General features: G+C 34.1%; 1 protein-coding gene and 1 pseudogene across 1 annotated transcript; one reads left to right on the top strand and one right to left on the bottom strand.

Moving 5' to 3' along the window:
* Positions 1 to 21,035: 21,035 nt before the first annotated feature.
* LOC148547726 (uncharacterized) lies at positions 21,036 to 39,873 on the bottom strand (annotated as a pseudogene).
* Positions 39,874 to 45,319: 5,446 nt separating this feature from the next.
* LOC107613913 (protein trichome birefringence-like 41) lies at positions 45,320 to 50,771 on the top strand. Its single transcript, XM_016316107.3, has 5 exons — positions 45,320 to 46,050; positions 48,155 to 48,326; positions 49,504 to 49,679; positions 49,776 to 49,934; positions 50,285 to 50,771. The coding sequence occupies exons 1-5, from the start codon at positions 45,722 to 45,724 to the stop codon at positions 50,577 to 50,579; spliced, it is 1,131 nt and encodes a 376-aa protein (XP_016171593.1). The 5' UTR covers positions 45,320 to 45,721; the 3' UTR covers positions 50,580 to 50,771.
* The last annotated feature ends 21,318 nt before the right edge of the window (positions 50,772 to 72,089 follow it).

Genomic DNA, 72,089 nt, shown 5'->3' on the forward strand with positions numbered 1-72,089 from the left:
TGCAACAAGAGGAGGAGGTACAAATTATTAAACAAGAGGAAGTAGTGGTTGAAGATTTAGGAGGTGTTGAGTGCAAAGAGGAATCCCAAATTGAAGAGCCTTCTTCCATAGAGTTTGAAGTTGGTGTTGTGGAGGGTAGTGAACAACCTCTAAGGTACAATGTGATTAAAGAATTGGAAGAAGTGGGGCAAACAACGAGTCCCCTTATCTATGATGATTCCGCATCAACATATGATCCTTTTGTCTTTGATGAATGCTTCCCCATTGAACTTGGAATTGATGATGAGGTAGACTTCACTAAACCTCCTGTTTATGATTTGAGTGATGGGGAAGAGTTAGAAGACATTGGTGAAGAAGAATATGAACTTGAGGAAGCTTGGCAAGAGGTAGGGCATGAAGTATCTTGTCAAGTGGTGGAAGCCTCTAGAAGAGAATGGACGGGAGTGGAACGTGCCTTATCAAGATCATTGGGAACTCCTCCACCTAAGTCACCATCCAATCCTTCATTTGAGTGGGTAAAGCTCATTACTCTTATCTTTATTATCCCACTTGAATTTGGTTTGCTTGAAACGGATGGCCAACTTAGGATTCTTTGTGGAATGAAGCGTAAGAAGAGGATGTTTAGTGGTTGGCGTAGTATGTCTAGGCTCATTATGGTTGAAGCTTCAAGGAGCATGGACTGGTGTAGTGCTCAAGTGGATGGGTCTAGGAGGGTAGTTAGGTGCTTTAGTGAGAATTCGGCTTGCTTACCACCCGGAGGGAATCACCATGATCAACTTCAAGATGGGTATGAAAACAAAGTGTGAGATCCCGGATCGCACAAGGAAAATCAACTTTGGGAGCTCATAGTTTGTGAAGAACTCCATTAAGGCTTGGAGTTATCAACTTTGAATGATGGAGCTTATTGGAAGTCCAAGCATTGGTGGATGTTCAAGGATGGATTCAAGCACAAGCCACCTTGATGAAGAGCTCCCCATAAGTCCAACTTAAGGACAATAAATAAAAGTGTTAGGTGGGAGACACCCCACCATGGTAACATCTTTCCCTTTTCTTTTTCTTTTTTTTTTGTAAATATAATGGTAAAATAAGTTTGATTTCATGTTTTGTTTGGTTAGTTGAGTTTATTTGGGAGTCTAGTAGGTTAAATAAGGTTTTATGGTGTTTTCGTGGCTGTTTGGAGGTTTGAAATGCTTCGTTTGGTGCAAGAAAATGAAAAATTTTGAAAAACAGAGCACCCATCCACGCGTACGCATCACCCACGTGTATGCGTGACCCAAGTATTTCGACAATCCACGCGTACACCTCGCCCACGCGTACACATGGACACTAATTTTTCCATCTCCCATACAAATTCCAGAGAGCTGTGCGAGTTTTGGGCTGGAATTGTGCCTCTAGCACAAAATCCACCCACACGTAGGCGTCACCCCATGCGTACGCGTCGCCTCTCTAATTTGTCCATCACGCGTACGCATGACCCATGCGTACGCGTCGATCCCCTTTCACCTTACCACGCTTACGCGTCACCCCACGCGTACGCGTGGGATGCCCTGTTTCATCACTCTTCTTTTCTTCTCCTCTTTCCATTTCTTCTCTTCTTCTCTCTTCTCTTTTTTTCTTTCCATCCTTTAACCATCACCCAACACTACCAAACACCATTTATCACTATTTCTTTTTGTTAGTTAGTTAGTTATTTAGTTAGTTTAATTGTTGTTTAATTTTCTATTTTTCATGACAAGTGTTGGATTACTAATTTTGTTTACCATTTATTGCTGCTTATTATTAACTTGATGCCATGTTGGCGTGATTGTTTGTTAATACTCTTTGTTGGATTCTCTGTGAGGATATACATTGTTACTTAGTTTTGAACTTTTCATGCTTAGCATTTGTGAATACCAAGTACATGTTACATTGCCTTCAAGCTTTCTAAATCTTTTGAATTGCATGTTTTGGCCACCATGCATTCATCATCCGTTGTTAGGCATTTGTGTGTTATCGATGCATTTTTTGTTAGGTGGTGCTTGTTATGATTGACCCTTATTCACATCACCTATTTCATGCATTGAGTTTGTGGAATTGAGAAATTGGATCAAAAGCTTACCTAGTGACATATTTTTCAGCTTTTCAAGTTTTGTGGACCATGCTTGCTATGTGATTGATTTTTACTTCTATCTCCTTTTTCCTAAGTTCCATAGCACCCATGTGTTCCACCCCTATGTCACGTAGGTGTTACAACAACTTCGATATGTGTCATTAATTAATGTGTAAGTTTCATATTCCATTTGGTTCATTAAGTTCACTTACACATCAATCAATGTCCATTCATTTTTCAATTTCACAATTGCTTGATTCTTGCTTGAGTTCTTTCATGCGTCTTCACTACTTGTTTGGTTGTCTTAACTTACAAGTTTTCTTTGAAGTATTTCAAACACATTAGAATGAGTGAAGTGTATACTTTCTTTGTGTAATTGTGACATAGCTCTTTATGCTAGTGTGTGTGTTCTAAACCGCACGCAATCTTAGAACTCACACACCCATTTTTTTTCAATGTCACACTAAGTCACTCACTCAATTCTAGCGATTTACCTCATTCCAACCAATTACGCTTCCTTGCTTTTGTATTTCCTCATCTTACAGTGTTATTTTCTATTTTCAGGATGAATCATCATAAGCAAAAACGGAAGCGGGAGAAGGAAACAACTCAGAAAGTTGTCGTACCCCCTTGCTCATCTTTGAATACACCGAGAATGATGCAAACTTTTAAGTGTGGGGAGGTCGTCCGACCGATCGGCCTTTTTGGGTGACAAATTTCTACTCCCAACACTTTTGCATTTCATTTTTAGGTCTTTTAGGATTTTTAGTTGCATTTTCTTATTTTGAATATGTACATAATAAAGCTTAGCCAAAATGATGAAGTTTTACAAGAAATTTATCTATAGGGCACCCCAATTGAATTGAAAAAAAATTAGAACTTGCTTGAATTATACATATTGTAGAACATATTTTTGAGCTAAGAACACAAGCATGTGAGTTTTGAGCCTAATTGCGTGGTTACATTATATAACCACTTATTTTCCTTCTTGTGTGCATTATTCTCTTTCTATGATTGTAATCTTTAATTTGTTTGATTTTATATGTGCATTATTTTATGTATACATGCATTTATATGATTGAGGCCATCGTTACAAATATCTCACTTACCCAAATAGCCTACCTTTTATCTTCCATTGTTAGCCAACTTTGAGACTACGCTAAACCTATTTATTCTTAATTTTAGCACATTACAAGCCTTAAAGCAAAAAATAGTAAATGTCCTTTTCTTGGATCTTTTATTATACTTTATTGGAAAAAGAAAAAAATGTAGAAAAATAAAAAGAAAATAAAAAAATATAGAAAAAGAAAAGAAAAAGAAAATCAATAAGAAGGGGACAAAATGCCCCAAAGTGAAGTTCAATAAAAAATCAATGCATATGGAATGTAAATTAAAGAGAATACATGAGTGTATGAAAAAGTGAAGAATGGGTAGTTAGGTTAGCATTTAAATTGTATAGGTTGTCATAGGTTAGGTGGGAAGTTTAAATTAATCAAAGATTCAATTTTCAAGCTCACTTGACCATATGCATCCTTACCTTGACCCTAGCCTCAGTACAACCTTTGGATAAGTCCTCATGATATTTGTATGCATGCATGAAATAATTGTTGATTGTTAGATGAAAAACAAATCTTAGAAAGCATGATTAGGGGAGAATTGAGTGAATCAACCCTATACACTTGAGCGACTAGAGCGGATACACATCCGGTGAGGGTTCGATTGCTCAATTACATTTTTCCACCTATGATCATCTCTTTTCTTGCAAGTTCAAAAATTCTTTTCAATAACTCAAATCAATTGTGGATTTGATTAGGTTGTTAATTGTAAGAACCCGCATTTTTACGTAAAACCATTTTAATAAAATAATTTTAGTGCTCGGATTAGATCCAAAATTTAGAAGTTTTAATTTGAAAATAAAAATGTGAAATTTGATTTCAGTGAATTTTTCTGAGCTGAGAAATGAATTTCTTTCGAAAAGTTTTTGTAAAAATGCGTACTAGTGTTTAAGCTGGCAGTACCGGCTCTAGACTGTACAGTACCGCGTATTTTGGAAAATAATATTTTGAAAATTGATTTATTGTTTTGAAAGGAAAAAAATAATTTAGAATCGAAAACCGAACACTAATCTTAAAGGTTTTGGCCCAAAGTGGGCCAAACGGACCAAAAGCGCTAACGGGTTAGACCGGACCCAAACCGGGCCCAAGGTCCAACATATATAAGGCCAATTAATGAGCATTCAGCTCATTTTGACCTAATTTGAGAGAGAGGGGCGCAGATTGGAGATGAGAGGAGAAGAGGGGATGTCACTATTCACCTCCATCTTCCGGGAGCTATAACTTTTGATCCAGAGCTCCGATTGATGAGCCGTTTGTGGTCAGGCGAAGCTCTTGACAAGCTCTTCCTTTCTATCTAAAGAAATCTGGTAGGATCTCTCTGTACATGCTCCAGTTTCGTGCCCTAAGTTCTGTTCGTTTTTGGGTTTGGTTTTTGAGTAGATTTTGTTGTTTTGCTTGTTTAGGTGATCTCTAGTAGCGGATAATTGTTGGATTTTACCTCTACTCATGTTGTATAAGGTAAGGTTTCACTAAACTCTTGTGTTTAGTTGTTTTATGTATCTTAGGTTTTGATTTTGGTGATATATGTGTTGTTAGTTTGAGCTTTGGTGTTTGTTGGAGTTGGTTGAGGCTTTGGATCAAGCTTGGTGGTTTTGTTTTGGTGTTTGGTACGTTTGGGAATCGGCCAAGGTATGGTTTCAGTTTCCTTTATGTAATATGTAATGTTTCTAGACACTTAGGCTAGTTGACCCTAGGATAGGATTGAATGTTGTAGGTGTATGAGTAATTATATATGAACTGATGTTAATTGTTAGCGTATGAAATTATTGATGGATAATGAGAATTTTGAGAATTTAGATGATGAGTTAATGTAAAATGTTTATGGTGGGTTGGAATAAAAGATATTGGTGATTATTATGTTTAACGACATATATTGATGATGATTTTTTATTGTTGGTTATTGTGGTTGTTGGGTATTGTTGGGTATCCTTGGTGTTGATGAGTTTTATGATGGATTTGGTTAATGATGGATATGGTTTGATAATGATTATTAGAATTTATGAGGATTTGTTTTGGTAGTTGAGGTTGTTGTTGGTTGATTATGATTATCGGTGTGGATTTATGATTAAGTAGGAAATTATGGATTTGGTAGTGAGACATGGTATAATGGTTGAGTAATTTAGGTGTGAAATTGAGGAGGATGATGTAAAATGATAAGGTGTTGTATGTAGTAGTGGTTTATGATGGTTGGACATGGTTTGGTTTTGGTTGTGTTTTGCAAAACAATTGTGAAAGTTGTGATTTTGGGTAAAAGTGGAATTTTGGTGAACTTTGTTTGATCATAACTTTTGTCTCAATTTTTAAAATTGGTTGAAATTTGTTTAGAATTAAAGATCTTTGAAAACCCTTTAAATCGATATAAATTTTTTGAAAATTGGAATTCTGTAGAGGAAGTTATGATCATTCAAAGTTGGTGTTAAAAATCTGAAATTCTGCAAGTTGCAAAATTTCATGTTTTCTGATATGTGCGAGCGCACACTCTCGTGCGGCACACACGCATGTGCACACGCACAGGCAGGGAAGTGCGCTCGGTTCGCAGCGCTGGCACAATGTGTGTGCGCACATATCTAAAGGAGAATGTCAACCTGTGCGGACGCACACGTTGGGAAGGCCTGTCTGTTGGGGGCGCTCGCACAGGTTGTGCGAGTGGACGGATCCTTTTATGTTTGGATACCTGTGCGGACGCACACCCCTATGCGTAAGCACACTTTTAAAAATTTCCTGGGCGTGCGCATGCACACCCCTGTGCGGACGCACACGCCCTGTTTCTCAAATTTTGCTTTGTTTTCAACTAATTTACCTTTCCGATGAGGTTGTGAACTTCTATAACACCTTTTTAAGACTCTTGGGCATATTTTTGGGTGTTCAAACATGGGAAATGGTTTAAGGGTTTTAGACACTATTATTTGGAAAAAGTTAGCAAACGGAAAACTAGGTTTTTGTTGTACTTGGGAAGGTCTGGTGATTTGTGGTGAATGGTTGATGAATGAGATGCGAAAGCAAAGAATTTAAATGTAAATAAACAGTGGTTGAAAGGTGTCAAGGACTCTGAATGATGTGATGGATTTCTGTTGTACCAAAAATGTTTTGAAATCACTATAACACTTTTTCATTGAGATTATGAGATGCTATGCGCCCGGCAGGGGCCGAGGTTGGATCCCGCCTGTCGAGGTAGCGGCAGCGACGTAAGGGCGGTGGTTCGTCCTGCTTGTGCTTAGATGTGAGGTCGGTGGCAATAGATCCCGCTCGCATCCCTTCGGATCATCAGAGCATACAGGCGCAAAACCCTGGATAGTGATCCGAGCACTATATCTCGGGGGTTCCCACACCATGAATACGAAGGGCAACATCTCCATGGAGATGTGTCGGGTTGGCAATTGAACTGACAATGTGATATCACAGCTAATAGGGCAGACATTCATCATGTGCATCTTCTATCTGCTTGCTTGCTTTGTTTACTTGAGTTTGCCTAATTGTATAACATGCTTACTTGCTTCTTGAATTACTTGTTGTATATGAATATTATATGTGTTTTACTTGTTTGCACTAATTGTGATTGTCTGGTGCTGAAGAGGCTAGGTAGGTGGTGGGGATGGAATCGCACAGAGGGTAGGTTGGCGAGGGCTGTGGGATACAGCGGTGTAACTAGTTTAGTTAGAATTTTCCTAAGTTTAGATAACCCGGTTTATGGTTTAAGTTCTTTATTTATTTTTTGATGTTAAGCTTGAATATCCGTATGTGATGTGAAGTTCTAGGATTGCCTTCGGCGTCCCGGAGCCTTACATCTTACATCATTGGGCAATGTTACCATACTAAGAACCTCTGGTTCTCATTCCATACTTTGTTGTTGTTTTTCAGATACAGGACGTAATCTACTTCGGTGAGATTGCAGATATGGTGACAGAGCGGAGTATGGCTCCTCCTTGGTTTATTTACGTTTTTCTTTATTATAGTTGCTCTCACATCTTTGTATATTTATCTTTATGGCCTTAGAGGCTTATTTTGAGAGAATAGTTGTATAAGCTATTTTTAACTCCAAACTCTGTATGTCTGTATATATACTAGTCGGCTTAAACTCTGCAAGTCGCGACTAGTCCCTTATGATTATTATACCATTATATCTACATATATTTCATTCCTTTGGATCTATATCTTGTATCTTATGCGTTAGCTTCGTGGGAACGTTTCGCGCTTTTGTAATTTTGTCTTTGAGCTATATCCTTCATCAGACTTCTAGATTATATTATTTCCCTATATATATATATATATATAACTGTCGTAACCTCTTATTAACCTTTGCTTTATGGCTAGAGGTAAGGCTTAGGGTAATTGGGGTGTTACATTTAGTGGTATCAGAGCGTGGTTCGTCCTTGTGAGCCTGAGGGCTGGACCGATTATGCTTCATTGCATACTCTGGGTCATTTTTCTTTCATGCTATTTAGGTTATCTACTTGATATATCATAGCATGTTTGTTTGTGAGTGCCTTTGGAGATAATTGAAGCACTGAGCTTGAGATATTAAGACTGATCAACTTGATATCGATTGCTGGTATGGAAAGGAAACCCAAATGGAAACTCGTGGACGAGGTCAATTACGTTAACAGAGAGGGAGTAAGGATGGATAACCTAGCCTATGTGCGACGAGCTCAGCATGTTCCGAAAAAGCCTGTTCGTGGAGTTTGCGGCATATCGGCTGATGGGTGCGGCTTCACACTTGTGGCAACAGAAGTAACGGTTGACGCTTTTGCGGTTTTTACTTAAGGTTTTCAATTTCTACACGGTATGGCTTGGATTCTTGTTAAAAAGGTTTTAAAGCTTAAAACGATTTTGAGAATTTGTTTGAAACTGTTGAAAAGAGTTTGAAAAACTATTAGTTTGTTTTATTGGTATTGGGTTATCGTAGACGAGATACGAGTAATAGGTAACGCGATTCGCGGGTTTTGGGAACATCAGAAACTATTTCTCGAGGTTACTCAGTTACGTGCTTTGGACTCTGTTAGGATCATGTGACTTGTTCTTTCCTACCCTATCCTGAAGTTCTTGTCGTCTTTTCTTTTGGATAGTAGTTCGATTTCCCCAACCTTATTCCTTTGTTCATATGCATTCTTGTTTGATCCTAACTGCATATGTCTGCTTAAAATCCTTGGTGTATTTATCTTTTTTGTTTAGGTACTTCCTCTTGAGTCATGTATTCCTTGATATATGTTTGAACATGTTTGCATGCATCATATCTTTTTAAGCTCTTATTCCGAGTCCTTTGTAAACAAATTGTAATTTGGTTTCCTCTTATTTAACGATAATTACAGCCATTCTTCAAATCTTAACAAATCGCTTTTGATTTGATATACACTTCTCTATATAAACTTTGAAAGTTTCTTTTACAGTTTAAAGCTAATTGTTCCAATACCTTGCCTGTCTCTTCACTGATTTATGGAATTATATTTACTTTAAATACAACTTAATTTTCTAACAACTTTATTATAGTTTTTACAAATATCTTTATTTGATTATGTATTTAGGAATTCTTCAAAAGAAATATTTTTGCCTCATTTCCGTTGATTTTCATTTGACAAACTTCACTTAATTTATTTTTAATTTGAATTTGGTTTAGTACAAACATTGTCTATGCAATTGTTGTTCTTTTGAAAGTATTGAGTTCATATACTTCCTTTTAGGAATAGACCAATTCCTTTTTAAGCTTTTCACTTCTTTGAATGATATACTCAGTTCTATTTTTGATTATTCTTTTACTGTTATGACCGTCACCACTAATCTTAGTTTTCTTTCTCTTGTAAATCTCATACTCGTCCGAATCAACTTGAATTTATTTCTATCTAGTGCGTTGTTTGTCCTCTTAATTGTCCTTCCTTAGTTAAGGGTTCCTTCTTGAAAATTCACTGTTGATTGATTTGTCCTTCCTTACGAGTTTTGTATTCTTTTGGACCAATGGAAAGCTTGTTTGATGTCCCATGCTTCATGGATCTTGTTTGAACTCCTTTGATTTAAGATCCTTTCTTGTTTGGTCTAATTTCTTTTAATCACATCTTAATATTCTTGAATGTTCTTATGTGATGGCAATTTCAAGTGTATTCTTAGAGTTTTGTTGTGAACTTTTGAAACAAGTTTTGGATTCTCTTAAGAAATCTAAATCGATTCTTCTCGCTTAAATTGCATCCATGGTTATTCTTTAAATTGACAAAGTTGTTTTGAAGTTAGCATGCACTACTTTAATAAAGTCTTGACAACCGACTGATAAGCAAATTTTTACCTCGGAGTTTCCTTTTCTAAATAGAGTTTAACTAGTTCCATATTTGCTATAAAATTTATACACGCTTGTTTGAATATAAGCTTTGAGAATTCTTGGGCAAACCTTTGATTTCTTACAACTTTGCCGTGATTTCAGTGTATACCTTATTTGATTGAGTAACTAAATGTCTTTCAGGATTTTCAATATTGTTTGACCTTATCTCAATTGATTTTCATTTTCTAAACCTCACCTATTCTGTCTTTTATTTGTAAACTATCTAGACAAAATGCAATTTAGTTTTCTTTTAACCATATTGCAGTTTTGGTGTATGTTTCTGTTAGCCTTTTGTGAAATGCGAGTTACATACCTTTCTTTTAGCACATGAGGTGATCTCCTTCCATTTTTTCATTCTTTATATTCAAATGTATTAGGTGTACTTAATCATAAATTTTAAACTTTGAGAGTGTCATCACTAGCTTTAGATAACCTTCTTCTATGATTTTATACTTGTTAACTCAGCTTGATTAGCTCCAAACTACTGCCTTGCTTATCATTTTTGTGTTCCTATCAGTTATCTCTGATTCGGGAGTTATCCTTGAGGTTGTTAAACTAAATTTCTTTCAATATTCTTCATCGATTGTACATCTTCGTTTACTTGTAGATTCAGCAGTTCTTTCAAAACTCTTGCGGAGATTATCCTTGTTGCTTGTCCTTCTTGTTTCAAAGTCTTTTATCCTTCTGAATAAACTCGAGAATAGTTGTAATGTCGCATGCGATCTTTAGGCACAGTAATGCGAAGCTTTAGTTCTTTAGAATGTGGTTTGTGGTTATGGAAGGGGAGGTACACACGGCTGCTTATGCGTTTTTTTTTTTAATTATGGTTTTTGATTTCTAACTAGTATGGCATTGACCCATGTTGAGAAAGTTTTATGGTTTATAATGATTTTTAAATTTGGTTTGAAACTTTTGGTTTAAATGTTTTGCTTTTGAAATTAAATCGGAACTCTTGGTTTGAAGGATATTGTTTAAAAAGAAAAGAAAGTTCTAGGATTTTATCAATTTGTGAACATGGTTTCAAATTTATCTTGTCAAAAGAGATCTAAAATTGAAAAGTTTTTATTTGAAGAAAACGTGCTTTCAAGTATTTGACTTTCAAGTAACTGAATTTTTGACTCTTTTGATAAAGTTTTAACAATGAACTGGTTTAGAATAAACTTGTTTTGAAGGTTTTGGAGACATGTTACAAAAAAATCGGTAATTGTTTTAAGGAAAATTTCGGATGCTTAATGACGATAATCAGAGTGACGCAGCAGAAGGCGAAAGGGAACATTGACACGATAGAATGATGGCGAACGAGGTGCCTTGGCAACTTGTTGGATTAGCAACATTGAAAGTAGGATGCCTCGTGGGGAATATATATATCATCGCGTGATTCGAATTTTCGAGGGCGAAAATCTTTTTAAGGAGGGGAGGATGTAAGAACCCGCGTTTTCACGTAAAACCGTTTGAATAAAATAATTTTAGGGCCAGGAATAGATTCAAAATTTAGAAGTTTTAATTTGAAAATACAAATGTGAAATTTGATTTCAGTGAATTTTTCTGAGCTGGAAAATGTATTTCTTTTGAAAAGTTTTTGTAAAAATGCGTACTGGCGTTTAAGCTGCAGTACCGGCTCTAGACTGTACAGTAACGCGTATTTTGGAAAATAATATTTTGAAAATTGATTTATTGTTTTGAAAGGAGAAAAATAATTTAGAATTGAAAACCGGATACTAATCTTAAAGGTTTTGGCCCAAAGTGGGCCAAACGGACCAAAAATACTAACAGGTTAGACCTGATCCAAACCGGGCCCAAGGTCCAACATATATAAGGCTAATTAATGAGCATTCAGCTCATTTTGACCTAATTTGAGATAGAAGGGCGCAGATTGGAGATGAGAGGAGAAGAGGGGATGTCACTATTCACCTCCATCTTCCAGGAGCCATAACTTTTGATCCGGAGCTCCGATTGACGAGCTGTTTGTGGTCACGCGAAGCTCTTGACGAGTTCTTCCTTTCTATTTAAAGAAATCTGGTAGGATCTCTCTGTACATGCTCTAGTTTCGTGTCCTAAGTTCTGTTCGTTTTTGGGTTTGGTTTTTGAGTAGATTTTGTGGTTTTGCTTGTTTAGGTGATCTCTAGTAGCGGGTAATTGTTGGATTTTACCCCTACTCACGTTAGATAAGGTAAGGTTTCACTAAACTCTTGTGTTTAGTTATGTATCTTTGGTTTTGATTTTGGTGACATATGTGTTGTTAGTTTGAGCTTTGGTGTTTGTTGGAGTTGGTTGAGGCCTTGGATCAAGCTTGGTGGTTTTGTTTTGGTGTTTGGTGTATTTGGAAATCGGCCAAGGTATGGTTTCACTTTCCTTTATATAATATGTAATGTTTCTAGACACTTAGGCTAGTTGACCCTAAGATAGGATTGAATGTTGTGGGTGTATGAGTAATTATATATGAACTGATGTTAATTGTTAACGTATGAAATTATTAATGGATAATGAGAATTTTGAGAATTTAGATGATGAGTTAATGTAAAATGTTTATGGTGGGTTAGAATAAAAGATATTGGTGATTATTATGTTTAACGACATATATTGATGATGATTTTTTATTGTTGGTTATTGTGGTTGCTGGGTATTATTGGGTATCCTTGGTGTTGATGAGTTTTATGATGGATTTGGTTAATGATGGATATGGTTTGATAATGATTATTGGAATTTATAAGGATTTGTTTTGGTAGTTGAGGTTGTTGTTGGTTGATTATGATTATGGGTGTGGATTTATGATTAAGTAGGAAATTTTGGATTTGGTAGTGAGATATGGTATAATGGTTGAGTAATTTAGGTATGAAATTGAGGAGGATGATGTAAAATGGTAAGGTGTTGTATGTAGTAGTGGTTTATGATGGTTGGACATGGTTTGGTTTTGGTTATGTTTTGCAAAACAATTGTGAAAGTTGTGATTTTGGGTAAAAGTAGAATTTTGGTGAACTTTGTTTGATCATAACTTTTGTCTCGATTTTTAAAATTGGTTAAAATTTGTTTAGAATTAAAGATCTTTGAAAACCCTTTAAATCGATATAAAGTTTGTGAAAATTGGAATTCTGTAGAGGAAGTTATGATCATTCAAAGTTGGGGTTAAAAATCTGAAATTCTGCAAGTTGTAGAATTTCATGTTTTCTGATATGTGCGAGTGCACACTCTCGTGCGGACGCACACCCCTGTGCGCACGCACAGGCAGGGAACTGCGCTCGGTTCGCAGCACTGGCACAGTGCGTGCGCACACATATCTAAAGGAGAATGTCAACCTGTGCGGACGCACATGTTGGGAAGGTCTGTCTGTTGGGGGCGCTCGCACAGGTTGTGCGAGTGGACGGACCCTTTTATGTTTTGATACCTGTGCGGACGCACACCTCTGTGCGTACGCACACTTTTAAAAATTTCCTGGGTGTGCGCACGCACACCCCTTCGCAAGGGCGGCGGGGTATGGGCGGTGATTCGTCCCACTTGCGCCTAGATGTGAGGTCGGTGGAAATAGATCCCGCTCGCATCCCTTCGGATTATCATAGCGTATAGGCGCAAAACCCTGGATAGTGATCCGAGCACTATATCTCGGGGGTTCCCACACCATGAATCCGAAGGGCAACATCTCCATGGAGATGTATCGGGTTGGCAGTTGAACTGACAATGTGATATCACACCTAATAGGGTAGACATTCATCATGTGCATCTTCTATCTGCTTGCTTGCTTTGTTTACTTGAGTTTGCCTAATTGTATAATGTAACACCCTACCATACAGAGACTTATGCTTAAGTCATAATTCAGAGATGGCAAGGTATTACGACCTCTAAAACAAAAATTTAGTACGTATAGTAGTATGAATGATTGATTATAACTAGGAGCCTTGTAGAAAAAAGGGATAAACAAAAACCGCAACTCGAAAGCGCAACACTCCGATCACTAACACAACGAGCAAAGGATAAGCTAATGCAAGATCATATATATAAAGAGTATCAAAAACAGGAATATCAAGACTCAAAATCCGGCTGCGAAGGTAACCGGTTCGAGCATAGCAATATATACATATAATAAAATAAGGAAAACCCCAAGGAAAACCCAAAGGGACATAAATACCGAAAACCTAATCTCCAAAATCCCCTCTAGAAGGAGTCATCACAGTTTGTATTATTTAATGGAGATAAAAGTATCTAAACAAGATATATAAATCAAGATAGAGTCCCGAGAACAAGAATCTTCGCTAATCCAGAAGTCCCCAGCATGCCTCAACGAGAAGCCTCGCGTCCTGCATCTGAAAACCACAAAATCCGCATGGGTGAGAACCAGAGGTCCCCAGTACGGTAACAGCTTCCACATATATAATACATAATAATAGAGGAAAGCCGAAGGCAATCCTAGAACTTCCTCCAGAAAATATCAAAGCTTATAAATAAGCTAAACCGTAAGCGGCAACTAACTAAAGATCCTTCAGTCTAACTAATACTTCCCTTTCTACTTCCTTCAGACCTCCCAACAACCAGCAGGAGTATAATATAGCAAACACAGTTATATCAGACAAGAGATTTACAAATAGGAACAAATAAGGCATTTAGGCAATTAGCAAGTAATATGCAGTCAAATAGGCAATCTCAAACAATTCATGTAGTATGCTTATGATGCATGCCTGTCCCTAGTGGCTGATGATATCATCTGTCGGTTATAGAGCCAACCCGACAAGTCCTGGTAGCTAGCCATTGGACTGTCCCTCTGTCGTGCATCCCCAACTCGAGTTATACTCATCATAAACTTGATCATAATCATGATCCATATCCATCACCCTCACTGGTGAATATTTATCCATCACCATCACTGGTGAATATTTATGGGGGCGAGCTCATCCGGGCCTTTCACAGTGCCCGGCCACACTTACGACATAGGGTCAAAAGAGCTTCGAGTCTCAACCTGGAGCACATGGTGGCTAGCCATTGCTACTACCCAGGGAAACCCTCATCTCCAATGGTGGAAGTGCAAACCTTCACAATTCAATCAACATCATATATGCATTTATACTTGGCCATAAACATGGCTTCGCCGTAACACGGCAATAATCTAGCCATCCGGCTCACGGTTAAATCCATAACCAGCCAATTCATTAACAATTACGGCCCTTCGGCCCATGGCACAACAAGCACTTCCACCGCCATTCTCCGCATCTCACATAATCATCTTTGATCCTCAATGATCATTCATTTTTCCCTTGCTTCACTCGCAAGTTACCACATTCACTAGCCCTTTTTCTCATGCTAGGCATATCATAATGATTTAAGACATAAGTGGTGAGATCGGAGGCTTAGAAGTATGAAATTTGGCTTTTAAAACTCAAAAATCAACTTTGGGATGAAAACAGGTCCACGCGTACGCGCACTCCACGCGCACGCGTGGATGGCGCTTTCTCGAAGAACGGCGCGTACGCACCAAGTGCGCCTATGCGCGAGGGGTCATTCTGCTAAAAATTTTCTAAGTTAAAAGCTGCAGAATTTACAGATTCAAACCCCAATCTTCCGACGGACATAACTTCCTCATTTTAAATCGTTTTTCACTCGTTCTTCGAACGGCATGGACATCCCGGATCCAATTTCATTTCTAAACAGATTTGGCACAAATCAGAGATCCGTAGTTCAAGTTATGTCCCGTCAAAGTATGCCCAAAAACCATGTTTTCATACAAAACCACAAGGTGCCATTTTCAAAACAAGCCACTTTCAACTCTTTTCAAAATCAATCAAACATGCCAATTTCAATCCTTCTCTTTGAAATCATTCAAAATGTACCAAAATCAACAACAAGCCATCCTCAACTCACACATTGACACTTTACCAAGGTTTCCAAAACCACATCCAACCATTTTAACACTTCTCAATCAAATGGCTAAAGGACAAACACAATATCATGTCATACATCCTTCCTCATCCCAATTTCCAATAATACCATTTCCAATTAACCATCATTATACATAATCAACATCATACTCACCATCAACATGGTACCACCCATCAATTCAACCTCAATCATCCATCAAGCATATATCACAACATGCATTTCTCATATTTCACACAATCAAGGCATCAATATTCATAATCACATATATGAACACATCATATATTTCAACCATTCAACAACACCAACAATTCAATGCCTATCTTAGGGCCTCTAGCCTAAGTATTTCCTTCCACATTACATATTAGATACGGGAAACTAAAACCATACCTTAGCCGATTCCCCAAGCTCAACCGGAGCACTTCCAAACCACTTGTCCACAAGCTCTCAAGGTATCAACACCTCCAAGAACAGATTTTATCACACAAAACCCTCTTCCAAGCTTTCCAAAATCACCAATCAAGCTCCAATATTCACATATACACAACCTAAGCCACAATCATCATACCCATACACAACATCTCAATACCCAAACATCATAGAACAACAAATTATACTAGGGTTGAGAATCTTACCACACCCAAGGTCCAAGGAGACAAGATTAACCTTCTCCTTCAAGAGAGTTGGGTCCTATAACATCAAAGAACCCAAAATCTCAACATTTTTGCTCATGAAACTCGAAATCAAGGGCTGGAATTTCGAACAGTAAAACGTGGCTTACCTCAAGATTGATTGTATGGGTTTTGTAGAGCTCTCCGCGGTGAACGCGTGGCCGCAAACGGAGCGGCAATCGGAGCTCTAGATCAAAAGTTATGGTGGTTTGAAGATCAAGTGAGAGAAGGAAGTTGAGAGAGTGTTCTTCCCCCTTCCATCTCAATTTTCAGCGTGTTTTGGTGTTGTGTGAGGAGAGAGAGTGCTGAAAACTAGGGTTTTGGTTTAGTTATGTTGGGCCAAGGGCCCACTTTGGGTCCGGTTGGTCCGGTTTGGCCCGTTCGGTCCAATCTTGGTCCGATTTCTATAAAATTGGTATCGAAATTCTCGTCTCAATTTCCTCTATCACATTTAGCCATAAAAATAACATTTTTGGCTTTCTAGAATAAATTCTCATTTATGGGTTAATTAGCCATTAATTAACCGGGTCTTACATATAACATGCTTACTTGCTTTTTGAATTAATTGTTGTATATGAATATTATCTGTGTTTTACTTGTTTGCACTAATTGTGATTGTCTGGTGCTGAGGAGGCTAGGTAGGTGGTGGCGATGAAATCGCACAGAGGGTAGGTTGGCGAGGGCTGTGAGATACAGCGGTGTAACTAGTTTAGTTAGAATTCCCCTAAGTTTAGATAACCCGGTTTATGGTTTAAGTTCTTTATTTATTTATTGATATTAAGTGATAAACCACTATTTTATGGTTTATCTTGTGCTTAATTGAGTGGTTTTTATCAACTCTTTACCCACTTATTCATACTATTTGCATGGTTTTACTTTTTTCTTCCTGATTTTGTGCTATGATTGAAAACATGTTTCTTTGGTCTTAATTTTGCTATGTTTAATCCTCTCTTATTACCATTCGATACCTTGATATGTGTGTTAAGTATTTTCAGAGATTACAGGGTAGGAATGGCTTGGAGGATGGAAAGGAAGCATGCAAAAGTGGAAGGAATACAAGAAGTTGAAGGAACTGCAAAGCTGTCAGCCTGACCCTCTCATACTAAAACGGTCATAACTTGAGCTACAGAGGTCCAAATGAAGCGGTTTCAGTTGCGTTGGAAAGCTAACGTCCGGGGCTTCGAAATGATATATAATTTGCTATAGTGGCCATACAGCTAGGCGACGCAAACGTGTGCTCCACGCGGACGCATCTCAGTGACGAAAAACTAGCGTGATAGAATTCGCAATCAGCGATTTCTGGGCTGTTTTTGACCCAGTTCTCGACCCAGAAAATACAGATTAGAGGCTATAAAGTGGGAGAATTTATCCATTTATGAGAACAATATATACAACATTCATAATTCACAATTTTAGGTTTAGATGTAGTTTTAGAGAGAGAGAGGCTCTCTCCTCTCTCTTAGGATTAGGATTAGGATTTAGAATTTCTATTATGTTTAGGCTACTTCTCTTCAATCACAGGTTCAATGTTCCTTTAATTTATTTTCTACTTTTATTTATTCTATTACTTTAATTGTTATTTATCTTTTCAATTTGGCTTATGAATTCTTCATGTTAAGATTTGAATATTCTATTTAATATAATTAGAGGTATTTCAGATTTAAGATTATTTTCTTTTATTCTATTGATGATTTCAATTTAAGGCATTTTTATTCGAGTAGATTTTCTTCTCTTTTGACTTTTGTTGAGTAATTGGTGACACTTGAGTTATCAAACTCAGCTGTTGTTTGAACATTGGAATTCGCTGATTAACTTGGATCCCTCTAAAGCTAGTCTTTCCATAGGAGTTGACTAGGACTTGAGGAATCAAATTAATTAGTCCACTTGACTTTCCTTTATTTAGAGGGAGTTAAATAAAGTGGGAGCAGAATCTAATTCTCATCACACCTGATAAAGATAACTAGGATAGAAATTCCAGTTCTCATACCTTGCCAAGAGATTTTCTAATTATTAATTTATTTTTCTCGCCATTTAAATTACTTGTTCCCTATTTCAAAAACCCAAAAATATACATTTTTTCCATAACCAATAATAAATCATACTTCCCTGCAATTCCTTGAGATACGACTCGAGGTTTAAATACTTCGGTTATAAATTCTATTGGGTTTTGTTACTTGTGACAACCAAACTTTTGTACGAAAGGATTCTCTGTTGGTTTAGAAACTATACTTACAACACGATTATATTTGTGAATTTCTTTACTAGCAGAAATCCGATCGTCATTAAGATTGAATATCCGTATGTGATGTGAAGTTCTAGGATTGCCTTCGGTGTCCCGGAGCCTTACATCTTACATCATTGGGCACTGCTACCATACTGAGAATCTCCGGTTCTCATTCCATACTTTATTGTTGTTTTTCAGATACAGGACGTAATCTACTTCGGTGAGATTGCAGATATGGTGACAGAGCGGAGTATGGTTCCTCCTTGGTTTATTTACATTTTTCTTTATTATAGTTGCTCTCACATCTTTGTATATTTATCTTTATGGCCTTAGAGGCTTATTTTGAGATAATAGTTGTATAAGCTATTTTTAACTCCAAACTCTGTATGTCTGTATATATACTAGTCGGCTTAAACTCCGCAAGTCGCAACTAGTCTCCTATGATTATTATACCATTATATCTACATATATTCCATTCTTTTGCATCTATATCTTGTATCTTATGCGTTAGCTTCGTGGGAACGTTTCGCACTTTTGTAATTCTGTCTTTGAGCTGTATCATTCATCAGGCTTCTAGATTATATTATTTCCCTATATATAAACGTTTTTATAATTCTATCATTGAGCTATATCCTTCATCAGGCTTCTAGATTATATTATTTTTTCCTATATATATATATATATATATATATATAAGCCTTAGAACTGTCGTAACCTCTGATTAACCTTTGCTTTACGGCTAGAGGTAAGGCTTAGGGTAATTGGGGTGTTACATTAATACCTTTAGCCCTTGTACTTATATATGTATTCTTGGAAATTGATTTATTTTGACCAAGTGGTTGCATTCACTTCGATAGAGTGCATGTAGGTAGATTGCATTTAGATAGTTTATTTACATTGAATAAATATTGATACCTTTTGTCTCTTTCTTGAGTTTAGCATGAGGACATGCTTGGTTTAAGTGTGGGAGGTTTGATAAACCCCAATTTTGTGGTTTATCTTGTGCTTAATTTAGGAGATTTTATCAACTCATCTCACATTTATTCAATGAAATAGCATGGTTTTATAATTCTCCCCAATTTTGTGCTTAAGTGTAAAACATGTTTTTTAGGCCTTAAAATAGCTAATTTTGATTCACCTTAATTCTATTCGATGCCTTGATATGTTTTTAGAGTGATTTCAGATTTATAAGGCAAGTATTGGATGGAAGAAGTGAAGAGAAAAGCATGCAAGGTGGAGAACTCATGAAGAAATGAGCATTTGGAGAATCAAGGGCCACGCGCACGCGTCAGCCACGCGTACGCGTGAGGAGGAAATTTGCCAGCGATGCGCATGCATCGTCCACCCGCACGCGTGACGTCTGACATGTGACCCACTTAAAGTGAATTCGCTGGGGGCAATTTCTGAGCTTCTCAGGCCCAAATCCAACTCGTTTCTGAGCCTATTTCATGCAGAATTGAGGATTGAGCAAAGAGGGGGAGTAATTAGTTGTAGGATAGCATTATGTAGGTTAGTTTTCTAGAGAGAGAAGCTCCCTCTCCTCTCTAGAATTAGGGTTCTTAGGTGAATTGCATCTTAGATCTAGGTTTTAATTCTTGTTTTCCTTTAGTTTTCCTTGTAATTTCTTGTTCCTACATCTTTATTCTCTTAGTTTGTAGTGTTAATTTCTCTTTTATGCCTCTTTTTAGTTTATGAGCACTCTTGTTAATTTTCTCTTTCTTTTAATGCAATTTATGTTTGATGTTCTTTTATTGTTGATTTAAGTTGTTATTGTTATTTCCTTGCAATTGGTAGTTATAGAATTTATTATTCTTACACTTTTATAATGCTTTCCTTTTATGCCTTCCAAGTGTTTGACAAAATGCTTGGTTGGATGTTAGAGTAGCTTTTTGAGCATTCTTGACTTGGAAAGATGAGTTAGGCAATCTTAAGTCATGAAAACCCAACTTATGTTGGCGATCTAGAGTTGTTAGTCTTATTTAACTTTCTCTCGTGTGAAGTTAATATTGTACCTTCTTCCATGTTTGAGATGACTAAATAGGATAAACTCTTGTTCATTATTGTGATATGATTAACTAGTCTTATTTGACGTTCTCTCGTGTGAAGTTAATATTGTACCTTCTTCTTTGTTTGAGATGACTAAATAGGATGAATTCTTGTTAAATCATTGTATGACTAGGATAGAAAGCCTATATTCTCAATTCTTGCCATGAATATCTCTCTTTATTAATTGCTTTCTTTAATTGTTGCTTTATTATTCTTGCCATTTATTTTCTTGCCCTTTTACAAATCAAACCCCCCGTATTCCTTCATAGCCAATAATTGATCACTTCATTGCAATTCCTTGTGAGACGACCCGAGGTTTGAATACTTCGGTTAATTCTTATTGGGTTTGTACTTGTGACAACCAAATCATTTAAAATTTGATGTGAGGATCGACTATTGGTTTGGGCTATGCTCACAACGAAATTATTTTGCTAAATTCCGAACCGGTATAAATCCTACTATCACACACCAGGGTCATGCCATGCTTGCTCACGAAACGGTTACTAGGCAACTTTGGTTATGATACAGGCGTCTTGGACATCCTTCATTTGGGTACCTCAAATTTTTATTTCCTAGTCTTTTTACAAGTAGCACTAAACCCATCAAATGTGAAACTTGTATTCGTGAAAAAAATCACAGAGTTTTTCTTCCTCCAACCAATAATAGGGTCAATTCCATATTTTCTCTAATACACTCTAATGTGTGGGGTTTGGCCTTGCCCTTTGAATAACTAATCGTTGCTCTTTGGATAACTAATCGTTGCCGCAGCATCCCTTTCCACAATGTCGGATTGCCGGACATCATCCATATAGTTATACAATTCCTTATTGATAAAGTTCACATTCTAATATCCCCACAAAAGTGATTAAAGAACCCCCAAGATTTGAGTAGTCTGGAACCTAACCTCATGCATGGTATGTATGTAAGCTTTGTCCCAAACTGTCAGCTTCCGATGTGGTTCCATTATATTGGTGAAATCCAGTGGGGCCAAATCGTGATTATGATCCACAATAAACGTCTTCGTCCTACACTACCCAGAAATCCTGTCCAAGTAGACAACATACTTGGCATTGCAACTGATTCTAGTCTCTAGTTTATGAGCTGTCTTCTTGTCAACCCTCTTATAATGTTTCTTTTCACTCAAACCTTGTCAATTGTAGTAAAAAAAATTCTGCACGATATTTTCTTCCTCATCTTTCACAGAATCACCCTTTCGTACAACGAAACTGCTCACTTTTGCAAAAGCCACATATGCTCTATACGCATCTTCGACACTATGATACTCAGCTGATTCTAATGAGGCAGCTGTTAAAGCCACTAACCCAAATTCTACGTCAGCATATGGATTGTCGGCTACCGATACCGGCATGGACCCCTCATCACCAGCTAATGAATCATCTTCTCTATCTGCCACTGCCGATTGATCTCCATCTATCTCTGGCGACCATGCATCGCTTCCTTCATCCTCATCCCCTAAATATATGCTCCATCCATCAGTTCATTGGAGAAAAAGATCAGAATTTTCTTCTCCATCACTTTCCATATGAAATCGGCACCACCGTGTCCTAAATAAACTAGGAACGAGTTAACCACTCCTATATTCAATCATCATAACCAATGCACGGAACAACAATTGCATGTAAATAAATTGTCAATATGAAATTGCTAACACCATGGACAAGTAGAACAAGGGTGTATCTAATTCGCATAATCACTAACAAAAAAGGCAACAGAATCGTGTGCTAAATTAAATTAATCATTAAAAACAACACAAAAACACTATGCAGCTCATGAACTTGGTGTACAGTTCTCTGCAGAGCACTCCTGGTTGGGATTACATTGGAGTACCCAAGTTTGCAATTGATCATGAAGCTTAATTATACCAGATAAAAACTGGACCGTTAATAATAATTTATAAAAAGAGATAAAAACTTCCTCCTTCCATTGTTCGTTAATTAAGAAACAAAAATAAGAACAAATTCAACAATAATCAGCAAGTCAGAAAGATAGAAACCTTATAATAGAACTGGAAGAACAATAAACATATCAACTAAACTAAATTAAGAAAAAATTAGAAAAGAAAACAAGTAATAATTTGAAGTTTCAATAATACTAATTAGAACAAGTAAAAAAAACAGGTAACAAATCAGAAAAAATACTAAACAGAACAATAATCAACACCCCAAATATTCAGAAATTCTGAAATCAAAAATCAACACCCATATCCCTAATTAGAATTCTAATAATCAAAATCAACACCCACACTGCTAATCAGAAGTTTTGATAATCAAAATCTATATTCCCTAATCAGAACATTAATTAAATAATAAAATTAATTATTTACATGAGAAAAGAAGAAGAAAATGACCTGAGAAGAGAGTAGAGCAGAGGTGGCAGGACTAGTAGAGCAGAGCAGTAGCGGGACCGTAATAGAGAAGAAGAAGACGACCGGGTCGAGCAGAGAAGCGTCACTCGTCACCGAGAAACAAAGCAGCACCGTCGGTCGTCAGTCGTCAGTTGTTGATCATCGGTTGTCACCGTCTCAGTCGAACGAGGAGCTTCACTGGTAGCTAGTGAGAGACAAAGAGGGCTGAGAAAGAAAGGGCGGCGCCGTGCGTGAGGGGAGAAGGGTGCGTGGCCAGTGGCTTAGTCTCAACGGTTGCGACTGTGTGGTGCGTGCTAGGAATGGGAGAGAATACGAGGTCAGCATGGGGGACTTTAGAGTGGGGACTGCAGGAGTGAGGCTGAATGGCTGAGGGAGCTTGAGGTCTGAGGCTGAACTGAATGTGTGGTAGTATGTGTCCTAATTTTGTATGATCACCGGGCCGAGTCCGGGTGATTCGAGCCATGGCCTGGTCCCGGTTTTACTCCCTTTCCAGGTTTCATTTCTTCTTCCCAGGTCACTCCGGTCTGAGCCATCATCTTCCAAAATGCTTCGGGCCTAGACCGGGTCTTCGGGTCGGACCGAGCTATGTACACCCCTATTGTCCATGTTCCTGAACATGATTAATTCACAAGGATTATGTCTGTTAATTAAGCATCCAAACATTAGAAAATTTACCTTGGCTAGCAAAGTAAAGAAACTCCTTCACTATCTGCCTAAAATGCCATATGCCAGCATTTATTTGGTTGAGCACATTTAGTCACCTTAGCCACAGCAAAAAAAAAAGAGGCCATCAAAGTCAGCACCATATATATATATTAAAAAAGTGTAGGTAAATAATGTAAATATTGAACAACGTAAACAACGGTTTGAAAAAAGAAGGTTAAATTAATTATTAGAATCAGATTCTCAATTTATTAGAATAATCAATTTTTGAATTTAAATTATTAGGGTTGGAAATGTAACCTCCTTCGTCACATCACATTCCCATTCCATTTCAACCCTCATCTCCCTCCTCCAATTCACGTTTTCTCCTTTCACCATGCCGCGACAGAAACGACGTCATAGCTTCAACCACTGCAAGGTGCAGCGTCGTCGAACGCCATCCACCATCGCGACTTCCTCCTCGCGCGCCACAGCCACTGCCGAACACCGCAGCCCCATGCCACTTCGCGATTCTTAGTAGCGTCGCCCGACCACTGTAGTCCTTCTTCATCCTGCAATTTGCAGCAGCATAGACGACCACTGTATCCCCTCTCCCTCGCATTGGCAGCTGCGCTACCCAACCACCACAACGACCTCTCCCTCGCGATTCGTAGCAGCACCGTCCGACCACCGTAGAACCTCTCCTCTCGCGATTTGCAGCGTTGCCGATCACCGCAGCACCCTCCCTCTCTCTTTCTCTCTTGTTTCCACCTTGTGGTCAACCCATAATATGCCGGATGGTCATTTTAGTAGGTATACGGATGGTTATTTTAATTATTATGTGGATGGTTATTTGATTAGAATGGGCTTACTTAGATACAACTAAAATATCCTAGATGTTCAATTCACTAGATATGCAGATGATTATTTTTATCTTAAGTAGATGGTCATCCTTAAGTGCCGATAAGGGTCCTTGTTGACGAACCAGCGCCGGTGAGGAGGATCCCAACGGCGAGGATGGGGCTGGTTGGCAACCAAGTGACGACGTGAAGAACCCAGGAGGCGACAATGATGTCTGGTGAGGAAGAGAGTAATGCCGGTGAAAGGGACTGGTTGGTGAGGCGGCGACGACAGAAGATTTAGGAGAGAAGCTAGTGCTTTGATAAATTAGAATATAATAGATGATTAAAATTTTTGAATTATTGAATGGAATTTTTTAGTTGAGTAATTTGAGTAAAATTTTTTTTTTATAACTTGATTGTACCAAATTTTTAGCCTGTTGTTTATATAGTTCAGATTTTTCATTATCTACTTAAATGTTTTTATATATCTTGTTTCAGTAATATCAGTAATAATCACTAATTGCCAATGAGTTTCTGGCTAGAATATAAATTTCATTCAAATCAAAATACTTTTTCTTGGAGAAAGTATAGGTAAACATTAGAGACGTATAAAATTGGGTCTGTTGGGTACTTGGGTTAAATATGGGCGGGACCAGATAGAACTGCTAATGTGGTGCAAACCATTGTGTGGGATATGGCTAAGTTTAGAAAAAGATAATTCAGTTACAACTTGCAAGCATTCTTTTTGTAGTTTATACATAAAAGTTGAATAAGACCTACGTGCTTATCTGCGTTTATACTATTTACTCTTGTCAATTACAACTTAAATGCTCCTATCAGCGCCGACTCATGTTACACTCATCAGTCCATCACATACATGATAATCTTGAATTTATGTATCTTGTTTTATTTGTATATTTCCTTTTGTTTTCTACAGGAAAAGTTTTCTATGTTTACCAAAGGGAAAAGAAAACATTTGTGTTCATATCATCGACAACCTAAAGGTTTCTGTTCATTAAAATAACCTAAATTTATCAATAAAAGTATTAAACTACTTTTATTAATAGATAATGAAAAATTGGACTCTAAACCGTGGATATTGGTTCTGTTCTTATAATTCCTAAAATTTAATAAATAAAATTAAATTTTAAAATTTATATAACTATTATTATATATATCATTAATTAAAATAAAAATTTAAAAATAATATAATATAATTAATTTTTATTAATTATTATATATATATATATTGGGACGAATATTACTTAAATTTGCTTCTATCCAAGATCTTGGGATGAATATCACAAATTCAATTAATATTGTCGTTCCTACGTGACACTTCTTTTGAATTGTGTTTATAAAAATAAAATTAATTGTACAAACTAGATTAAATATATCAAACGAAAGTGCATGCCATTGAAGATCTTAATTACATGAAAAGAAACCTTGTTTACCGGTTCAAGTGCAATTCTACACGCACTTGCTGAGTGAGGCTTGGTTTGTATCTATGTGCAAGTCTTTGTCTGATCCATATGCCCATTTAACACACTTAAGTTTAGCACTCTTAAACTTATTGACCGGTTATGATTATTAAAATTGTGAAGATATAATAATTCAACTTTAAAAAATGAATGGTTTACAATGGAGGCTTGTAATATAAGTTTGTAGGTGGTCCATTAATCACTTATAAATTTTAGTAGACATGATATTAAAATAAATAATTATGCTAGATAATCAACTCCTTCTGACCATAAATCAATCAACTACTTAAAGAAAATGAGAAAGAGCTGATTGAGTTGCTATTATATTGTAGAGAGGAAAAAATTAAGGAAAAGAGAAATATTAACTTATTGTTATTTGAAAAAAATAATTTAAATTATTTTTTCAAAACAAATTAAAGTTTAATTTGGTAAAACATTTAAAATGAGTCCTTGTATTTTTTAAAAGCATATAAATTACTCATTTTGTATTAGTAAATTAAAAAAATTATATATTTGCAATTTTTATAAAATAAGAATACTTTTAAAAATATTTAAGATAAAATTTTTTAAAGCTCACTTGTACTTATTAAAATTAAAAAGTCCAATATAACTTTATACATTAATTAATTTTTAAATTTAACTCTCGTGTATTATAATATTTTTAAATTTTAAAGGTTATTTTACTAAATATAATTGTTATTACTTATACAGGGGCGGAGCTAGATAAAATATTAGAGGGGGCAAAAATATTTATACAATAAATTAAGTCTAAAATATTATTTTAAGGAGGGGCTAAACTGAAATTTACATATAATTTATATGTAAAAAATTAAAATTAGGGGGTCATCGCCCCCTTTCCTACCACCTGACTCTGCCCTGTGCTTATGTTTATTAAAAAATGTTTTTAATTTAATTTACTGAACAAACACACACACACACATATATATATATATATATATATATATATATACTATTTTTAAAAATCAACTTTTATAAACTTACTTTTCAAAACTAAAAATTTTACTAGCTATGTTAGAAGAGAATATCATTGTAATATTTATGTGTCGTAATTCTAAGTTCTAAACATAGGTTTGCTTCTAATTTGGGTCCTTGACCAGTTGACCTCATTTTTGAACTAAGCCGAGTGGGAAAAAAGTTCTTGAGTAGTAAATTGACAGCACCTATCTTATTTAAACGGAAATGAACAAATCAATATAATTTTGTCTTTTGGTAATGAACTGAATAGTTATTATATATAAACAATTTTATAAATTAATATTCAATGTAAGATTGCAATAAATATAGAGATGAGAATGACACATTGAGCTAACTGATGCATGCATAGAGTGAAATTTGACTAAACAACAAGAGTAATTTAGAAAAGACATGGACATCATAACGAAAAATCGGTTAAACCTATATTTGGGGCTACAAAGAGTCAATCATCAAAGCTGAGATATCAAAATAATATTGATACAAATTTGTTCGTTTATATAAACTTTTTGTATTGTTTTTATATATATTTCAGAGGTAAGAATATAATGCGAAATATATGTAATTTATTTACTCATGTTTTACTGGTTTGTATATGAACTATATATAGTTAAGTGAGCGTTGAGAGTAAATTGTACGAGTAATATATATATATATATATATATATATATATATTATTCATAACTATATGTTTATCACATTTAAAATTATTTATTTATTTCTGCAATAATTAAAAATACAAAATAAAAAAACTGTTAGAATATAATTAGGATCTATTAGTATTATTTACTATATCTGAATATTTATTATAAGAGATTACGTCTTTATTATTACAATTCTCTTAGTACCTATACATATCCTTTATATTGTATCAGTTTCATCTGCGTTCTCTCATGGCAGTTCCGTTTGTGTTCTCATAGTTCTGTCTACATTTTCTCATGGCAGTTCTGTCTGCGTTTTGTCTGTGTTTCTTTGTGGCAGTTCCGTCTGCGTTTCTTTCCGGAAGTTTCGTCTGCACTTCCTTCAGACAAGCGGCAGTTCCGTCTGCGCTTCCTTCATACTAGTGGCAGTTCCGTCTGCGCTTCCTTCATACTAGTGGCAGTTCCGTCTGCGCTTCCTTCAGACTAGCTGTTGTTCTGTCTCCACTTCCTTCACACAAGCGGCAGTTCCGTCTGCGCTTCCTTCAGACAATCGACAGTTCCATCTGCGCTTTCTTTCGGCAGTTCCGTCTGCACCCGTTTTATCAGTTTATGTAGTTTTTTTTTCTCTTTATTTCGTTGTTTTAAAAAAATTTCAAATTCAAGTTGTCACTTGAGTTTGAGGGGAGAATATAATTAGGATCAATTAGTATTATTTAGTATATCTGAATATTTATTATAAGAGATTATGTCTTTATTATTACGATTCTTTTAGTACCTATACATACTCTTTATATTGTATTATTCCAGACAACTTAAATAAATAACTTGAATAGACAACACACTCAATAATATACAAATATTTAGTCTCTTGTTTCTAATAGAAACAAATGTATTAAGGAAAGTGTAAGGAAAAATAATTTAAGAGATTGAGATAGAATAAAAAAAATTAATTAAGGACTAATAGAGAAAAGAGAGTACGTAGAAAAAATCTCAATTAGAACCGAAGAAAAAAATTCAATCACTAAAATTTTTCATTGCTATTTGCATTCTTACTATATTTATTTATAATAAATCATTACTAGTAAAATTATCGTAATGGATTCTTGGACCTATTTTTTACTCATTACATCACTATCTATTTATAATAAATTATTACTAGTAAAATTATTTTAATTGGATCTTAAGCACACTTTTTATTCATTAATCATTATAGAAAGCAACAAAAGAAAAATAAATTATGAATTCTTATGATTCTCAAATTATGACTCAAACATTTTTCAATTGTATATATTTTGCCAAATCCTACCAAATACATGTGAATTAGTGAGTTGAATGAATTTCGTTATCTTTAACTATGAAATGGCCACAAATAGCGGGAAAAACTGACAATCCTATAAATAATGTCAGATCCCCAAACATTCTAATGGTCTAATATTGATTCTCTCCCACTCAAATACTGTACAAATAACTAGTGAATGTATAATTGTTGTCGATTATCTGAATGTAACTATTATGCTTAACTATTTGGCTTAATTAACTATGGTGGTGCGTGTTTTGAATGTAATAATTCCATATTAATATATACACAGCGGTCGCAGTTCTTAAGCGAGTTTAAACTTTTATTTTGGTGAACATGTGATTACTTGGAATTAAGCACATAACAAAAATTGGGTATCAATTCTTTTCATTGGATGGCAACTAATATGAAATTTGGGAATATATATATATATATATATATAAAAGCAGTATGAATTTTTATTTATAGTCTTTAAAAGAAAAAAAAAAGGGCGGAGGGGATGAAAATGAAAGGCACCAAATAATCCAGTAGTCATGAGAATTGGAAAACGATGGTTGTCGATCGAAGTTGTCGTAAGTAACACGTAACTAAAAGAAAAAAGTAGCAAGCATTTGTTCGGTAATTCCGTTCACCAAATATGTTTCTTCTTATAGAATCACTGCCAAATAATCCTCCAAGTTATTATATATCACACACGAAATTGTGTAGCTAAAACTACTAGTGCTTTCACTTGAATTTCAATTATTGTAATAATAGTGAATTAATATGCATTTTTTTTCTCTAAAATTCAGTACATAAATATGGATAGTCAAAAGGGTAAGTAGTTTAATTTAATATTTAGAAATTTTAAGTTCAAATATTAAGAATAACAAAATATTTTATTTATGAAAATAATATTTTAGAAAAAAATCTGTACATCAAACATATTTTCAATCCCTTTGTATATATACTAATATTTACATCATTATTGAAGCGACATTTGCCCCAAAAAGAATCAGGTAATTTTTTTAAAATATATGTAAATGAATACATCCTTTAATTAGAGACAATTTTACCGAGTTCAATAGTAAAGGTATTAGACCAGGTTTAAGGGAACAGAGCTAGAGCACTAGGATTGAGAGAAAATGAGAGCAGGAGAGAAATTATAAATTGCATTATTGAATGCTTAGCAATATGAATAGTGAAGTTACACAATATTTATAGAGCTTTTTTATATTTTTACACTTACGGTTAATATATATTTTTTACACTATATAAGAAAAAACTAACTATTTAACAAAATTCCAACAATCTTGCTTACTCATCCTAACCAACTTGAGGTGACTCAGCTGTCACAGCATCTCACTTACCTCTTTTTCATTTTCCTTACTTACAAGTAGGATCATTTAGACAAATAAAAAAATTCCCAAAAGTAGGGTAATTTGAGTTAATACTTCAATTATATGTTTTCCATGCGAAATATAATTAATAATTGTAGAATCGAAGATAATATTGATGGAAACTGTAAAAGGCATATATAGATATTATCCTCGATCTCTAATAATGTACAATAATTACACAATTATGTATCATCTTGAAATAAAGATAAGAACGAATAATATATATTGCATGCATGATTTTATTGTTAATTATTTTTCTATCCATCAGTATTTCTTGAATTGATATATAGTTGAAAATTGTAAAGAAATATTTAATGATAAATAAATTTTTGAATCTTTAGTTTTTTTTTTTATTTTGTAAATCTTTTTGAGAAAATAAGAATGGATTAAATTTTTAAAGTGGTCTCTTAGATTTGGTCCATACATCAATTTAATCCCTGAAATTTTAATTGTATTAATTTAAACTTTTAGTTTTAGATTAAACTCTGAGCGACATATTGGTCCCTCAACTTATTTCTTAGCTTATTTCTGGCGTGAATCAGCAGCCGAACTACTGATGTGGTATTACTATTGTCTCGTGGCATCATCACTTACCCCACATCATCATTATCTTCTTTCTTATCCCTATCTCCATCCCTCTCTTCCTCTTCTTCTCCCCTACCTTCCGTCACCTCTCCTTCTTCTCCTTTCTCTCTTTTTTTCACTTTCACAACTAGAAAATTACTTATTACAAATGAATTTACAAACATATTTGGTCTTCATTACAGACAGATTATTCATTATCGACGAAATTACCGACAAATTTTGTCCCTCTGTAAAAGACTCATCGAAAATTATTTATCCACAAATTTTTTTCCGTTATCGACAGAATTTTTCTCGATAATGGTCCCCTTTCCATTATAAAAAATGTTAGATGTTTTGACAGATTTTCTGTCAGTAATTTACTGACAGATTTTTTTCCGCTATCGATAAATTTTTTCTCAGTAATCGTCACTTCCATTTCGCTTAAATCGTTCGATTTTCTGACAGATTTTTCGTCGGTAACTAGTGTCAAATTTTTCGACAAATTTTTCATTGGTAATTGGAGCCTTGGGAAAACATTTCCAAACTCTGAATACAGATAGAAAATGTGTCTATAAATCTGTCAGTAAATTAAAACATAATTTTTTTTAGATTTTTTCATTGCAAAATAAATCTTTTTTCATACAATATAAATTTAATGTTGCAAATTTTCATCTAACTTATATTCGAACATTTATAATATTTCAAAAAATAAACAAGTTCATCGTATTATCAAACTAAAAGAAAAGTACTATAATAAACAAACAATTCGATATAATTTAAAACATAAACAAAATGTATTGATACGTCAACTATAATCCTCAATGTATTGTTCAACCATACTAAATAGTATGTGAAACTAGTAATAATTCTTAGACACTTATCACAACTCAAGATGGCATCCTTGGTCTTCAAGATTCAGCAGTGACTGAAGCAGTCAAAGATATGGAGATTTGTGGGTATTGCTTCAGCTATGATTGCACTCCTCTGTTACAATAAAAAATAAAAAATAATAAATTTATATTATTGAAATATATGAGAACCAAGTACATAATGGTGAGGAGTATTAAAATTCACAAAGTTTATGAACTTCCCAATCTAGAAGGTTACCTTTCCTAATATTGGAGCCATTCCCATTATTACTGAAGCCAAAGCAGAACATACATGCTGTGAACAATCTGACGACACCTCCTGCAAAAGTTATTCCAAAGTATTTAAACCTGTAAATATAGGTTCATTTCTGAATTCAAATAAACTTCAATTAAACTAAGAAATAAACTGAAATTAGTTCAGATTTGAACAAGCAGTCATAAAGACTCAATTATAAAGAAAAACATATCAAATTCATTTCTACATTCAAATGAACCTCAATTAAACTAAAAAATGAACTGAAATTACTTCATATTTGAACAAGCAATCATAAAGACTCAATTATCAACAAATCAAATTTATTTCTGTATTCAAATGAACCTCAATTAAACTAAAAAATAAACCAAAATTACTTCATATTTGAACAAACAGTCATAAAGACTCAATCATCAACAAAAACACATCAAATTCATTTCTGAATTCAAATGAACCTCAATTAAACTAAGAAATGAACCGAAATTACTTCAGATTTGAACAAGCAGTTATGATACGGAACAAAACCCAGGATAAGATGGAAGATCAAAGAAAGGGACTCATCTACCTCAATTTGATTTCCTGATGCAACAGCTAAGGGAATCACTCTACCTCACCTGTTCAAACCCAAGTTTCTCAAAGAAACTCAAAGAAAATTTCATTCATCAAAATTAAGGAAAAAAGTGGCTATCAAGTTTTAGAGGGTTTTTATACCTCTTAAATTTAAAACCCTAACTCATAAGTTCACTAGAATAAAAAAATGGGTCAAATCATAACTGGGCCTAAAACAAACAAACAACAAAAATAAAATAAACATAAAATAAATTCTAAGAAGATGATGTCTTTTTTAATTCATCTTGACTAATGAGAGTTTTCAATGCATCTTGTAAAATAGTAAGACGTTTGACTTTTGATAATCGTTAATCATTGTCTTGCCCAATTCTTGATGCATCTCCTGAACACATGATTTAGCCATGTTTGCAAAACCTTCTTTTATTCTCTTAGTTGTTGCTCTTGTAATTGGGCCAATTGGCATATGACAGTTCTCAGTTTGTTCCACATGACTCGTATCATTCCCTCCCTCCTGAAAATGATTCGTCCTCGAATCTGCATCACAATCAAAAGGAGATAGGTCAGAGACATTAAAAGTAGCTGATACATTATACTCACCTGGAAGGTCAATCTTGTAAGCATTATTATTGATCCTTTCAAGCACTGGAAATGGACTATCACCCCTAGGGTCTAACTTAGATTTTCTTTGAGTAGGAAACCTTTCCTTTCTCAAATGAACCAATACCCAGTCACCAGGTTCAAAGACAAGTTGTCTTCAACCTTTATTCACCCGTTGAGCTGTCAACTTATTTTTCTTTTCAAGCAATTCACGTGCTTTCAAGTGCATAGCTTTAACCTTTTCAGCTTTACCTTCTGCATCCAAACTAACAATATCACTCAAAGGCAAAGGAAATAAGTCCAAAATAATTAGAGGATTAAAACCATACACAAGTTCAAAAGGAGAAAAACCTGTAGAAGAATGAATAGTTCTATTATAAGAAAACTTAATAAAAGGTAAATAATCTTTCCAAGTTTTTAAATTCTTACCAACAACAGCACGTAAAAGGTCCCTAATGTTCTATTTACTACTTTAGTTTGACCATCAGTTTGAAAATGACAAGTAGTAGAGTATAATAATTTTGTACCTAATTTACCCCATAAAACTTTCCAAAAATGACTCAAAAATTTTACGTCACGATCAGAAACAATAGTTTGGGGAACACCATGCAAACGCACAACCTCTCTAAAGAACAGATCAGCAATATTTGTTGCATCATCAGTTTTATGGCATGCAATAAAATGAGCTATTTTACTAAATCTGTCTATCACAACAAAAATGCTATCTCGACCTTTTTTTGTTTAACGCAAACCAAGAACAAAATCGATAGAAATATCAACCCACGGATGCATAGGAACAGGTAAAGGGGCATACAAACCATGTGATAAAGACTTAGATTTAGCCTGTTTACATGCAATACATATAGCACAAAATTTTTCAACATCTCTACGCATGCGTGGCCAGTAAAAATGTTCAGATAACACATCCAATGTCTTATGCACACCAAAATGACCCATCAAACCCCCATTATGTGATTCAAGAACAAGTAAGTCCCTCATAGAACAAGCACGCACACAAATTCTATTACCACGAAACAGAAAACCTTCATGTCTATAAAATTTGTTAAATGCACTATGTTCACAAGAGGCATAAATAGCAGAAAAGTCATAATCAGTGACATACAACTCCTTTAAAAACTCAAATCCCAATAACTTAGAAGTAAGTGTAGTAATCAAAGCATACCTCCGAGATAAAGCATCTGCAACGATATTATCTTTACCTTGTTTAAAGGCAATCACATAGGGAAATGTTTCAATAAATTCCACTCATTTAGCATGTCTTTTATCAAGCTTACCTTGTCCTTTTAAGTGCTTCAAAGATTCATGATTCGTGTGAATCACAAACTCCTTAGGTAAGAGGTAGTGTTGCCAAACCTCTAAAGCCCGAACCAAAGAATATAATTCTTTGTCATATGTTGAATATTTACGCTGAGCTAAATTCAACTTTTCACTAAAAAAAGGTGCTGGCTCGTTTTTCCTGCATCAAAATAGCACCTATATCAATCCCAGAAGCATCACATTCAATCTCAAAGGTTTTATCAAAATTAGGTAAAACAAGAATAGGAGCAGAACACAAACAGTCTTTTAGGGTATGAAATGCAATTTCTTGTTCCTTTTCCCATTTAAATCTAACATCCTTTTTTATAACCTCTATGAGAGGCGCAACAATGGTAGAAAATTTTTTTACAAATCTTCTATAAAACCCAGCTAACCCATGAAAATTTTGTACCTCAGAAGCATTCTTAGGTGTTGGCCATTCACGAATAGCCTTTACCTTTTCCTCATCAACTTCAATTTCACTCGCACTCACAACAAAACCAAGAAATATAACTCGATCAATACAAAAAGTGCACTTTTTAAGATTAGCATATAATTTTTTTTTGCGAAGCGCTTCCAAAACAGCTGAAACATGTGACAAGTAGTCATCCAAACAGGTGTTATAAATGAGAATATCATCAAAATAAACAACAACAAATTTACCCAAAAATTCTCACAAAACATGGTTCATTAGACGCATAAAAGTACTAGGTGCATTAGTTAACCCAAAAGGCATTACTAACCACTCATATAACCCATGTTTTGTTTTAAATGCAGTTTTTCATTCATCCCCTAGTTTCATTCTAATTTGATGATACCCACTTTTCAAATCAATTTTTGTGAATATGCATGCACCATATAACTCATCAAGCATGTCATCTAACCTAGGGATAGGGTAATGATACTTTATCGTAATTTTATTGACTGCACGACAATCCACACACATTCGCCAAGTACCATCCTTCTTTGGAACCAACAAAACTGGTACAGCACATGGACTCATACTCTCCTTGATGTGACCTTTAGCTAATAACTCCTCCACTTGCCTTTGAAGCTCCTTTGTCTCTTTAGAATTACTCTTATAGGCTCGTCTATTAGGAATACTAGCACCAGGAATAAAATCAATTTAGTGTTCAATCCCACGTAATGGAGGCAAACCACATGGCATGTCAATAGGGAAGACATTAGTAAATTCCTGCAACAAAGAGACAAAGCTATTTGGCAAATTCGGGTTAAGGTCAGTATTATAGAATAAAGTATCCCTAAACCGAACCATAAACAAAGCTTTCTTGCCTATTAAAGCACTCTTTAAATCTCTCTCTTTTGCAAAGAAATACAATTTGCTCTCAACTTTCTCAATTTTCTCTGTATTTGTACTACTCTTATGACATGGACTCTTTTCTTTCTTTTCACTCACCTTTGGGCCTTTTGCGATATTCTTTTCTCTCATAGCCTCTTTTCTCTCAGATTTTTCTGTGATCTCACATCCCATGTTCCCCTTGGTATCTTGGTGAAGCTTCAACTGGTCAAGGTAAACCTCCTTAGGTGATAAAGGAGCAAGAGTGATCTTGCAACCATTAAAATCAAAGGAGATCAGAACCGATTTGTGTGACCATCATGAAATACTCGACGGTCGAACTGCCAAGGTCTCCCCAATAATAAATGACAAGCTTACATTGGCACCACATCACACAATGCCTCATCAACATACTTTCCAACAAAGAATGCAATTGTCACTTGTTTGTCAACCTTGATCTCTCCACAGTCATTCAACCACTGCAACATATATGGTTTAGGATGTCGAAAACATGCAAACCCAATTTCTCCACCATAAGTGTACTAGCCACATTAGTCCAACTCCCGCCATCAATAATCAGACTACACACTTTTCCACCCACCAAGCATCTAGTGTAAAAAAGATTTTGGCGTTGCTCTAGGCTATCTTCTTTCACCTGCAAATTCAAAGCACGTCTAACAACAAGAGATTCACCATGGACTGCATACTCAACATCACCATCAGAACAATCCTCCAAAGGTGGCATACTATTGTGATCAGAATCATCACCATGATTAGAATCAGACACAATATCATCTCCTCTAATAACCATCAATCTCCTGTTTGGGCATTCATTAGCATAATGACCCATACCATGACACTTGAAGCATTTAATATCTCGATGCCTAGAAGTAGCAGAAGAAGAGTTAGAATTACCTTTCTTCTTCGTAGCATCAAACAACGCATTGGATTCAATATCCGTAGTCTTTGTTGTGTCAGCACAACGAGAGTCCCACTTGGGATTAGCATGAGACAATCATCTTGGTGTTCTTCTTTGTTGTTGTCTCTCCACTTTCATGGCCATACTGACCAAATCCTCCATCTCCACATAATGGTGTAACTCTACCACATCAACAATCGCTCTATTCAAACCACCTACAAATCGTGCCATAGTAACCTCAGTGTCCTCTTCTATGTTGGCAGTAATCATAAGCATCTCCATTTCCTTATGGTAGTCTTCAATGGACTTGGAGCCTTGAGTCAGTCGATGTAACTTCTGATGCACTTCCCTGTAGTAGTACGAAGGCACAAATTGTTTCTTCATGAGGCACTTCATAAGATCCCAAGACTCTATAGGGTGATCATCATTCCTCTATCTTATTTTCACTAGTTCATCCCACCAAAACAAGCCATAGTCAAAGAATACAACTACTACCAAATGTACCTTCTTTGCTTCAGAGTAATTATGACAAGCAAAAATTTTTTCCACCTTACGTTCCCACTCCAAATAAACTTCAGGATACTTTCTCCCTTTGAATGGTGGTATTTGCATCTTGATGGCGTTGATATTGCTATTTTGACTTTTTTGTCGAGGTGTTATAACCCCATCAGAGTCATCATCAGAAGGTACATGATTCGGACGCCGATTCCGGAAAGGTCCTTGTTTAGTATTCTTGGATAGTGTCTGTGTCACCTCTTGCCTCCATGCTTCCAATTCAGTCAAGCGATTAGTTAAGTGTTGAATGGCCCTTTCCATCAACTCCATGTCAACTAAAGTATCTTCGGAATGAGCTGCCATAATAATGAACCTGTAACAAAAATGTTATAGAAAGGACCTCACAATCACTCGCTCACGTATTTCACTCAAAGATGGACACTCGTGTTTATTCTCAAAATTGGCTTTTATCCTCTATTGAGCTTACCACTCTTGCCTTTTACCACTCTTGAATCTCTTTGACTGCTGCACTTTAGAAATCAAATAAAAATAAAAGATAGAGAAAATCCAACGCAACGATAAGAAGAAATGATGGAAAGGATAATAAAAAGGGACAAAGACACAAAAGACAAAAGATAAGGATAATAAAAATAGTAAGAATAAGAATAATAATAATAATAACGTAGGTAATGATTTTTTTTTTTTTTGAGATTGTTGCTTTGTTTATTTTAGAAGAACACAGTGCTTTTTTTGTTTTTTTGTTTTTTTTTTTAATTTGCTGAAGTGCTACTGTGTAAACTTTAAAGTATGTACTCTCTCTTTTTTTTTTGGGTACTCAAGATGTGTTGACAAAAAAAATTTACTAATAATAAGAAGAAATTTCAATGTGCCTACTCTAATAAGAAAGGAAGGACGTAAAGAATAATAAGAAACACAAAAGCAACAAGGACAGACAATAATCTTAGGAAAAGGAATTAAAAAGCCAATCAACAAGAAAAGAACAAGACATAAGGATAAACTGTCTATGCGTGGCTCGATTTTTTTTTTAATTTATTTAGAACATAAGAAGGATAAATGTAGAATAATAAAAATTAATCTAATACTTGAAATCTGATACCAAATGATACGGAACGTAACCCAAGATAAGATGGAAGATCAAAGAAAGGGACTCCTCTACCTCAATTTGATTTCCTGATGCAACAGCTAAGAGAATCACTCTACCTCACATGTTCACACCCAAGTTTCTCAAAGAAACTCAAAGAAAATTTCATTCATCAAAATTAAGGAAAAAAGTGGCTACCAAGTTTTAGAGGATTTTTATATCTCTTAAATTTAAAACCCTAACTCATAAGTTCACTAGAATAAAAAAAATGGGCCAAATCATAATTGGGCCTAAAACAAACAAACAACAAAAATAAAATAAACATAAAATAAATTCTAAGAAGGTGATGCCTCTTTTAATTCATCTTGACTAATGAGAGTCTTCAATGCATCTTGTAAAATAGTAAGACGTTTGATTTTTGATAATTGTTAATCATTGTCTTGCCCAATTCTTGATGCATCTCCTGAACACATGATTTAGCCATGTTTGCAAAACCTTCTTTTATTCTCTTAGTTGTTGCTCTTGTAATTGGACCAATTGGCATATGACAATTCTCAGTTTGTCCCACATGACTCGTATCAAGTTATAAAGACTCAATCATCAACAAAACACAGCAAATTCATTTCTGGATTCAAATTAACATTAATTAAACTAAGATATGAACCGAAATTATCTCAGATTTGAGCAAGTAGTCATAAAGACTCAATCATCAACAAAAATACATCAAATTTATTTCTGGATTCAAATAAACCTCAATTAAATTAAAAAATAAACTAAAATTACTTAAGAAATAAAAAGTTTGGCTTACCACAATATCTGTCGGTACGTAGTATATTTCTTCATCAAATTTGTGACATTTTCTGTTGTTGAGAACCATGCACATTGCAGAGACCACTTATAGGACGAAAATTTATTAGATATATGGGAATAAAATTTTTTAGAAAAATTATTAATATTAAAATAATAGCTAAAGATTTTACCGTATTATATTTAAATGAGCTTTGTGGTCCAACAAGAATATAGTTTCAAATTCATTGGTTGCCCCTTGTTTGTAAATATTTATTTGCGTCATCCACTGATAACATTTCTCCCTTAGTTCGTCTTTTATTTCTCTTTCTTTCACTGGAGTCTTATACCCTTCAAGGATGCTCAAACTCGACTCTGTACTGGTTTCCTCAGCATATTACAATGTTGTTGTCACCCCAGCATCCATTACCACCTCTACCAATATTTCAAGTTATGTTACTATTGGTTGAGATGTCAGGGGACTTATGCCGAGGCTGAATGAAGGTGCATCATCTTCCCATTGCTAAGGATGTGGAGAACTGCAAGCTGACAGAGGAAAGTTTTTGAAATAATAAAAAAGTATTATGATATAACATCAAAATTAATAAAAAGAATTTTAAGTAAAACTTACACATTCAGTGGAGCTTCTTGCTCGGATTGCCTTGCCGAAGTTTTTTCGCAGGCTTGCTGTTAGGTTTTTAGAGGACAGCTGGATTAAACAGAAAAGTGTTAAAAATAAACCAAAATTAATATTATATACTATCAAAACTAATAGAAAGAATTTTAAGTAAAACTTACACATTAAGAAAAACTTCTTGCTTCGATTGCCTTGGCGGAATTTCTTCGCAAACTTGCTGTTGTCGTTTCGGAGAGCAGCTGAATTAAACAGAAAAGTGTTCAGTAATGAGCCAAAATTATTGTGATATAACATGAAAACTAATAAAAAGGAGTTTAAGTAAAACTTACACATTAAGAGGAGCTTCTTGCTCCGATTGCCTTGGCGGAATTTCTTCGCAGGCTTGCTATTGGGGTTCCGGAGGGCAGCTGGATTAAATAGAAAAGTATTCAATATTGAACCAAAATTATTATTATATAACATCAAAACTAATAAAAATAATTTTACCTAAAACTTACTCATTAGCAGAAGCTTCCTCTGTTTGAGTTTTCAAAGGAACGGAGGTAAAGGTTTTTTTTTTGTTTTATCTCTTCCATAAGAGAGTTTGGAAGCGCAATTGCAATAGGAACTCTAATGAAAGTAAACAAGAAAGGAGTTAATGTTGAATGATTAAAATAGAAAAGTAAATTAAAAATCTGCACTAAGTGAAAGTTACACATTGATTAAAATAGGAAAGTAAATTGGAAAACTCACATATCCAGAGGTTGAGACTAAATTTCTTCTCGAACCACAAGGATTTGTTCTTGAGGATCAAATGTTGGGCTACTAATAATTAAACAAAAATTATTACCTAAATTTAAAAGACTAACGTAAGTATTTCAACTTACATAATTAGAGGTTGTAAACTTGTTTTTTTTTCATGCCATTTTTTTCTAAAAATTGTAACCGAGGATTCAGGGGTATTTTTTCTAACAAAAAATATACGAAATTAAAATCATCAACTAAGATATTCTAATTAAAAGCAGAAAAAGTAAATAAATGTTATGAGGAATTACTTGGTATTGTTCGATGCATTTACAAACAGTGCCAAGCTTGTCTGTATTTGTACTATAAGTTCACTTTCGCTGCCCAAAATTATAATCGGCAGGCTAAGTAAAAAATAAATATTATTCAGTAAAATCAAAGAAATTACACGAGGTTTTGGAAAAAGTTAGCAGAGGAAAAAAAAGAACTTTATACAAGAAACTCAATTTTACGTCTACGATAAATCATATCGCGCATCCGTTGAGTCACGATCGTCTGGAGCAACACTTGTTTTTTCAGTACCATTATTTTTTCTCTTCATTCTTTTTTCTTTTTGTTTCTTCTCTACTTGTTCACTTCTGTGAATTCATACAAAAAGTTTTGATTTAAAAGTAGGATGAACCTTAATTAAAAAATAAATGAAGCAAAATTTTTAAATGATTTGAACATACAATCTATGTTCGAAAACAAGCAGAGTGTAACAGCCCAGACCACCCGCTAGCACGATATTATTCGCTTTGGCACACAAGGCCTCACGGTTTTGCCTTTGACGATAGGGATGCTAGCCGAAGCCCCCCACACACTCACTCGTCAAAACGCGTCATGCTATGGAGAGGTATCCACACCCTTATAAGGCATGCTTCGTTCCCCTCCCCAACCGATGTGGGACCTTACAATCCACCCCCCTAAGGGAGCCCAGCGCCCTCGCTGGCACATCGATCCTGGTTCTGGCTCTGATACCATTTGTAACAGCTCAGACCACCCGCTAGCACGATATTATCCGCTTTGGCACACAAGGCCTCACGGTTTTGCCTTTGACGATAGGGATGCTAGCCGAAGCCCCCCACACTCACTCGTCAAAACGCGTCATGCTATGGAGAGGTATCCACACCCTTATAAGGCATGCTTCGTTCCCCTCCCCAATCGATGTGGGACCTTACAATCTCTGTAACAGCCCAGACCACCCGCTAGTACGATATTGTCCGCTTTGGCACACAAGGCCTCACGGTTTTGCTTTTGACGATAGGGATGCTAGCCGAAGCCCCCCACACACTCACTCGTCAAAACGCGTCATGCTATGGAGAGGTATCCACACCCTTATAAGGCATGCTTCGTTCCCCTCCCCAACCGATGTGGGACCTTACAATCACAAACTCGAGGCGGGGAAGGCAGGCCGTGCGCGGCCGGCGCCCTGTCTCAAACAAGAACAAAACCCCGGCGCGGAAAGATGGTATCAGAGCCAGAACCAGGATCGATGTGCCAGCGAGGGCGCTGGGCTCCCTTAGGGGGTGGATTGTAAGGTCCCACATCGGTTGGGGAAGGGAACGAAGCATGCCTTATAAGGGTGTGGATACCTCTCCATAGCATGACGCGTTTTGACGAGTGAGTGTGGAGGGCTTCGGCTATCATCCCTATCGTCAAAGGAAAAACCGTGAGGCCTTGTGTGCCAAAACGGACAACTTCATGCTAGCGGGTGGTCTGGGCTGTTACATAGAGAAACGAGAAGTTAAGTGAAGCTCAATTAATTCACAAATGAACCGAAATTATTTCAGATTTGAACAAGCAATCAAATAGACTCAATCATCAACAAAAACACATCAAATGTATACAACTGACAAAATATCAGAGCTATAACTAACTTAACAAGCACACATGAACAAGTTCAGCAAATTCAAGTGAAACAAAACCAAATAAACCTCAAATAAACTTAGAAATGAAGCGAAATTATCAATACTTATCACATCCTTAAGTGAACCTCAATTAATTCAGAAATAAACCAAAATTATTTCAAATTTGAACAAGTAGTCAAAAAGACTCAATCAATAAAAACAGAATATATATTTACAATAACAAAATAATCATTTCTGAATCTTACTCGTCTTCGGATTCAGTTTCGTTTTCCGAATCCGTCTGAACAATCTTCCTTTTTTTGCTTTATTTTTTCACCATTCTTTGTGGTTATTTTCTTTTCTTTGGCAGTGTTTTCTCCATTTCTTCTTCTTATCTGCAACACATACAAAAAATTTTGTTAAAATAACAATACAAAACTTTAAATAAATAGATAGTTTTTGATAAGTGATGGTGAGAAGTATACTTAGATTCAGAAAAAATTTCTTCTTCTGAAGATGAATGCAAGATGATAAGGTTTTTTTCTTTCTTCTTCTTTCCTTCTTTTTCCCCTTCTTTTCTTTTATCTCCCCCCCCCTTCAATTCTGCTTTGTTCACAATTTTCTAAAACAGAAACTTATTTGGTTAGTACAATAATTTAGAAGCATCTAAACCAAAATTTCCAGGGAAATGATTCTTTTATTTACCATTTCATTATTTGTTTCAAAGAAAATCTGGTCGACCAGTCTCCTCCATGTCCAGTATGCCACCCATGGTGGCCCGGGAGCGTCATCTGCTTCTGAATGAGGAAAATTCGTTTCATGAAAATATATTAACATTAACACAAAGACGCAGCCATCAACGAAAAGCTTGTGTCCTGCTCTCTAGGCTTTGATTCCCTTGATCAGGAAGCTCAGCACATGAGACGCCCAATTCCATTGTCGGACTGTCTCCACATGAAGGGCAGACAGCTTATGGACCAGGGAGACTGTGCTTACTGTTGTCGACAACAAGAAGAATTTCTAGATGAAGATGATGAAAGTCGTCTTGAATTTCAGCAAGTTTTCCTCCCCTTCAACACTCATATCAATCACAGATTTTGTCAAAGACGCCAAAGTAGCACCTTTGAAGCTGCCAACAATCTCCTTCTGTTGCTCATTCAGTTTGCTGTACGCAACTTTTTCAGGAAAATGATCCCTTACAATAATTTAATATAAACAAATCAATTCAAATTTGAACAAGCAGTCAGAAAGGTTCAAACATCAACAAGAACACATGAAATTCATTTTCTGTATTCAATGAACCTCAAATAAACAAGGAATGAACTAAAATTACTTAAAGAATAAAAATACAAATATAAAAGATGGAAAGTATAATACCATCTGAATTTAGGCCCAGTGCATCTCCTATCTTGGCAGGGGTTATGTAGACTTTGCCATAGTGAGTGCCCAAGAATCCATGATAGAGATCAAAGGAAAGAATCAATTCCTTCAAGAGCTTGTGCGAGACATTCAATTCTGAGATATGTCTCAGCGCACCGAATTTAATTTCTTTAATGATAGCTTTCTTTTGTTCACTCAATCCAGCGAACACCCTAGCTATCGATCTTGTTGAGCATCTCAAATCGTGAGTTTTCTGCAAGGATTTGAAAGATTGTGGTATGATATATTTATAATACAAAAATACACATGATTTAAGGTGTATATACTTACATTCTAATGCGGCTTCTCTTTTTTTGAGATGGTCATATTTTTTATTTTTGTTGTAGGGAATAAAAAATTTGGTCAATACTTAACAAGTGAATCTCACTCAATTCACAAATGAATCGAATTTGGTTCAGATTTGAACAAAAACTAACTAAACAACCTCACATGAACAAGTTCAACAATTCAAGTGAAAACCAAACCAAATGAACGTAAATTAACTAAGAAATGAACCTAAATTTTTTAAGGAATAACAATACTTAACAGTAGCATCAAGTGAATCTCACTCAATTCACAAATGAACCAAATTTGGTTCAAAGTTGAACAAAAACCAACTAAACAACCTCATATGCACAAGTTCAGCAAATTCAAGTGAAACCAAACCAAATGAACGTAAATTAAACTAAGAAATGAACCTAAATTTCTTAAGAAATAACAAATTGTGTCAATACTTAGTATTAGCATCAAGTGAACCTCGCTCAATTCATAAATGAACCGAATTCGGTTTAGATTTGAACAAAAACTAACTAAACAACCCTACATGAATAAGTTCAGCAAATTCAAGCAAAACCAACCCAAATAAACGTAAATTAAACTAAGAAATGAACCTAAATTTCTTAAGGAATAACAAATTTGGTCAATACTTAACAGTAGCATCAAGTGAACCTCATTCAATTCACAAATGAACCGAAATTGCTTCAGATTTAAACAAAAAGTCATAAACATTCAATCAATAAGAAAAACACATTCAATTAATTTATGCATGCATACAAATAAACTCAATTAAAGTAAGAGATGAACCGAATTATTTATCAGAACCAATAAACTAACAACACAGTTTCATTCGATGCCCTAATTACGAAGAAAAACAACAAAAAATAGAATCAGAGAAACTCGATCTACTAAATGAACGAACTCGATCCGCTAAAGCTTAAATCGAATTAATAGAAATGCGAGATTTGCAAGAAATTAACTGAACATAATAACAATAGTTTTCTTAGTACCTTGTTGAATCTTTATTCTTGTTTTTGTATATTTTTTGTTGATGAATTCAAATGTACCACCAGATTTTGTAGTAGTTTCCGTAGAGAATTTGAAAGATTTTTTAGAGATTTTGAGAGAGATTTAAAATTTTTTTGTTGCAGTTTTGAGTTTGAGCAACGAATTGTTTCTCATATTAGAGCGCGAATTGAATTGGTAACGCTTGGGTTTTTCGGCGTGTAACTATTCTCTTTAATGAGAGTGAATTTTTTGGTGTTGAATCTGTTTGGTTAAACTTAAATGCAAAAAGGCTTAAATGTGTAACTCAATTGTATAAATAAATAATATGGAAATTACTGATTGGATGTAAATTTTTTTACTCCTAAGAAATCTCCAAATCAAATTTTACCTTGTTTTACAAATTTATTTGTTTTTTTTAATTATAAATTGAAAAAGTCTAGGGCCAGTAATTTTTGTATTTTGCGGCTAGCACTTAACCATAAAAAAAAGTGAGTGATCTCTTACTATTTGATGTAATCTCACACCATTAAAAATACTATTAATGGCCAATTAATAGTTATAAATACAAAAATTACTGCCCCTAACACTCCTCTTATAAATTTATTGTAAGCTCTTCAAAATCTTTTATTATTATTATCATTTGAGAAAAGGCCCCCTGTTTTCTTTTAATGTTATTCCTTCTCTCTTCAATTCATTCCCCCGTCTTTCACACCATAAATGACGAAGACAATAAAAAGACCGAGTCACGAAAGCCCAGTTTTACCATCCCTTCTATTTCTATCCCCATTCCCCAAACACTTGCTTCCCACAACCTTCAACAATTCCTTCCTTACGCCAAAAATGAAACTAATTAAACTGAAAACATAAAAAGCGAAAGAAATCTCAAATAGTTAATTTAATATATCTTTTCCAAGAATGTCCCTTCATACATAAAACACATGCAACCGCACTCTCCTATAAATGCCCATAACCTCAGCAACCAAAATGTCACAAAAGAAGAAACTCTTTCTCTTCCCTTTTTCTAAGAGAGAAACATGGGTGACTGCCCACAACAATGTTGTCACCGTTTTATATTCTCCCAGTACATCTCCTTCTTCTTTTTTTTCTTTCTCGTGCTCTTTCCGTCCACGCAAGTAAACGGAAAAAACACGAGTTTGAAACATTGGTCGGGTTCGAGTCATGCTTCGAGTACAGGAGCGTGTGATTTGTTCACGGGTACATGGGTGCTGGACCCGTCGTACCCACTGTACAAAAATGCCACGTGTCCGTTCATCCAGAAGGAGTTTAGCTGTGAGAGGAATGGGCGGCCTGATCGAATTTACACACACTATAGGTGGCAGCCACTTGCCTGCAACTTACAAAGGTAAATACCATCCTCTACTTTCCACTTTCCCATTCTTCTATTATTATATCCTTCACAAACAAATATTGTTATCAATTATAATCACAGAGTCTCACACGCACGCAGTTTTTTTTCTATAAAGTTAATAGTAAAAAATAATACGTAATTTATTATGTTTAATTAAATTATTATTTAATAATTTTTAAATATTAATTTTATATAAAAATAACTGTACGTAAAATTTTTATTTTATAAAAAACGAAGATTGTAATTAAGTTTTTGAAATGAATGCATTTATGACAATTATATTTGGAGTGGAAAAAGTTTCAGTTAAATACGGAGGAAATGAGTTCTTTCCTTTTTTATAAAAAAAGATTATATAGTAAGCATTTATGGGGGACTATCAATTATATTTAAAATATTATTGAATGCTTATATATATCTTGTATCAGTTATATCAGTAATAATCACTAATTGCCAATGAGTTTCTGGCTAGCTAGAATATAAATTTCATTCAAATCAAAATACTTTTTCTTAATATATTATGACAATTACTAAATAAACTCATGGAATATTTAGTAACTCCAGTCGTTATATTAGTTTATATATAATTCTAAATATGTTACCATTTAACTGTTACTACTTAATTCGAAGCGTATAAATATACACAAAGCAGAGCATGTTCGGTAATGATCCCCACCATACCAGCCTGTAAAAAGCAAAAACAAAAAACTGATGGAGGGAAAATTTTACAAAAGGGTTCTTTTAGCGGCGAATTTAAAGGTTGCATTCCAAGAGCATGTCTAGAATTGAATTTTATTTTAAAAAAAAAAAATAAAAAGTATTTTTAGGTAAAAAGGGAAAATAGATGTAATCAAAACTAATCTTTTTAATTCCGAAATATAAAGTAATATTTTAAAATTATAATAATTTTATTTATTTGACTTTGAATATTAATTAATAAAAACTATTTCATTCATATATATATATTTATGTAATTATTTAAAATAAATTATTCAGATATTTTAAATATAATAAATCATTTTAAACTTACCTTTTAATTGAAATATTCAAACATAAATTAATTATCACGTAATGAATCAGTTTTAAAAACGTATTAAAATAAATTTATTTTTTTAACATTTCCAATCATACTCAATTACTCAGTGTTTCGGTTGGTTTGGCCATTCTGGCGTATCTTCACGTGCAGCTTGTAAAAGCACTTTCTGGTGTTGCAGTTTTAAAAATAGGTGCTTTGTTAACATGTCACTGACAAAACAAACACCCCCAGCCTACACTAGATTAGATTTAGAATAACAAGATTCTCATATTTTAATCTTAAATTTCTTAACTAGTTTCTTTTGTCGTATATTTTTTATTGATATAAAATATAAAAAAGTAATTATTTTCATGTATTTATTAACAAAAATGCTGTATATAATTATATATAATAAACAAACAACTTTTAAGTACACAATTTTTAAAATTCACAAATGTAAGGTTTTGACAATATTTATTCAAAATTTCATTAAATAATATGTCCTTTTTTTTGTACTATTATAGTATTATTATCTTCTTAAACTACTGGATGGCTGCGAACATTCTCTATTTTCCGCTCTTCAGAAAATATTACTGCGCTGCACTTAATGGTAGAGTTGGCTGTCGGACGAAATTCTATTTTATTTCTGTGATATTTTCTTTACTCTTACCAATCCCCATATTTTCATGTTATTGCAATTAACCCTCTTTCAATTTGAATTTTGGTCCTGCACCTTTTTCATTCTTATTCGATAAATTAGTTTTTTTTTAATATTTATTAAATTAGTCTGTGATATTTTCAAATGTTAAAAAAATTAATAAAATAAAAGGATAAATAAGACAAATTAATCTCTTAATTATAGGTTTTTTTAGAAAATTATTAAAGATTTTTTTTTTTTACATTTTTAAATATTACAAACTACATTAATTTTTTAAATTTTTTATTAAGAACAAATTTATCCAATCACTAGTTTTTTTTTTTAAGAGCAGAATATATATACCCTTTAATTCAAACATACAAACTATAACTAATTTAAAATGATATTAAATTATTGTTTCATTATTTTATTTGATTTTATTTTGTTAGATTTAATGGGCAAGATTTTCTGGAGAGGATGAAGGGGAAGAGCATCATGTTCGTGGGTGACTCACTGAGCTTAAATCAATGGCAGTCTTTGACTTGCTTGCTTCATGCAGCAGTGCCTAATTCCAATTACACTATAACCCGAGTTGGATATGTTTCTATATTTACATACACGGTATGTATGAGAAGAAATTAAATTCAATTTGATTATTAAATTAAATTCAATTTGATTATTTCCTCTAATAACTTTGATTATATATTCTGAAAAGAATTTCAGGTATTTTAAAAATATTAGTGTTCTAAAAAGTTTAACTATTAATGTCAACTATAAAAAATATATATAATATATATTAATTAAATCAATAATTAAAATTATTGAAATATTAATATTTAAAAATATTTAAAAATTTTCCAGGCCAATACTATATGATCTATTCTTATAATTAGTTTGTTAGCTTATCCTTTATGAAAAAAATATTTAATAATATAAACAATTTATTTCGAGAATCGTGATCATCATTATTATTATCTGACTTGAGCATTGAAGTTAAAGAAAAAAGAAAGAATCTCTTAATTCTGGAAAAAGATGTGGGTGTAAGAGATTGTTTTATAGTAGCACCATAAGGGTATGCACAATATGTAGGGTAAGCAACAATGGTTAATTCAAAAGTGGTCCCTTTTGCTTGTCCATATTCATAAGTCACTTGGTGCAAATGGCTACCTTCCAAAATGACTATTGTTTTCAGGAGGAGAAAAATGTTTTTACATATTTATCATATTTTTTACATTATTATCCAACTTTTTACTACTTTTACATGGATCTCATATTTTATTTAATAAAAATATTTAAATAGTACATAAAAATATTAATAATTACTATCAAAGGTTGATTTTTAAAATAAATCTTTAATTGGAAAAGCAATTAAAAATCTTAACGCATCTTAATTATTTTTCTAATTTTTAAATAAAAAATATTTTTTATGTTTTTAATATTTTCAAAAAACAACATATTTTAAATTTTATTCATTTAAATATTTAAAAAAATTAAGAAAATAAATTAAGATTCCTAATTAATTGTTGCTAAAATAAATTAATAGTTCTTTTTGCTTTTACTAGCAAAGACCCACCAACTTTTATTTACTCAATGATGTAGTGTTAGTGTACAAGCTTTAACAATCAAAAGGGAGTTTTAATCTTACAAGGATTGATAATGCTCTTTTTCCTCATCTTTATCAATCATACCAAAACTCCTTATTGGCTTGTTAATGTATGATTGTATATATTTCCTTTATTATATCCTCATTCATTTATATAATCTAATACCTTTCTTTTACAAAAATAATAATTTTCAGGAATATAATGTGAAATTGATGCTAGATAGGAGTGTGTATCTAGTTGATGTTGTAAAAGAAGATAGAGGGAGGGTGTTGAAGCTTGATTCCATAGAAGGAGGGAAGCTATGGAAAGGGATTGATATGCTTATCTTTAACACTTGGCATTGGTGGTACCGTAGAGGACCCACTCAACCGTAAGTTTCTTAATTCAAGTAATTAGTGGTTCATATAATTGCTAATAATTTTGTCATTATTAATTAATTAATTGAATTTGTTGTTTTGTTAATTAGATGGGATTATATTGAAGTAGGAGGTCAAGTGATGAAAGACATGGATCGGATGAAAGCATTTCAAAAAGCACTTGAAACATGGGCTGCATGGGTGGACACTAATGTAGACCCAACAAAAGTAAAGGTCTTCTTTCAAGGGATTTCTCCATCTCACTACAAGTAAGCACCTTCCTTTTTTCACATACATAATTTTTTAGTCCCATTATTTTTTAATTTTTATGTGCTCTTACTTTAATATTTAAATTCTCATTTCGCACTCTCACATTATATTACCTTTCAATTGCAGAAATTCTTCATGAACATAAGAGAATTAACCATCAAATAAAAAATAAAAGATATTCTATCAAGCTAGTTGACAAACAATTTGTTTCTTTTCATATTTAATTTACGTACTATTTATCTAATCCAATTTATTTTTTCAAAGAATGAAAAGAATAGAAATGATTGTAGTAGAAATTAAAAGTTGCTTAGCTTGTGCATGACTATGGTATTATTATTTGAAATTACAGTGGCACCCAATGGAATGAACCAACGGCAAATAGTTGTGTCCACGAGACGACTCCGGTGGCCGGATCAACATATCCAGGGGGAACACCAGAGGCCGTGGCGGTGTTGAAGGGTGTACTGGCCACAATGACAAAGCCAGTAACACTCCTCGACATCACCACCCTCTCACTTCTAAGAAAAGATGGACACCCTTCTTTATATGGACTTTATACACCAAATGGCATGGATTGTAGTCATTGGTGTCTAGCTGGTGTTCCAGATACTTGGAACGAAATTCTTTACAACCTTATGATTTGATAGAGTAAAGGAAAATAATTCATTGATTATTGGGAGGGAGGGGGGTGGTTTTGAGGTTTTTTCTTATAGAAATTTTTATATAGAAAATTGAGGGGGTGGTATAAACAAATAAGCATGCATTTATCAATGTAATAAACTGCCTTGGGCTTTAAACTGAATATTCATATTATTCGGAATACATAATACATTTTTTGCATATTTCTAGCTACTTTAGCCAGCTCCTTCAAATTAAATACACTTTCCATCTCTCCCCCTAACATTTTTGAAAAAAATAAAAAACAAAAAATAGACATGATGTAACTAAAGCTTGTTACTGAAATTCTCAATATTTTTAAATGGAAAATTACTTTGCATTTAAAAATTGACATAAGATCAATGATATTAGTGCAACTTTAAACAATGTTACATTATTTATCATTTCGACAAGTATTAATATTTTTAGATATTAATATAATTTATTAAATTAAAATAGTAAAATTATGTCTATATATAAATCACAATGCAAAATCACAATAAACACAAAAATAATATAGGATAAAAATACAATTTTAATCTTTAATAGTTGGATTAAATCCTAATTTTGACTCTAGTATTTGAAATATTCTATTTTTATCTTATACGTCTTATTTAATTTCATTTTATTTTAGTCCTCTAATCAAAATAAAAATTCTTTTTCTAAAAATACCATTTCCTCTTTATGATTTTCTTATAGGTAATAGCAAAAATTATAATTGTATTGATCATGATGGTGGTTAATATAATTTCTGTAAAAATGACAAAGGAATAAGAAAAATAAGAAAATAATAAGAGAAAAAATGATATTTAAAAAAAAAATTAATTTTGACCAGAAAATAAAAATAAAACAAAATAAAATATTTTCGGACAAAAATATGAGCTTTTTAAAGCTAAAGACAAAATTTTCTCTTAACCAAAATATTAAAAACTAAAATAATTTTCTATCTAATCATATATATATAAACAATAAACCGTTTTGAAACACAGTGTGCGAGAAAGCAATTTGCAAAAATAAATAAAAACTATAAACAAAATTGGCTAGGGATTATTATTACTTGGATTGCATTAGGAAAGACCATGAGCCTACAATAATTTTGATTTGACAAGAGGAACAATAAAAAAAGAGAGACAGTATATTTTTCCGTTAGACTCAAATTTTTTGGGAGCAATAAGTGTTCAGTTTTAGATTTTTTGAGCAGATAAATACTTTTGAAAAAATTTCAAATGTATTGAAAACACGAGTGTTCCAATTAATTAGAACACAAGTGTTTCTAATACATTTAAAACTCTTCCAATACTTTTTACTTTTTAGTGGCTGAAAGGGGGGCCTCTTGTCCAAGCGTTACGGGTCAATTTGGTCTCCAATTATAGCGAACTAAAATATAAGAACATACCTATGATGAGCAATGCCTTATAACGTAACCAATAAGTTCAATATTAGTAATAAATTAATAACTATTTTAAGTATTTGTATTATTATTTAGAAACACGATAAATGACATGGATTTATATATACTAGTTCACACTAAAAATTCCCAATACTGATATATCTCATTTGAATCATACCATATGACAAGTGTTAATCCATGGCTGTAACTTATTCCTACATGTTATGAATTAATAAGACAAGAAGACATTGGAGATTGGAGTCAATGATTAATCAAGGAAATAAAAATTAAAAATGAGAAAAATATTTAATTTATAGAAGATTCTTCAATTGTCAACATATACCGTGAGACTTGCAATGCAATGCAAGCACATTTGCATATGACATGTAACATGAACATACTCCAATGAAAGAAATTAAAACCCATTTTCACAAAACCAGCTTGGCTCCTTTTGTCGGTGAGGTTTCTCTCTCCAAATATATAACACTAATATATATATATATATATATATATCAATAGTGTAACCCACAAACATGCACAGATCAAATGTATGAAGCCAATAATTGATGCCAGGCACATCCCTGATCTACTTAAATCACTATATTAAACTAATTTCAAATATCTGTTTCAGATGGAATCAAAACAAGTGGAATAATGTCTCTTGTGATACTTCACACTTAACTTATTTATGTTGTTTAGAAATTAAAATTTTTTGTTCGAATATGAGGAGTACCAAGAGTTGTACACACTGTATATAATTCGAACTTTGTGTATCTATCACATGAAACTAACATAGGAAGATATATATAATGTGGTAATTAATAATATAATGTTAGGAATATAAAAAAATAATCAGTCCAAATAATTTAAAATTGTCTTATTTAATATTTATTTATTGTATGATATATTAAATTAAATGTTTAATTACTCTATTGGTCCCTATAATTTTGTAAAATTTTTAATTAAGTTCCTATATTTTTTTTCTTTTTAATTGAATTCTTGCACCAATTTGTTTTTTTAATTGGTTCCCTACACTTTTTTTTATTTGGATTTCTACACCAATTTTTTTTGTTTTAGTTGAGTCCCTATATAATTAAGCCAATTACTGCTAAGAGGGACCTAATTAAAAAAAGAGTAAAGTATCATTTTTGTTTCCAACGTTTGGGACAAATCCTATTTGTGTCCCTAATGTTTAAATCGTCCTATTTATATCCCTAACGTTTGTAAAAGTGATTCAATGTTATCCTGCCGTCAAGTACACATCATGAGTGCTTTAGTTTGAGTTTTAAAAATCTCTTCTTAAAGTTAGAATACAAATGTCTGGGATAAAATCAATGATCTACTTCGAAAAATAGCTCATCAAATGTTGAAACTAATTTCTACAACATTTACATAATTCATTTTTCTAGGGACATAATTGAATCTAAACACAAAGAGTGGGTATAATATTAAAATCGAACACATCCAAATGAGACCTAATTAAGAATGAACACATCCAAGTGAGAATAATTGAAAAATATAATCTGATTTATTAGTATAATTGATAGTAGGATAACATTGAATCACTTTTACAAACGTTAGGGATATAAATAGGACGATTTAAACGTTAGGGACACAAATAGGACTCACCCCAAACGTTGGAGACAAAAACGATACTTTACTCTTAAAAAAAATTGGTATAGAGACCTAATTAAAAAGAAAAAAAATATAAGGACCTAATTGAAAATTTCGTAAAACTATAAAAACCAACAGAATAATTAAACCCAAATTAAACTAAAAATAATAAATTTTCACAGTTTTTAGTTAATATTTTTTTTCGTTATCAAATATTTTGTATATAATTCAAAATTAGCAATTATGCGCTTAACAATAATAATATAATATTTAAAAGACAATAAAAAAATCAAGTCAAATAGTTAAAAATATTTTATTTAATATTTATTAATTATTATTAAAATAATAATATAATTTTAAATATAATAAATATATAATTACGAATATTACGTATATAAAATTATAAATATTATACTATTATTTTGTATAATATAATTTTAAATATTATTTTTCTAGTATTACCGATTTAATAAATATTAGTGAGAACACATTATTAAATGGAGAATGAAAAAAAAACAAAGGGTCGTTTTTCAAGGATAATGCTTATCTAATTCTTGAAGCTTGAATTGATGGTGTTTAGGCTAAGATGATGCGATGGGCTCGAAGATGTTGTGACGTGTGTTATGTTATGGCACTTTAGAAGAGGATTTTTTATTTAAATAAATAAATAAAATAAATCTAATAATTATCAAAATAAATAATTTAAAAAATATTTATTAATTTAAATATCTGAGTCTTATTCCATTTACAGTATAAACGAGATAAGACACGTCAGATGCACTGTTGTTATCTCGTTTACATTATAAACGAGATAAGGCCGTATCGCGCCTATAAATATAACTCATTTACAGTATGTCTTCGGGTCCAAATTTGACTTAGTCAAGCTACTTCTCCCCTTTTTCAATCCTTTCCTACTATATTTGAGACTGATACGGTGATGGCACGCCAGGTGGGGAACGACAGAGACATCAACAGACTGAACAAGACGTCGCATTACACCGAGCGCGGGCGACTTCGAAGTTAGTTGCGTACTGTTTGGTTACTCTAAATATGTGGAAATTGTTAGGGTAGTCCCATAGTGACAAACATTGAATAAAATGCCTTAGGGATTGTTCTGTAGGATGAATTTAAAACTGTATTTGCTTGTGTAAGATTGTTATGACTTAATTAGGATTTGCTTACTTTGCTTGTGTAAGATTGTTATGACTTAATTAGGATTTGCTTACTGGCATATGAGTAGACTAGAAACATGGAAGTAGGTTCTTAAGTAGAAGTAGTTCTATGTTCTTAAGTTGACAACATAAATTTTTTATTATCTCTATGTAAGTAAAAATTTGTTTTGTATTTCACAGAAGCCTCGCCTTCTACTGCTCCGGCGAGTCAGCCATACCATTCTTCCATCGGACGCCATCGTCCCGTATCTAGCTGAGGCCGGATTCGGCGACTCGGTACCCCTCAAGGACTTGGGACTTCCCTTTTGACAATTGCCACAGCACGGTGTGGCTTCACCTACGGGACCGACTCCTCCACCTCCTCCCCCTCCTCCGGAGCACCGAGCGTGGCATTCATCCGGTTTTGGTGGACAGCAGTCTCGGCCAGCTTGGGATACATCACCACCAGGTTGGTATGAGGGAGGTCCATCCGGGACCCAGCAGGAAGAGGAGGTCCTCCTTGACGAGATCCTCATTGACGATGCCTTCCAGCTTCACACCTAGGGGTGGCAGTGGGGCGGGTAGGGGCGGGTTTTTGCGCTACCCGACCCCGCCCCGCCATCCTGTTATGCATATACTACCCGCCCCTATCACTACCCGCGGGTAGTAAATAACAGAACCCGAACCCACCCCTGCGGGTACCCGCCCCACCCCGATCCGCCCCTGTAAAAATTAAATATTTTAATTTTTACCTATTTTCATATATAAATTAAGACAAAAATTTAAAATTTATAGATAAATTAAAATACAAACATAAAATTCATACAATGTCATTAGCTAAAATAACTTGAAATTAAAAAAAAATATTGTTAGATCACTACAAATTTAACACCATAATAAAGAAATTACAATATTAGATATAAAATGATGTTCAACCCTTATTCTTGATCACTTTTAACATCTTCATTATCATTAAAAGTTTGCAAATCAAGATTTAAATCTGAAAATTAAAAGAGATAACAATTAACAAATTAATTGGTACTATGAAAAAATTAACATAAACGAAGATTAATCAATATATCACCTTTACTTCCCAAAGGTGTCCACAACCAACTTTGACCACACATCAAAGCTTCAATTATGTCTTGTTTGAGCTTTGCACGATGAGAAAAAAAATCAGAATAAACCAAATCAGAATGCACAATTAAAGTAGTCGAGCCAAATGTATGCATTCACTTTCTTTAAAATCCTATAATAGGTTGTAGAAAACTTATCAACATTACAAATTCTAAAATTTTAAGTTAGAGTATTTGCTCCTCTTGTAAATTAAAATTCGTTATTTTACTAGTTTGTTGGATATTATTTCCATGAGAAAAACAAAAGTACTTTTTCTAGAAATTTAAAAAGAAAAAAAAAAGCAAATTAGTGAAAAGGCAATCAAACCGATTTTAAGTGTACAATAATTAGAATTTTTAATTTACATACCGAAAACAAGAAAAACCTCAAAATCAAAATGCACAATTTTTCAAAACTAACCTAACAATTTTTCAACCTTAAAAAAAAAAGGAAAAAAAGAAAAACCTCAAATAAGAATGCACAATTACAAAAATCAGAATAAAATCAAAATTAAACATGCATAAAAATGATAATTCAAAGCATAAATGCACCAGAACACCATGAGCATATTTCCTTGATTAAAGAAGCCAAAATAACTTCAATTTTTTAAGCTTTATTCCAACTAAGTTAGAGAAGGTAATACACCAAACTTTGGAAACTGTTCACAGACACATTTCTCCAAAGTAATTGAGCTAAGATTATTGAATGAAGGATCTGAAATCCATCTTAGGAATGTGGAGTTAAGGTATCCATAAATCTCCAAAAGTTGTAAATTGTGATGAGGCTGAAGGAACTCAATGACATCAAAGTTAACATCAACATCAAACTAAGTGCATATTTTGTTAACCAAAGAAACAGAACAGTATGTAGTTTGTGATTCTCTCCACAATTAGAACACCATGACAATTGTAAAATCAGAATAAAATCAAAATCCAGAATGCATAAGAATGATAAAGAAGCCAAAACAACTTCTACCTATAACCAATCAACAAAGAAGCCAAAACAACTTCAATTTTTCAAGCTTTTTTCCAAGTGCATATTTTGGTAACAAAGAAAACAGAACAGTTTGTGATTCAACCCAAACAAGCTGTTTCAATTACAAGTCTCATTCTCCTTTTAAGTTTTAATAAACAAACACACGGTTCTCATAGCGTAGAGTTCAATTGACATGCAATCAGAGTCAAAAATCAATCAGAACAAAAACAGAGCAACACTTAAGAGCATGAGCATTGAGCACAAAAAAATGACTTCTGAACAAAACAAACTCAGAGTAGCCATTAAAAATTCAAAAACGAAGAACAAAACATGATTTCTGAACATTGAGGAATGAGGAGTGACCACTGACCAGTGAGCAGTGAGCATTGAGGATTGTTAATATGATTTCTGAACAAAAAATAAAAAAATGAAGAACTACAGCAGTGCGCAGATCTAAAGCTAATCATTCAGTATTTGAATATGATTTCTGAAAAAAATAAAAAAAACGAAGAAGCTTCGACGAGCACGACGGACAAGAAGCCATTATCTTCGAGGGATGAGCACGACGGACGACGGCGACGAGCACGACGAGAGACGGCGGGCAAAGCGCGACTGAGCAGCGAGAAGAACGAACGAGGAACATGGGAACGAGGAGAGGGGCTGGAGCACGACGAACAGACGAAGCTTTTGGGCGCGACGGACGGCGGCGGCGGTGGAGGAGGCTAGGGTTTTTTTGGGGGAAACAGGAAGAGCTCTGTTCTTTTTGAGGGTGAAGACGTGAAGTGAAGAGAAACTGAGAGTGATGAGAGGACTCACTATGGTCTTGGAGAAGAGCTGAGGAACAGAGGAAGTGAGAACTGAGAAAAAGGTTGCTAACCCTAATTGAGTGAGTGACGGTGAGAACTGAGGTTTCTCCAAACTAACCCTAATTGCTAAAAAGTTATATATATATATATACTCCGGGGCGGGTTTAGCCTGAACCCTACCCCGCCCCGCCCCGCTCATCAACCCGCCACGATTCAGACCCGTCCCGCTCTGGGTCGGGTTCAAACCCGCCCCGACCAGGTAGGGGCGGGGCGGGTACCCGCAGGTACGGGAACTGCTGCCATCCCTATTCACACTGTCCTGCCCGTCACGATGGATCGGTTAGCCGAGTCATTCTGCATAGGCAGGGAAGTTGGCATCAGGGATTCGCAGCACCCATCAGCTCCCACCCACACCTCCTCCTGGATTTCCCAGATTTCACCGGCTTCTGGCTCGTCATACGGGACAGGTCGTCGACCAGGTAGCCAGCACACGACACCCCCTCCCACGATTATGGAATGTACCTGACTCAGTCCCAACCTTAGGTGACCCACCGGCAGCTCCTCATTCCCAGACTCAGCTTCAGTTACATCAGTATGCCACAGCTCCACCGTCCGGACCCCTCCAGCCGTATCGTGCTCAGATTCACCAGGATCCGACTGCCTAGGCGTAGATCCTCGATCATATCGACTTCAGTGCCAAGCTCAGCCTCCGCCATGTGGCACCGGGCACATGTACCACTACCAGGATCCCCACCAGAGATGATGACTATAGTTTTGTATGTACTTTAGTTGCATTAAGTTTATGTATGTACTTTAGTTGGATTAAACTTAAGTATGTACTTTTGGATTTTAGTTGGATTGTACTTTAGTTGGACTGTAGTTGTGTATATTGTTATTTATGATGGTGTTCTTCTTATGAGTATTTCTGTATATCTTACTACCGTAGTTAAGAAAAATTCACTGAATCATAAAATATTTCATTCGAGGTTAAAATATTACACATCCAAAGTTACTAGAACATAAAATATCACACTACAAAAAAAAGAACAACACAAGCCAACTACAGTAAACATAGAAGCCTAGTACGACCTAGACATCTCCCGTGGGCTGATTAGGACATCCCCTTCTTGAATGACCGACTTGCCTACACAGGCCACACCGCTTCTCATGTTGCTCGGTCTCGTCCATGTTATTCCAGAATCTGGTGGACACGGGCCTTCCAGTCGCCTTTCGACGCATGACTGGGTTAGGACGCAGCCTCGTCACATGCCACTCCGCCCACATCGACTCGTCTAAGATAGGGGAAAACTCCATCTCGTACACCTTGAACACAGCTTCCTGTTTGTACATATGATGCACATACGGGGCCCACTCAATGCTAGCTGCGGCGCACCCGGCAAGTGCCTGACGGTACGAATAGTGGAGAGATTGGAATAGGACACAATCACATGTACCTTCCAATAGCCGAACACAGAAGGAACCTCCCCCCTTCCTCGAACGGCTCTAACTCCTCCACAACAAACACAGAGACCCGCCTATCACAATGAATGACACGCATCTTCGGTATCCCTTCTTTGTTCTTCTCAATGTCGGCCAAGAGTCTCTGTGAGAATCGGCATCCAGCCGCCAGCTGTGACTGCGCCTCTCTGCCCTTACTATGTATGGACTATTACTGGCCATTACTGCTTTGTATTTGTGAGAAATATAAGACACAAAAAGAATAGGAAAAATTTGTGAAGAATACCAAGAGTTATACATCCTTTTATAGCTGCTGAGATTGTCTTCTATATATCTCGTTTACAGTGTAAACGAGATATATGTCTATCTTATTTACAATATAAACGATATAAGTTTATCTCTCGTTTACAATGTAAACAAGATATGACTAAAGAATGCAAAACAATAAATATTTTTAAAGTTATTTATTTCGATAATTATTACTTTTATTTTATTTATTTAAATAAAAAAATCCTAGATTTGACTCATAGCCAATCCATATATAACTATAACTACTATTTGATTGGTATGAACAGATTCGTCACATTGGGATAATCATTGAGAGTCCATATAATTTGGTTGTCTATTTTACATTGTCCAACCTCAAGCAAGTGATTAATGTTGCATGTGTATGCAAATATCTAAAAGTGAATAATAATGTAAAATAAAGTTTTAAAGTGAGATAATATTTAATTAAGTTTGAAGTAAAGGCTATATCTGTTTTAAAATTTAGGAATAGTAATGTGAATGTTAACATAAAATAATATAATAATTTAAATATTAATTAAAAAAAACATTTTTTTTCTAAGATATAGTTTTATTTGCTGTCTTAGATTTTGTTTGGTTAGTGTATCTAAATATATAAATATTTTATATATTTGTATTTATATATTTAAGTTTGACAAAATAGATGAATAAAACACATAAAATTTTAAAAAGTTTATATATTACCTCTTGTTGAGTTTAGAAAATAATTTATTTTTAATTTAATGACAAATATTTAGTTGGGTTTAAAATTTCAAAATGTATTTAATGTATATATTAGTAGTGCAGGTCAAAAAGCAGCCTAATAAAGCCACGTACAATGCAGATCAGTTTCTTATATTGGACCACAAGCATTGCAATCAAAACACTCAAGGGATTTAGAGTGCATTTGGGTATGGCATATTGGCATATCATTTAGAAGAGAGCTTTGCTCCGCATTGGTACAAAAACAAAAGTATCAGACCTACTGATGCGTCCGCATCTTTGATTTTTTCTTCTTTTATTTCAATCAATTTATTGAGAATTCTTGTCAAATAAACAATGAGTTTTTAGGTTAAAAAATATTGTTTTGATTAGTTGAATTCATTGATTACATAAAACTTTGAAAGAAAAATAGCAAAAAATCGAGAAGAAATGGACCGCTTTTTGGGAAGCTGAAGGATGGAAAAAGGGAGCCTTGCCACGACGCGCGCATTTCAATTAGGGAGCGGTTTTCGAACAAATCCATTCGAGAATCGAAGCACTGCAGTATCTTCTCGATCTCATCCTCGATCTTGATTTCGATCCTCAATCAATATCTCAATCCTCGGTCTCCATCTCCTCGAACTCGATTGCACCATATTTTTTTTTCCGATCTCGATTTGGGCCATCAAGGACGCTTCGCGTACAACGCGGATGGTTGGATACCTTCCAGAACCTCGATTCAAGCCACTAAACGTCCAACCTTTCATCATTCGCTCGGTCATTCAAAAACACACTAATGATGACATTAATTAAAAATTGCAAGTAGATAAGAATGAGATCTTTGTGGGGAAGAAAATAATTAATATCCTTTTTATTAGCTTTCATATTATATCCTAATCTTTTTTCATTATTACTTTAAACTTTCCAAATCTCGGTAATTTCGGTTCATTACATAGTTTACTTGAGGTTCATTTGAATCCAGAAATTTACTGATAAAACAAGTGCCGAGTTGAGCTTCACAACCGCTACAGGGTACAAAACTCCAGAGAAAGAAAAAGAAATCACAGAGGAGTTGAAGGAGAAGTGTTATCATTGGATGACACAATTAAAGGAAACCAAAGATACTACCAATGAATATGACACCATATTCATGTTGAACCACGAGGCACATTTGGAGGCATTAGACAACACTTCATGTCTCTTAGACCAGGACAAGATGTTGAAAATACGGTAAATTCTTCTCCTATTACATTAACATCAATGATTTTTTAAAAGCTTTTATACCCATATATCTAGTAAATTTTCTTCATATAGGTGGTCAATGCGATGTGTATGCTTCGAATGACAAAAAATGTCGCCGGTTTGAAGAGAAAATATACTGCATGCCAACAGATATTGTGGTAAGTCAAAATTTTTTTCTTAAGTAATTTACTGGTTCTGATAAATAATTCGATTCATCTGCATGTAGAAATGAATTAAAAATGTGTTTTTCTTACTGATTGAATGGTTATGAATTTTTATTAATGTTTGAATCGAATTCGGTTCATTTAGGGATTGGGTTAGGTTCACTTGACATTACTGCAGAATTGAATTAAAAATGTGTTTTTCTTCCTGATTGAATGGTTATGAATTTTTATTCAACTCTGAATTGAATTCGGTTCATTTGGAGATTGGGTTAGGTTCACATCATACTGCTGCTAAGTATTCCTTAAGAAATGAATTGAAATGTGCTTTCTTACTGATTGAATGTATGTGACTACTAGAATATAATGTTGGGACTCTATGGCGAGAACTACTTTGATCCAAAAACTAACAAGGCATACCGGACCTTATCAATCAATATACGGACTTTCTCCCCTGTTTTGACAGAAGAAAATTGGCATCACATCCATTTGTAAGTTGTGATTTCTAAAACTTCTTTAATAATTCTGTCGTTTGCTATCATTTGGACTGAAATATTCCCTCATTTTCCCAAAATTTAGCTGTTTGCACTGGTTTACAATGGAGGGCATTGGTGATTGTGGATTGCCGATGTCAGGAAGAAGGCATTTATGTGCTTGACCTCGTGAAGAAAAAGAAAAATGAAATACCTTAGTCAAGAATTACACTGAACAAATTTGTTGTAACTTATCACTACAACAATTCCGGCAGATAGCAACGGAAATTTTGCAGCAGTTTTATAAACCCACCGCAAAATGAATAATTGCGGTGCATATCGCGGCGGTTAGGAGTGGGGCTGCAATCAGCCTTGTATTAACGACGGGTGAATTATCATTTTACATTTTGCGGCGATTTTCTTCCAACCGCCACAAAATGTGTATAACCACATATTTCAATGTTTTCTTTAGTAATAACTATCTGGGTATAATCTAGTTAAGTTAACACTACTTTTTTAAACTATATATGTTTAAATCATTGTTACTTAAACTCGTAACACTTTTTCTAGATTCATTTTATGTAAAAAAGTTCACAAGTTAAATAAGTTATATATTTTAACTCATGTGAACAAATTTACCAATAAGATTTTCTCGTTTACATTATTGTCATTTAAATTTGCATTCAAAAATAAATATAAAAGAAGAAATTAAAGCCATACTCTGAATTTATAAAGTTAAAATAAAATTCTAATGAGCATAAATTAATGTTACTCTTTTTTGAAGTTATGCGTTACTAAACCTAAATCAAGAAACTCTAAAAGTAGATAAACATGTAAAACTGCGACCCAAATAATTAAATTAAGGGAATCAACGTCACTCTTATAATAAAAGGTCAAAATTTCTCTTCAACATCGTATTAACCTGGCGAAAAATATTCTATCAAGAATCTATAGGCTTCACGTTTTACAGGATCTAATATTTTATCTCCATACCATGGCTTTTTGTTCAGATTAAAGCACCTTTTCTTAACATGTATGTCATCTTCTCTTTGTTGGTCTTCTAAAGTTTCATTGTCTTCTTCCGGAACCTTATTGAGATCAAACTGCATGGATCTGTCAATTTCAACAGAGGATATATCATCTAAATTGTCTTCTGAATCAGATTCTTCCCCATTTAGACTGTCAGGAACTATTTCTCCAGAATATTCAGGTAATACTGAAAATATCCACATGCATACAACAAAATAAGTATACCCAAAAGAAACTGAGAACTCCCAAGTCATTAGATATTAACTTAGAAAAAAAATTGAATGACAATATGCTAAGACAATTTTAAAACTAAACGCAAATTATCGACAATTACCATCTCCCTTGTTGGTAGTTTGTGAAAATTACTTAGACAAAAGCTCTGTAGCGAATGTTGTGCTTGCAGAGGATGATGAAAAGTCCTCAGTTTTTATTTGTTCTGTTCTACCATCAAGTTATGTTCACTAATGTTTAAAAAATGTAACACTATTAGAATTGATATTAAATATTAGATATCAAGATTATCAAAACTGCAACATTAAGAACAACAACAACAACTGAAACAACATTAAAGATTTAACGTAAACTAACTTTTGACAAAAAAATCATTGAAAGAAACGAATAATCTACTTTTACTCATGAAAATCCGCAATACAATAAATACTTAACTACAAATCGAAAATACACACAGTTTTTTGTAACAAATAAAACAACGTACAACGTTGAGTTTATTTAACTTAGTTCATGACACAAATATCCTTTTTAAATTATGTTTAAATTCTTCATATAAGTATTACGCAACATCATCAATATTTTCTAAAGCATTTTCTGTGGGGTCTTCTATATCATCCTCCCTTGTCAACTGTAAATCTTCAATGTCACCTTCTGCTGACATGTTCAACTCTAGCTGTGGAGAAAAACCAACTTCAAATTTTTCATTCTCTTCTCCCATGTCATACAAATCTCATAGTTTCACATGAACCACAACACTCCATTCCTTAGCTACTTCATCATCTACATAGTATACAAGCTAAGCTTCTGATGCCAATATGTACAGTTCATTGTCTTCTCGATCACCAGTGTGTATCGAACGAAAGAAATTATCATTGGTAAGTCCCAAATGGTCTTGTTTGATGCCTCTATTGGTAGTGGTATCAGCCCAAACACATTTGAACAATACCACTGTGAAATGACAACTATAATTCAATTCAATTATGTCCACAATTTTTCTGTAATACGGGACACTACCAATGTCCACTCTATTATCATGTATGCTTGCATAACTTCTTGTATTAGATGATACATATATTCAACTATTTTGGGTTTTCAACCCGTCTTCCTTTGTGATAGTTTTAAACTTATGCCCGTAAACGTTGTATGCCCCAAAACATCTTGCCTGAATCATGGGACCGCATGCAAGTGACTACATTTCTTTCAAACGAAGCGTACTTTCCATTGGAATTTGGAACTACATAACATTCACGCTTGATATTAAAATCGAATTTCATAAAGTACGAATTCTAGCCTAAAAACACATTGGTCATGTTAATATTCTATCAACCTCATGCTTGAACCACCGAGGAAATTCCGCAAGCACAACACTGTCTATCTTAGATTGCGACCTTGTTTGAGCTTGTAATCTTCGCTTTGTTTCTTCCCTAAATATACTTTATGAGAGAAAAGAAAATTAGTCCAACTAGTCACTGTGTGAAAAGAGTTATATTCGTGTTTTAAAAATACATGTGTATACTTACTCAACAAACGAAACCACGGCCTCGCAATTGACTAGAACATGACGATCTGCTTAATGTTTTTCCATTGGAATGAGTTCGAAATGCGAAACAGCCCCTAATTCCTTTCCAATAGTTGGGAACAAAGTTTCCCCTAAATTATGTTTAACATCAACGGGTTGATCATCAACTCGCCCTGGTCGGTTGATTCTATTCTCAATATTATCCAAATATCTAAAACAGAAAGTTAGAATTTCCTCAGGTAAATAGCCTTCCGAAATCGACCCTTCTGGTTGTGCCTATTACGAACATATTGCTTCAAACGACCTAGATACCTTTTATATAAATACAACATAACGCTTAGTATTTACACAATTAATTCAACTACTTATATTAAAAGGATTTATTAGCAAGCTAACCATTCTATTAGATACATCCATCGATAATGTACTGGTCCACCAAGATTTACTTCATCAATGAGATGCACCGGGAGGTGAACCATGACAGTGAAAAAGGATGGAAGGAAAATCATTTTCATCTGACGCAGGGTTTGCACAACATGATTCTGAAGGTCAGCAAGTTGCATAGGATTTATGGCTTTCCCACAAAGTTCTCGAAAAAATAATGACAAATTTACAATCACATTGGACACCGGACTCGGAAGTGCATTCTTCTCCAAAATCAGAAGTAATTGTTCCATCAGAATATGGTAGTTGTGACTTTTCAACCCAGACAACTTGCGTTGTCGCAAATCAACACAACGAGCAATATTGCTAGGGTAACCATCTGGAAAGACCATATTCTGCAGAGTCTTCAGGAATATATCCCTCTGTGAATTTGACATCGTAAATATTGTAGAAGGATATTTACCACCTTCGCCCGGCCACGATTCAAGCCTTATGCACATGCATCATATAACATAGTGAATATCATATTGTCACAGACATTTTTCTCTACATGCATCATATCAAGGTTATGACGCAACATCTGATCCTTCCAGTATGGGAGGTCAAAGAAAACACTCTTCTTTTTCCAATACGAGTCATCTTCATCCGCATCCTGATCATTGCGTCTTTTTTTGGATGTCACAATTGAAATCTTCCCAAATGAAACATGCACATTAGATTGGTCCCTCAATACATCTATTCCGGATAACTTTTTCGGTGGATCTCTACCTTCGACTTGCCCATCAAATCTATGCCGGTCTAGTATGTATTTGTGTCCCTGATTCAAAAAGCAGCGATGGCCCATGAAACACCATTTTTTTACTATCTTTCAGCCGATGAGGCTTAGCGTCCAAGTTACACGTAGGACAAGCTAACCTACTGTGTGTATTCCAACCAGATAAGTTTTCCAATTCTGGAAAGTTGCTAATAGTCCACATTAGTGCTGCACACATCTTGAAAGTGTTTCCCTCTTTGGCATCATACGTTTCAACGCCATCCCATAATTGCTTCAACTCATCTACCAAAGGCTGCAAGTAAACATCTATGTCGTTACCTAGCATTTTCGGCCCAGGAATAAGTGTTGATAGAATGAAAGATGTCTGTTTCATGCAAAGCCAGGGCAAAAGATTATACGGAATAAGAATCACAGGCCAGATGGAATACTTTGTGCTCATATTCCCAAAAGGATTAAATCCATAGCTCGCCAAGCCTAGGTGAACATTGCGCGGATCCTTCGAAAAGTTAGTATACCTTGCATCAAATTTTTTCCATGCTTCAGCGTCCCTTGGATGCCTAAGAAAACCATCGTTATTACGCGCCTCTTTATGCCATAGCATGTCAGTTGATGTCTTGCTGCACATGAATAACCGTTGCAGTCGTGGTATAAGAGGAAAGTAATGAAAAGTCTTGGCTGCTATAGGTTTTCCATTTCTCTTCACAGGTATGTTGAGTCTAACAATAAAGCCTTTTTAGTCTTCTGCTTCCATCTTGAACACCCACATCATTTGCACCTGGTCAAGTTTTCATCATCACCTCGATACAGCATATAATCAGTTGGACAAGCATTTATCTTAGTGTATTCAATACCCAACTTTCTTATTGTCTTCCTGGCTTCATACACTATCTTTGGAAGTTTTGCTTATTCGAATGCGTCCCGCAGTAAGTCAAGAATCATGGTCATTTTCTTGTCACTCACACCAGACATACACTTAATATGATAAAGTTTAACTAAGAACGATAATTTGGAGTACTTTGAGCATCCGGAATATAACTCCTGCTCTCCATCAGACAGTAGATCGTTAAAATCGCACGCTGCGCGACTTGGACCTTCATATAAGTATGGCAACACGTCTTCATCATCTTCAGCATGTTCGATTGTTGTTGTGCCTTCACTCGCATGTTGCAACGGGAAATTGAATGCCTCGTTAACCATTTGGTGTATTTGATTTACTTGTGATATCGAATTTTCATCTACTCGTCTCAATACAGATCTCTCTTCAATTGGCTTCTCACCATGACGCAACCAAATGGTATATCCAGGGGGAAATGGTCGTAACAACAGATGGTCATATGCATCCTCTCTTGTTTGCATAAGTTAAAATCCACATTTAGGACATGGACACTTTATTATGCCATCGAAGGATGCATTCGCAAATGCAAAGTCTAAAAATATGTTCAATCCTTGCCTATACTCCACATTATTCCGCGACTTTGAAATCCAACTTTTATCAATATCTAGTACAGTATCAAAATATATCGAACTAATTAATAGTGACATACGAATTATGAGAAAACAATCTTGTAAAAATTTTCATCCATCAGAACGATCCCAATTTAATTTATTGCTTTAATTAAGTTTAGCGAATTGCAGTCACTATGAAATTTACATAAGTTTGTACAATATTTAAATTATCTTCCTTTCACTTACTACTATTTTAATGGGAATAAATGTGACCAATAATATTTAAATAAAATAAACAACCAATGATTTTATGAAAATCTTTTTATATTTTTTACGTTGTTATTATTATTTAAAATTTCGTGGATGTACGTTAAATATTTAAATGTGTAACTAATGTTTTTATTAAATATTTTGTTAATTCTATCTATTTTATGTAGATTATTTATTACGTGTCATAATACTTGGTTGTATGTATTTTTATTGTAGGTTAAGTATTATTGATTAATAATTAAATTAAACTCCAATATATTTTAAATATCCCACTATTCATGAACCTTAATTAAAATATTTTATATCACCTTGTGAAAAAATTAATGGTAGTTATTTAGGGACAACATAATAAAATTCTTAAAACAACGGACAGTCATAAAAGATTTTTTATTTTTAATTTACATGCTTCAGTTGTTTGGAAACTGTATATGATAAATGTTTGATATAGGTATTATTTAGATTCGTACTAATTGACTTGGTTTTAACTTAATAAAATTATTAAGTATTTGTCAATTAAGATAATTTTTTATTAGGACTAATTCATTTAAATTTTTGTTAATATTTTTTGCTGTAACTTTTTATTTTCTCATATTTGTATTGCATTTTATTTTAATACAGGTGAACTTAATTTTCATTTTAATTAATTAATTATTCGGTTCTATTAACTTTTTTTTTAGGATTTTTTCTAACATAAAAATAAAAAAATAACTATTTTTCAAAACCTCATGTTTTAAAATTCCATTATCAACGTCTCCATAGTATATAGAAATACACAAGACTATACAAGAATAAGTCATATTTTTATTGGGGAAATAATGGTTTTTGTTATTTATAATGAAAAATATCCTTGTTAAATATGAATTATTCTCGTGTATCTGTGTATTCGGTCCTATTAGCTTTTCTTTTATATCATCTTTCAACATAGTTTAACCCACTCCCACCTACCAATATCCCATTATGTGAATGCTAGAATTATTTTTCATTCATTCAATTGTGGGACCCAATACAGCTTAGGAATATAGACTTGTAAGTTCTGCTGTTATTTGTGTTAATTGTTAACACATTTAACCAGTAGAAGAATTAGTAGAATAATTATTGAAGAATTTTTTCAAATTTTTTTTACAAAATTAATTATTGTTTATTTAGCATTTTATGGTAAAATTTTAAATCTGAATTTTTAATTTGTTATTACCAAAAAATAATAAATAATTTTTTAATAAATAAAAAAGACCAATAGCAGTATTTCCAAAGTAATAAATTTACCTTTTTTATACATAAATACATACATCTTTTAAAATTAACGTATTATTAGAACCATTCTATTCATATTTCAAATTATAGTAATTAAATCCAAAACATAATGTTTCTATTTTTATTTTGAAAAAAACTATAATTTTAAACAAATAAATATTATTTTACAATCAACCACTATCCAATTTAAAATACAAGATCCAAAATGGTATCATTTGGATTTTTCAATTATTATTTTATCATATGAAATTATATATTTTCTAATTCTATACCATTTTTAAATATAATTTAACATATGATAAATAATATAAAATAACTATTATTCATCTCTATCAATATATGTAACGTCTATTCCAATTAATTTGTTCGGTAATGATTTAATTATACTATATAACTTAAAAATTATAGTACCGCTTAAAGAAATGGCAATATAATAAAAATATGGCCTACAACATAAAAAATACACCTACTAATAAAATAAGAAAAAAAAAATCCAAAATCCCAGCACGTCCCCCGTTCCCCAAAAATCCCTTCATTTCGTGAATTTTTTCAAATTTGGACAGTAAACCACAAAATCTCCTTTTTCCAGAGTTGAAAAACCAACCCCCCAAACCCGATTTCTTCAACGGTGTCACAGCCGCCATTCGTGGTTGTCATCTGTCCGAGGCTTCGAGCTGGTCGGTGTAGTCTAGTCTTGGTCTCGTCGCTCGCTGCTCACCGTCGTCTTGCCGCTTGTCGCCGTCTCGCCCGGTCGCTGCCGTCTCGCCGTTCTGCGCCGTCTCGCCCGGTCGCTCCCGTATCTGTGTCGTCATGCTCTCCATTGAAGGTTAGTGGCGTTATAGTTTCTGGGTTTTGTGTTGTTTGATGGTTTCCTTTCATACACTGTTCATTGAATTGAGTCTGTTCTGAATGTGAACCCTTTCAAATGATTAATTTTGGAAAGCTGTTGGTGAAATCATTTTTGAAGATGAAAAATTTACTATGTGGTTGACATGTTTTAATTACTATTGCCGCGAATAATGCAGTTGGAAATAACTAAATCTTTAAGAACTAATCAAGAATCCTGGAAAATCTGAAAATATAATAGCCAAATTGGGAATGAACACATCAAAAGAAGTTGCCAAATGAATCTGCTTGCTATCTTAATCTTTAAGCCACTGTAATGTGCATCACAGCAACCTGTGTTGTTCATATCCAACTGGACCTTGAACGTGATGAACTGCCTCGGCCGCTAAAATTCGAACGATCCCTCTTCAACAAGGCCTCCCGATTCTGGAAGCTTATCAGTGGTTCAACCTGGAAATAGTGTCAGCATTACAAATGACAATATCAATGTAGTGAATTGATGAACTAGAGCTGTATATTTTGTTTCAATGAGAGTCTGTTCAGTTACATGGATTGGACCATGTGATAAAATCCAATAATAAAAAACTAGTTTCTTTTGGTATCTTTTTTGGTGATGTTAATTAATGTTTAAAAATATCTTCTATAATACCCTAACTTTTAGCACCTCATGACCATACTAAGAGTCCGAGCACTACTCAAGTCTAAATCTTTTTATTTTATATTATCTTTATTTAATATGGAGCCTTAACGAATACGAATCAAAATTTTAAACAAGAAATCGAAATGAGACTTTATTTTATAACTCTTAACCACAGAAAGTATATATTCACATAGCTTTATATACATAGACTTATTCAAAGACTCTCAATTACAAGTCCTGCCCCTCTAAAAGTCAAAACAATGAATGGTGAGGGAAAGTAAATTCTAGGACTAAACCAAATACAGGGAATACGAATACATATATTTATAAAACTCTGTGGATCGGTCGCGGCTCTTCACCAAGGATTCCCGGACTTATTGCTGAAAACAGAAGATCTGTAGGGGGGTGAGAACGTCATCCTCGCATGTTCTCAGTAGGGAAAGTGAATGCCATAAAAATACAAAATAAAATACAAATAGTTAACTCATGTCCTGAAGAAAAACAGTTTTCTTTATTGACTCCTTAAAATTCCTCCTAAGCCTTATTTAAAGTCGTGTTAAGTCACGTTCTTTAAATCACATTACTAATATTTGCAGCATAACAAAATAACTAATTAAACACACAAGCAAGTTACCAAGGCAAACAACAAAAGCAAACAACACAATCACAGAGAAAATACAACAAGCAAAACATAACCAAATGCAAATGCGCAAACAATATGATGTATGTCTGTCCTAAGCAGGCCATGAGCTCATGCGTCGGTTGTCTACCCGCAACCCAACGTTACTCGGAGCGAACTCCAAATATGGTTTATTTACCGTGTCATTCAGGCACAATTATCATCATGGGTATGTCAGTTAGGATATCTTGGCATCACAGTAGAAACATGCTATCAGTTAGGCGAACATTTCCGCATTAGCAATTTGGCACAAGGCCCATTCACATTCCATATGCTATCAGTTAGGCGGACATTCCCGCATTAGCAATCTTAGGCTATCAGTTAGGCGGGCACTTCTGCATTAACACTTTGGCACAAAGCCCATTCGACATACAATTTTCACGATTCATTATCCATTTCAGTTATCTCTTTTATACATGGCTTCTCATTGTCTTTTTCTTTATTATGCCTCCACATCACCAATTACATACACGTACCTCCACATCACCGCATTATTAGACATACTTCCGCATCACCACTTAACTACACATACCTCCGCATCACTAATTAACTTTAAACCTTTCTTGATTGTTATAGTACTACTGATTTTAGAAAGCAGGACTTGGTGTTTAGTTAACTTGGTCACAATTAAATCTCGCACCATTTCTCTTAAAATTCTGTTATGGTTTTCTAAGAAAATGCAAAAAAATAGCAGGGAGCAGCGAGTTTGATAAATCCATTAAAAATCCAATTTTCACCCATTGCATTTCAAAATTTATGATCTCAAACAACACTCTACTGGCTTTCCGACAAATCAAATTCCAGATTATTATGATGTCATATGAAAAAGTTATGTGGTTAGAAACACAGCCCTGCCTTTTAGAATTCTGTTTTCAAAGTCCAGTGAGCTACCCACACTCTTTGCAACATATCTAATTGGTTAAAAAAGAGTTTTGACTCAAAATTTAAACTAAAGATTGTGGACACACAAAGCTTAAAATGACCTTTGATTTCAGCTCAAATACTCACCATAATTGAAAATTAAGTGGGTTGAAATTTGGTTCTTCTGCAATAA

Source organism: Arachis ipaensis, chromosome B8 (genome assembly GCF_059453495.1).
Source record: "Arachis ipaensis isolate K30076 ecotype BB chromosome B8, ASM5945349v1, whole genome shotgun sequence".
Taxonomy (NCBI): domain Eukaryota; kingdom Viridiplantae; phylum Streptophyta; class Magnoliopsida; order Fabales; family Fabaceae; genus Arachis; species Arachis ipaensis.

Coding starts and splice junctions, on each gene's coding strand:
- LOC107613913 (XM_016316107.3), top strand. CDS start 45,722: ATGGGTGACTGCCCACAACAATGTTGTCACCGTTTTATATTCTCCCAG. Junction 46,051..48,154: donor CTTGCCTGCAACTTACAAAG/GTAAATACCATC, acceptor TTATTTTGTTAG/ATTTAATGGGCAAGATTTTC. Junction 48,327..49,503: donor TTTCTATATTTACATACACG/GTATGTATGAGA, acceptor AATAATTTTCAG/GAATATAATGTGAAATTGAT.